This window comes from Rhea americana, unplaced genomic scaffold, assembly GCF_003343005.1.
Source record: "Rhea americana isolate MKP2758 unplaced genomic scaffold, rheAme1 scaffold_46, whole genome shotgun sequence".
Lineage (NCBI taxonomy): Eukaryota > Metazoa > Chordata > Aves > Rheiformes > Rheidae > Rhea > Rhea americana.
The window spans coordinates 4,877,591-4,949,679 of record NW_028186601.1 but is presented as its reverse complement, the minus strand read 5'-3'; the positions used below and the strand labels follow the sequence as shown (position 1 = coordinate 4,949,679).

At 39.0% G+C, this 72,089-nt stretch overlaps 2 protein-coding genes across 4 annotated transcripts in view; both read left to right on the top strand.

The window, feature by feature from the left end:
- BAALC (BAALC binder of MAP3K1 and KLF4) overlaps nt 1-19,808 on the top strand; it is a 27,367-nt gene extending 7,559 nt beyond the window's left edge. For 2 of the 3 annotated variants that reach the window (XM_085316317.1, XM_085316316.1), the window contains exons 3-4: nt 12,867-13,036; nt 16,129-19,808. In XM_085316317.1, the coding sequence (XP_085172443.1) occupies nt 12,867-13,036; nt 16,129-16,233 (275 nt within the window). In that variant the 3' untranslated portion in view covers nt 16,234-19,808. Of the gene's footprint in view, nt 1-9,681; nt 10,250-12,866; nt 13,037-16,128 lie in introns of those variants that run through there. The other variant, XM_085316315.1, reaches the window with a different exon arrangement.
- Nucleotides 19,809-37,097: 17,289 nt separating this feature from the next.
- Nucleotides 37,098-67,322, top strand: FZD6 (frizzled class receptor 6). Its single transcript, XM_085316314.1, has 6 exons — nt 37,098-37,664; nt 57,650-57,846; nt 60,311-61,322; nt 63,313-63,461; nt 64,321-64,752; nt 65,370-67,322. The coding sequence occupies exons 1-6, from the start codon at nt 37,485-37,487 to the stop codon at nt 65,524-65,526; spliced, it is 2,127 nt and encodes a 708-aa protein (XP_085172440.1). The 5' UTR covers nt 37,098-37,484; the 3' UTR covers nt 65,527-67,322.
- The last annotated feature ends 4,767 nt before the right edge of the window (nt 67,323-72,089 follow it).

Sequence of the window (72,089 nt, the reverse complement as noted above, 5' to 3'; positions counted from 1 at the left end):
AGGAAACATGGCTTGGAATGCCGAATACTTCAATGGCTATTGACTCAAATTTTCAAAATTTCCACATTTAGCACGTATTGCAGTAATCCAGCATTTAAATGACAGAAGTCTGAATATATGTAGTCATTTATAGAAATACATTTTTTAATAGAATCAGAATTGATATTGCTAGCATTGATACTGCTAGAACAGATATTGCCACTTTTTTCTCAGATGTTTCTGCAGTTTAAAAATAAATTGTTTTCAGTTAAAAAAATTGAGATTTAAAGTTGGGGTTTTGTGTTAAACTCAAATGGAGTAATAGTTAAGGCTGAAAAGCTCTGTGGTAGAAGCTCTGAGTTTATAATAAGTTTTTTTTTTTTGTTTGGTTTACATAAAGCAGTACTCCTTTCTAGACTGTATGGGCAATATTTCAAAAGATGTGTGAAAATGTACATTATTCTGCAGTGGACTTGCATGAAAAAGTGTCTTGTCCCTTTATTGTACAGAAATAACTAATATGTTCCTATCCTAATTTTGTCTATGACTACATACATAATTATTTCCTTAGACTCTCACTCTTGCCTTTTCTATTCTGTTGAGGGAAAAGATTAAGAGTAAAACAGGTAAATGGCAAGTACTGTATTACTGGTCAGTACTGGTAGCTGTAGACTGCACTGCAGGATTTTTCATTTTAATTTTTTTTAATCCACTGAGACCATCCAGATTGTTTCTGCGTTGCTGCTCACTTGGCTGAGCCTTGTGCTTTAAGTGTCTGATGCAACAGAAGTGATGTTGAGCCTCTCACTCCTTCTGGAAGGCCGTGGGTTTGGGATCGCCTATTTAGGTGGACGATATCCACTGAGGAGCAAAAATAATCGGCCGGTCTCTCTATTGACTGATGGCTTTTTAGGCTTCCACTTTCCTAGCAATGCATATTGTGTGTTTCTGTTTCTATATGGAAATACAGAAACATATATATATGTTTCTAATACAGAAATGCAACTGGATATTGCACTCTCCTCCTTTGCTCTCACACTGCAATCATTGTCCTTGTAAACTGTTCGTATTTCCCACACGAGGGCCATCAGAAGGATTTTAGCTARCACTTGCAGTGCGGAAAGTATGATTTTCTGCCACTTGTGTAAAGTTGGTGTCTGAGTGCTTCTTGATTTTTTCTGAGTGTTTATCATGGTAAGAAAAAAGATGAAAAGCTGCTTGTAGATTATTTAGGAGGTTGTTAACAACTACAGTGTTAGGTTTTAATACCGCTACTACCCTCACTTTAGAATGAGCACTGAATGTAAGTGATAATTTTTTCACATGCACACAGATATCTTAATGCATTTTTAGGGTGTCAATCATATTATGAACCAGTCAAGTCAACAATATCCTTTCATACATTCATAGACTGTAAGGCCAGAAGGGATTGTTTGACCATAAAGCCCACTGATGTTCCCGAAATTAATTCCCAGGTAGAGTATATCTTTAGGGAAACATTCAGACTTAATTTACAACTTTTCAATGATTGACAGCTTGTCTATGCCTTTATAAACTATGCCAGCAGTTAGTCACTACTGTTAAAATATACATCTAATGTCTTACCTGGAACCTTTARCCTTAACTTCCAGCTGCTGAACTTTGGTGAGCAAAAGTAAAGATCCATTTCATCTCAGTTTTCATGTAAATATAGATATTTTTAATAGATACTTGTTTAGTCTGCTTAAAGTTTTGTACTTTTCCTTGGTACAATTAATCACAATTATACTGTCTATCTTAAAATTCCTTGTTTGATTAGCTAGATAATGAGAATGATAACAACACTTTCATTTCTGTAGTGGAAATTTTTCTCAAAAACATTATGACTGATGTTGCATTACCACATCCCTAAGGAGAGACCATGTGAACATCTGCAAATCCAAACTACTGTTCAGAGCCTTTCTTAAAACAAAGTAGGGACAATTGTGGTAAGGATGGTTGAAAAAGGAACAATCTGCTTGTTTCTAATTTAGCACAGTGCTTTCATATAATGGGAACTTCTTTTTCGTCTTTTAAGGAAAGGTTCAGACAAGAAATGAGCCAAAAGCAAGAACCTTTGGAAAACAGATTGATCTGACTTGTTTTGAATGCATGTGAAGTACAGTATTGTGCATAGAGTATGTTATTGTGTAAGGTGAATTTTTCACAGGCACCACTGAAACCTAAGCATATATTTTTGCATATGGAGATCTATGCACTACCTATACTTGTAAAATACAGTATCATGAAAAGTAGTCCAGAGATTTGCTATTTGTATATTAGTTTTTGACTTCGAAGAACGAGTCATCTGCCTCTGGCACACAGTGTGGCATTGGTAAATCACTTAATCCATTCCATCTCATCATTTTCCTAGGCATAAAAAATAATAAGACTTCAACATCTTTGACCTTTCCCACTATATGAAGGCTGTTTCAAAATATTGCCAATCTTATGCCATAAAATAGTGAAAATTCAATTCTTCATTCCAGTTCAAGTTATTAAAATATGTATCTTCATCTGTGAAACGCTGTCCTCACCTCGTTAACTTTCTCCTGGCCCCCTGATTACAATTCTTTCATATTTACACATATCTTCCTTTCAGGATTCAGATTTATTCCACCTCATTTACTTTTGGGTCTATTTTCYGTGCGATGTCCTTTGGCTTGCTATAAGTCATAGCAGCCTTTCGCCCTTTCACTTCCAGAGACAAGGTTGGCTTTGTGAAGGCCAACTGCCACTAAACCTTTTCAGACCTTCCCTACATATTACTCATCTGTGATTTTTCCCAAGTGATTTTCTCCTTCACAGGTTTCATTACTCTGGACTTCAAGTGAGGAAGACCAGAATTTGGGGTTCAAAGATGATGATAGCTTTTCAAATCTTGCAAACTTTCAAAGTAATAGAGCCTCTGACACCAGTTTAGTAGAATAGGGACAACATATTTGTGGGCAATAACTCAGAATCAAATGCATTTTCAGGTTCTGGAGCTGTAGGTACTRACAAGACAATGTGCTTGGCTTCTAAGGAGGTGGATCATTCAGCAGAGATTGCTGGGGAGTCCCCCTCACCCAGAATTAGCATGTAGGCAGCAGAACACATCCTTCTTGGTGAGATCCATAGTGGGATCCATGGTCCGATCTGTCACAGAAGATGGAAAGAAATGTATATTGTTAGGAAAAAAATGTGATATCTATTAGGATTCAGGATGGCGCTTTTACAACCCTGAAACTACCAGAAAATTTAAATTTTTAGACATTAAAATTAACCTGCCTTTCTGAGCAGGAAGTACTTGCCTGTTTGCTGCTTTTCAGCCAAATAAAATAAACTCTGTGAGTGGATCCGCAGAGTGCAAAAGCAACATTTACTCAGGATTATAGGGTCCTTACCATTGAGAAACTTTGATGTGGTGTAATGTAAAGCTCTGATATCTCTGATAATGTAAATATATTTTTCTGGTGACTAAATAATGAAAATGGACTCCTGTTTGCCTGCAAATAACCAATGCTTTATACAGGAGGGAGTTCTTGTGATGTATGGAGTGCTGATTGAATTTCAGTCAGCATTTTATCTGTTCTTTTTTTTTCTAACACTTTTACAGCCAATAGTAAGAGAGAACCATTTCCAAAGTTGCAGGTAATTGTGTTAAACATTGTAGAATACATGAAATATGCAGAATCCTTAGGACTTTTTTAACTCGTTTAAAAAATCACCATAGTAACCATTGCCATGCCAGATGGGATGKTCAGAAGCAAATGCTCTGTTTCAGATCACTGCATAATTTTTCTTAATCGTGATGTACAGTAGAGTGGAGCAATTTGTGTCGCTGTGTTCTAGGCTGTGAAATCGGTACTTCCTAAACTCTGGATGATGGAGAAATTCATACAGCTTAACAGTATCTACTTTTTGCTGCTCTGTCTCCTCCTATCCTTTGCCCTATTGAATCCTTTAACTTGCTTTCTGGGACACAGCCAAGAAGAGGAGGCTACAGAGCTGGGAGGAAATAGAGGCTTTTTGGGCCCTGGCTTCCTGAATATATAAGGCCATAAAAATGGGGAAGAGCAAATAAATAGACTATGGTATTGACTTCTCCGACTTGGAAAAAATTGATTCATTCTCAAGAAAATGAGGGCTGTAATGTTTGCCAGCCTCATGGTAAGGATCTAGTGTTTGAAAAGTTTCTCCCAGATGTGAAACCCATGTATATTCTAAATATTACAATTTTACAAGCTAATTTAAGTACTGTCAAATTAACAGGTCATAGTTTAAACTTGAAGTATTTCTTTAACAATTTTACTACTGAGCCCTGGAAAATCCTCCAGCTCTTTGAAATGACTGCTGCATCTTAATAATGTTCAAATTTCTGTGCGCTTTTCATGGGGTACGTGTGTATATATATATATAGACTTGTAGTGTATACAGTGTAATACTCACCCCATGCTTGGGGTTCCAGCATTGTTAAGCTTGTTTGCAAGATAGTTGTACAATGATTGTGTCCTAATCTGAAATGAAAATATACCAATATGCAAACATTTAGCATYGAAGTGTACCTGGGAAATTGGGCCATCTAAGGAATATCAAGGTTTGCATCTTTAACACTATTCTTTTTGCATGTTACTTGTCTGGCTAGGATGCTTGAATACTCTCAAATCTCAATAATAAACCAGATCTGACTTTCAGAGCTATTTATCGTGCTTATTTACATAGATGCATGTTAAATTCCAGTTTTAGCATCTTTAAAAAATTCTTTTAGTCTATCAAAGAGAACCGTCTTGCCTCATTCATAACAGCCATCCTAAGAGAAGTTTTGAAATATGCAACTATATGGTAAGAGCCTCGTTTGTCTTATTCTCAGAAATGAAGTAACAGAAAGCAGGAAAATAAGGAAGCCTGCCAACCAAAAATGTCAGAAAATGTAGTTATTGGTCTCCCAGTTTTGTTAGGACTCCAGTATTCGTATAGTCATTTATCATGAGCCATTTCTTTCAATATTGAATTAGATGCTAAGACCTTCATCTTCCAGAAGAGCAGAATTCCACAAGTCTCCCGAACCTGACAGGACACAGAGGCGTATCTACAAGAGTCTAGTGGCAAGATCGGCATCTAAGAGTTTGATTTGTCTTCTGCTATTTATTAGCTATTATTACAAGTTCTGTTGTCTTTTATACATACAGTCTGCTTCATATTGCTCTTGTCTATTAACTACTTGCTTCAGTGTTGAAAGTAAAGCAGATTCTTTCTAAACAGAAGATGAAGAGGCTGTTTGTGCTCCTAGAAGAAACTGAGTTCACATAAACATTCAATGGATGATAGSACAGCTGGGTGCTGAACAGTCTCATCTAGGTATCACTTTCCATACACAAGTGAGGCACACGGTTTCCTTCTGCTCTCCTGAGGACTGTGGCACACCAGGAGCATTGCTGAGCACTACCTGGTTGAAGTCACTTCTGCCCAGTCATGCTTGGAGGACTTCAGGACAGGAAAGGAGGTTTCCTTTCCTGCACGGTGCCTTTTTCCCAGCAAGGCAGGAAGCACTTCTTTGGAGATCTCTTAAAAAGAAATTCCGCAGAATTTTGATAACCAGGGTAGAACATGCAGAAGATGCAAGTAAGTGGTTTGTTTTGCTTCACCATCTAAAATCTATATCATGTTAGAGTTCAGATAAATCATTCTGGATTCTTAAAATGGCTGAGCAATACAAGGATCCAGAAATATAAACACTCTGACAACATTTTCCTGCTGCAGCAGGTCCTCCCTTTGCAGATCTGCTGGCTCCTCTATCCTGGCTTACGAACTCACTCTTTGCTATGTCTGAAAAATCCAAAACTCTTTCTTGTTGGGAAAAAATCCATTGCAGCATTTTCCTGACCATCTGGCCTCTGCATGGGAGGAAATGACTTAGTTTCCTTTCTTCCTAACCTCTACTCCCCTTATTTTTAACAGGATCCATTCTCTGTTTCATTTATGCAGTAGAAGAATTTGCCAGGGCTCAGCCCTGCAGGTGTGTGGTTTTCCCAAACACGAGTAGCTTCAAATCAAGGAAGTAGATATGGAATACAGATATTTAAATGCTCTGTAAACTTATTATCAATCTGTAATGTTAAAAGCAAGAAATTCAGTGATGGTAACAAATATACATTTTCTCTGGAAGCAACTATGTGTTTTAATAGCATAGTTCGTTCTTCTTAGTGGATAATTTTCTCAGAGTTCATCTTTACAGTGCCACAGTATTTTGTTATGCAGACATTTGATAAAACATATGTTATTCATTATTCATGAGATAACAGCCATGATAAATAGAAAAGGTGGTTGCTGAACCAGAAAATAGAACCTTACTGGTTTGTCTGTGGTCATTTCCAAAGATATAAYTAGGGCATACTAATCAACATTACTAACTTTAAACAAATATATGCCTGCTATTCAATACTGTCCCATGGCATAGTATGGATCTCACAGGATTCACAGTACTGGGTCAGATCTATAGACTATTTGGGTCAGAATTCATGGCCAGTTTTGGCCACTATCCGATACTTTAATATCAGGTAAGAAAATATTGTGGCAAGCACATGTGGAGTAATTTTCTCCACAAAAGTCTGATTATTATGGCTAAGATTAACTTAACCTCTGAATTATGAGGCTCTGCTATTACTCCTTCCAAATTTCTTGATACCATTAATTATTGTAACATTTGTTATTTTTGTTAGTCACAAATTTTCAGTTCATCTTTGAACTTGCTAAGATCTTGTTCTTTTGACTATGTCTATGCATACAGATCCAGGCAGTCATACCTTCAGGCCATCTGCATTTTGAGAAGTTCCCTGAGTAGTCCTGATAACTAAGGGCAACCTGTAAGTGTTATCTCATTGTCTCCCTTTCTGGATCATTGCAAATATATGCTAAAGATCACTGGATCTATCAAAAATGCATCTTTATCTTTTGCCATACAGAAAATTAACCCTATAGTTCTCATTTTTCCTACCTCTGAGTCAGTTGTTGAACCACAGCACTATTTTGCTTTTACTCCAGTGTTTGTTTCGGAAATCTGAGYTAATTACATCAGACTTTCCACCCTGCTCATGTCATCCATATTCCATACTAAAATCTGATTAGAATAAAATTTTAAGCATAAAAATTTCCACTGGTATTTAGAAGATATTCTCATTAAGTGTYAATTGTGCATTAATTCTTAGGCATAACTAGGCTGTATGAAGAACCATAGCAAACTTTATTCATTGCTTATCCTTGATTTTGTTATCGCTAGTGTTGTCATTATAATAGAAAAAATCAGAAATGCATGTCTGAAATTTTCATTCCATGTTTTACATTGTTTTTGATTCCTCTGTGATGAACACCCTGTTTACTAAAATGATTCTTTAAAAATCTTTCTTAGACTGTTTCCTCCCTGTTTAAATGGTTTTAAAGAGTTATCAGATATGATTTAAGCATACTTTACTTTGAGTAAACATTAGCTTGCAAATATATGAGCAACTTTTCAGAGTACAATTTTAAATATGTAACTCATAAAATACAAAATGCCTGAGGCATTGAGAACTTATTTACTTTAATATTATGAATAAATTAAGTATATAATGCTTATTGAAAAGTAGTATTTCAGGAATGACCTTAGTATTACATAATTCATTTTTTGATCATATGAAAATGAATCCTATCTGTACATTATATCTTATTTTCACTGATCACATTTGTGGGATGCTGTTGTCTGGGAATTTCTGAGAACTCATTCAGCTTTTAAAATTACTTAGAATTATAGACAAAAGAGGGCTCAGAGAACGTAACGGGAGCTGGGACTTGGTGAATATTGTTCTTAGAGCAGTGAGGTCGAAAGGGAGAAGTTGGGAAGAAGAAGTTAGGACAGCTGTTTGGTACATCCAGCAGAGAAGGGGAGCATCATGGACAGATTTCCCCTCTAAATGCGTTGGTGAACTTGCATGGGATTTTCAAGATTCATTTGAGAAATTAAACATGTCTTTGAACAGTATTGTTTACTGAAGAACTTCGTTATGAAAAACTCTTCTGTCCTTTGAAAAATTAAGTTAGTGTCCTACCAGTGATTAATATACTGCTTTATAGTCTGTAACACAAGGAATCTTGGCAATAGTAACCATGGTTAATTAATAAGGAGGTTTTAGAGCAGGGATAGAATTAAGGTAAGAGAATCATTGAAGTGTKCAGAATCTTCCTGCTAAAATCTAATTTTGATGTTTGCTTAGACACACTGGATTTTTCATTAAGGCTACAGTGAAGAGAGTAGGAGGCTATCCCAGAAAGACTGGAAAAACTTGGTGTCCTACTGGGAGTCTAAACATTCAACATTATGATAAACTATTAATTACGAGTAGTAGCAGTTCTTGGAAAGCTAGTATTATTCATACTGTTTTTGTGATCCATTTAAGAATACTGATGACCTTATTTTTGTATTAATAGTCAGAATTTTCACGTTCTGTTCACATTGTCCTCTTCCAGGAGTTTATATTACCTTTAATATACGTGTTGTTCTTTACATGTGATATGTATTCCAGACAGCTTTGTTGTATCTTGCTGGGTTTCATGCTTGCATTAAGATATCTTCTATTTTAGGCAACTTTCTATTCATTGCATATTAATACAATTAGAAAACTGTCCTGAAATATACCTTTAAATTGTGGAACAGTTGAAACATACCCAGGTATCATATGGACAAATTTTAGTTTTGAATAGTAAAGTTCAGTAAGCAGAATTGATTTTTGTCTGTGTTCCATTTCCCAGACTTTCATAGTTTGGGAAGTTTGAACAAAAGACACTGATTTCATGCCAGTTTTTTAGCGGAAAAAAAAGTTGGGCAAATCTATTTTTTTTTTAGTCTATTCAGGTCTTGAATTTGAAAATACACAACATGAAAGTTTATTTGAGACAAACACTAAAGTTTATTTGAGACTAAATCATCAGACTTCTGAGTGAAAGAGGTTTTAGAGAAAAATGTATTTGCATTTTGTCTTTGTAATCAGTGAGTCGCATCACATTGTAGCCTGGACCAGAAACTTCTTYAGAAATCTTTGGGACATTAATGTTACTTCTGAAAGGTGACAGGACTCTTTGGTGGATCTGTGGGAAAAGGATGAACAAATAATTGTCCCCTGGTGCAGGGGCAGCGGGAAGCGACGTGAAGGCCCCGCTGAAGGACTTAGATAGCTCAGCAGGTAACTCAGTGCGAAGAAAGAGCGAAGCTGGATGAGTGGGGGTTGGTTTTGTGTTGTTTTGCTTTGTTTTGGTAGTTGCCCCAGGCCAGGCTGCTTGTTCCCGTTCCTGGGCTACCTTCCGAGTTGTGCCAGTAAAACTGCTCGCGCCGTGGGATGATGGATAAAATCGAGGGATTGGTTTGAATTAAAAATAATTAAAAAATGTTTGCCAAGCTACAGGCTGAAGGATTTCCGCTGGGCTGGTAGGAGAGGCAGGAGCCACYGCTGCCGGTCAGCCTGGAAGGCCGGGGGCGAGGAAGAGGGCAGGCAGCGCCGTGCCGCGGAGGCCGGCTCCCGCGTCGCYTGTGCCGTTCTCACCGGAAAGGTAGACCGGATTTCTGAGCAAGGGCGCTGCTCGTTGTTGCGTTTTCTTCCTGCGTCCGCTGGAAGAGAGCTCTCATACGTTCTTCACAAATAAACGCATTATAGGCAGGGAAACCCACCTGTCCCGCTAGTGGGAACAGGGTGGCAAGCCCTGAAACAGCGACCAGCCGCTCCTGGGAAAAGGACACTGCTGCCGCGGTGGAGCTTCGGTAGTCACTCAGGAAGTCACGTTTTGGGACCAGAGCTGCAAGAATCCTTTAGGCTCGCGAGTTCGTTTAAAAATAAAATACACGAATTTGACGGAGCATTGTGGTGGGAGCTGCTATTTTTGCTCCTCAGGAGGCCCGCAGACCTTTGGCAGGGAGTTGTCCCGGCAGAGAGCAGGAAAGTGAGAAGGAAAGCCACATTACTGACCCCGTCTGTTTAAATTTCTGCTGAAGCTCTCGGCAAATTTGGACAGTGGAAGACAGAGGAGGGTAGTTACCGAACCCATGCTGTGAGGAGGACGACTTCACATSTAGGAAGACAGCTTGGTTTAAGTGCCAGGAGACGAGGTCGTGAGACTGCCGCCCTGTTAGCTTGCAGCTTCCAGGCCGTACACAGGAGAATCGACTATTCCATGTTCGTGTACGAGGGCAACTCCCAAGCGGCAAAGCAAAGTATTTGCCATCTAAAAAGGGGCAGATCTGTTCCTGGTGCGTTCTTTAATATCACTTTGTTTTGTAATCAGCATTTTTGTTATGTATGTAGTACATAGATGTTTCACTTTATGAATTACTTGATGAATTTTCTGTTCTCATTTCTGCTGCTCATGCATTCTCCTGCAGTTTCTTCTCAGTGCTCATATGTAAAGAGCAGATTACTGAAACCTGAACTGTTGCCTACCCTGTAAATAACCTATCTGCTAATGAAAAGGAATTCTAAAAGAGCTTTTTAGCTTCCAAATAGCAAACAAGATAATGTCAGAATAAAATAACAAAGCTTTTTGCACTACTAAGATACTCTACTGTTGGTGATCACGAGATCATCTGTAGAAAGATATACTGGGAGTGATATTGGAAGGCTCAGATGCTGCTATCTGCTTCATTTCTGACAAGCACTGGGAAGAGAGATCTCATTTCTGCAGTGAATGATGCTCCAGCTGCAAACTACAGAGGCCAAAAAAAATGAACCAAATATACCACTTTCTGGATTGAGGTTTTCCATCAGCTTGCAGAAATGTATTGATATAAAGAAAATGGTTCTGTGAGAGACTGTAAGAGCAACACATTCGTCTGCTAAATGAACAACTGTGCTTTCTAACAAAGCTGCTYTTCAGCTGACATCTGTTTCACAAGATGCCTTAGTTTCGGGCCACATGGCCAAAGCGGTGCATGGTGGAAAGTAATTTAGGAGGATGACTCCACAGAAGGAAAATCTCATAAGTCATATAAGTTTAAAATGTCTACAATTCAATTAATGGAATTAGTGTTTAATGCCTTGAGCATTTTGCCTGTTCAAAGCAGTTCTCAAACTTGCTCACATAGCTCCACTGCAAGGTGAATAAGTAGACTGCGCCGTGACTACGTGCTAGGCTTAGAGTTATTACTCATAACTGGTTACCTCTCCATCTCCCCTCCTGAAAATTGATTTTGTGTATGAGATCAGTCTGTAAAATCTATTGTTCTGCAYCAAGTCACTCTTTTGTGTCTCATCTTGCTCTGGGGAGTGGTAGGAACATAGAGGATCTAAAATACGAGCAGGTATGGACTTTCTGGAGATGCAGGAGAGGTGGGGTTTACTGCTGCCTTATAGGAAGTTACCTGTAGGTTTAGGCATGAGCACGTTAGTTTTATTATCTAGCAGAAACAGGTAGCGTCCAAAGACTGAGGTACTTCTGYAGATTTTTTTTAACTTAAAATATGGTACAATATTTTAAAGTTTCAAAACATTCTTGTTCTGTCAATAAGTAGATACTTTTGTACTGGTTTTGGTGATCAGCGCTATCAGATAACTGGCTTATGGAAACTCTAACACCATCTTCTGACTGCTTAGGGAAATGCAGTGAAAAATTTTATTTAGACTTTTTAAAATTCACACAATCTTACACATTTTCAGTAACAAAACCTTAAACATTTGGTTGATTCCTTTTACTCTAGCTGGACACGGCCTCTATTTTGACATGGCCTCCTACTGCTATTTCAATTAGCTTTATTGCTTTCAGTCCTTGTCTTTAGCAAACTGCTACTGTTTCTTTTTATTGATAAAGCAACTTTTCCTACAGATTCCTGGGACAGAATTCAAGACTTTTAATTTTTTATTTTTAATATTTGTAATACTGTATTTGATTTGCCACCTGACTTATGGCAAGGGGGTTCGATGACGCAATGTGCACTGCAAGTGGCAATAAATTGTTGTTGTTCTTCCTCATGCTTATTTTTCCTTCAGTATTGGTGAATACTTGCTTCTTCCAGTTTTGGTACTTGCACTGTCAATGTATTACTAAATCTATTTTTATTTTTTCTATTAKAACATAAAGTTCTTCATAAATGAGCTCTGCTAAAAAAAAAAAGAAGGGGGGAGGAGCTACAGTGATGCACCCACTATCCACATTGGGATTTCAGACCTGGTGTTGCAATCAGATGTTTACTGTTCCAGGCCTGCCATAAATGATATCTGGTAGTAAGATGAGTAAATTCTTTTAGCTTGGCCAATATCATATTGTACTCCACATGCCTTATACATGCAGCTAGAGCAGAAAGCAGATACTAATTAATAACTTATTTGATTATTGATAGCTAAACAGTATAAAATCTATTCTTTTCCAAATTTTTTTCCTCAACTTCTGATTTAAAAAGTGTGCAGGGCCATAAATAAAGCCATCTCTCTGTCGATATTGGTCTCACCTCAGATCTGCCCCCTACATTTAGTTTAATTGAAGCAGATTTAAGAGAAGTCCCCTTCTGTGCCTGCCTCCGAGTCCTTAGCTCAGCCCTCGCTCATGCGAGCGGCTCTGCGYGTGGAAGTCCACAGCCAGCAGCCAGCGGGGATCTGCAGTTCGACAAAGTGCTGCTACCCTGCCGCACTCACGTTCAACAGTTCTCCCCATCTTATGAGCCAGTGTGTCACAGCGCAGTGAATATAAAAGCAAGGACAAATAATGGAAAGCAGAAGGAGGAGGGTTACCAAGGGAGGCAGAATGCTTTCACTGCAGCACCGTCAAGCACAATCATGGCTTTCATTACAAAAAAGTGGTAAAACAGGAGGAAGCCGTAGCCACAGTTATAAGCTGCTCTGCAGTATTAATTACACAATTTCATTTATCCCCACTAGATATTTTAGAAGATGGAAAATCAACTCAGACAGGTGTAACTACCACATCAACCACACCTGGAACTCTGAACACAGAGAAAAAACCCAGCTCTGGTCCTCAGTGTGCAAACCCCACGGTTCCCACCTCTGGAGCTGCAGCGCAGAGGCCCAACAGCTTCAGAACAGCAGAGGTAAGACTGAGTATGTTCCATGATGCCCAGGACTAGCTTCAACCAGATCAAAATTATTTTTGTGACAATATTCCTTTCGGCAGTCAAACTCTATTAAATGCTTTGGGATAAGATAGAATAGTTGCAGCGCAGCCACAGCAGGATTAAGCCTAGCACCTCTGACAGGTCGTCATGCCTGAGTGGCCACAAAATTGATGTTTTATTCAGCAGTTGGAGTAACTCACATGCCTGTCACAGCAGAAAAAAAAAAAAAGCCTTACGCTTTCTGTTTTTCAACTCAATCAAGCTATGTCATATATTGTATAAGCTGTTGAGATTAATAATGTGAAAGGGAACGTACTTTTACTTAATTACTGCTTTGCTTGAATTGTACTCACTGCATGAACCCTGACTCATTCAAGGCTGGCTGCAAAGCCTAAGAGAGTCAATGGGAGTCTTTTCAGTAACTTCACCAGGCCTGGATCAGATCATCTGTCCTCCTCCCTCTCACCTACTGAGTGCTTTGTAGAAAGATCATCCAGTGTAAAAATAACGTATGAAAACATGAGGTTTTGGTGCCAGATTTCTGCTCTCCTATCTGCCTACCATGCCTGTTTCTCGTAAGTCTCCACTGCTACACTGTTTGTGCAGCAATTGCTCAACCGCTGCAGATTAAAGTAATCCAACTATCACAGCTGACTTACTGCTTCCTCAGTTTCTCCAGTGGCAAGAATTTCCCAGAATGGAGTGTCATGCATAGTGGGAGCAGGAACATCTACAACCATCCCATAATAAGTTGTGAGTCAGATCCTTGAGCAAGGGAAATTTAAGCCCAGAGGGACAGAGCAAGTGAAAAGGGGAATGTGGATCAAATTTTACCTTGCATATGCTAACAGCAAACACATGGGTACCTGTGTGTTTATTTTAATCCTTCATTGTATCATATTTTCCCTTCAGTACTCCTGAAGTATGGAAATATTCTGCAGTGACATAGATTGTGCTATATCTTTTCACTCGATATTGCAGCTGCAGAAATACCACTCCACATTCTGCATCTACATGACATCTAGAGCCAAAAGAGGTTTGCTGTAAATGAAAACAAAAATGCCTGTTGTAACCATTAGCTTACAGAGAAAAATAAAGATTGATCAGATTTAATATGATTGAACAGAACTAACATATTTATTAATCCAATCTGAGAGAGCCCTGGCCACACTCGAAAATTTTATTGTATATTGGACATATTGTTGGATAATTCTTTTAATTTTGTAAGCAACTGAAAAGTTGCTTCTGCATTTATAATTACTAGGAAATATGGGCAAATTCCTGCAATATATTAATGAATGAATGTTGACTGCRGTGGGACTACCCAGTGAAGTATAAGTTACTGACTTGGGGTCCTATGGCTTTGACTGTATCCACCAGTTGTCTTCTACCTAAGATACATTCAATCGTATATTTGTACTGTCACAAATTTCTGATGTAAGAAAGTGCACAGAGAAAATTTCTGATGGTRAGCAGTGTATTTACATTATTTTGTGTATCTAAATGCAGATGTCTAAGAAAGCAGGGTTATTTGTCTAAATTTCTTACAGTCAAAAAAGAAATGTAGGTTCCTACAGTGGGTGAGCTGTAGTATCTAAGTCAAGTTCCAGCTCTGATTTACCATTCTGAATCTCTGTTTCTCCACTGACTATTTAGGGAAGCATAAGATGAATAAATTTCTAGTTTGGACACCTACAGTTTAGGTGCCTAGAGAAGAGAATGTGACTGTCTCCCCACAACTCAAAGTGTGCATGTTTTATTTATCWGAATATTCACGTTGACTACAGTTTGTCTTTTATCTCTAGCCACTGTAGAGTACCACGCAAGGTAACACACACCATGCTCAGGAGACTTGGCTTCTGCCATTGGCCTATGGGGTGGTTTGAGGTATGGTTGAGGGGGTCTCTGTGTCTCATTTTCTCAGGCTTCAAGCTCTGAAGCATCTTTCTTACCACAGCATCAGGTACCATCTGTGGTGTTAAATGGGAAAGGGTTTGACATGAAGCTGGGAAATCTGCCTCCTAGTATCCTTTCACGAGGACTTGGATGCAAAAGATGTTGATGATAAAAACTAATAACAGCAAAGGCACTATAATAGTCAAGAGCAAAAGTAGTATCTAGATTATTTACTGCAGTGAGTGACAATAACCTAGTTTGCTTTTCGTGATGTACGTAGTCTTTGGAGAAACACTGAGTGAGTATAAACACAGAGGGACAAGTTAGTAAGGGAGAAGATGTAATTSAGTTTGCAGAAATATGAAGAAATATGCTGGCAAATGTGATTCCATCAGCTTCCACTGATGTCAGTGGATGTTTACCTGGCATTGTTATACCTGGTGTTATTTATCAGGTAAATTATGCCTAATTTACCTGGCATTATTTACATTTACAAGTAGTCTCATGAACATTTGAGATGCAGTGATCAAAAACACCTAACCCAACTCTGAGTTTATATCAGCCCAGTTGTAAGTGTGTGATAAGTGTATCCAATTTACTGCATCTTATAATGTGTTGCTTATGGCAACAAGCAGAAAAACTGGGAGATAAAGAAGGATAACTTTAAATTAAGGGTGCACTTTAATACCTCAGAGAGACTCACTATTTTGAATATTTGGAAATTCTGGAAGGTATATATTGCACTGAGGTCTTATATGCAAGCAGAACTGAGTGCTATTTTTAAACTATGTTTTCATTTAAAAAACCTACAAGAAAGCAGAGAAAATTCTATTTCAGGGTAGTCATACTCAATTCCCAGTGACATCAAAGGAAACCATTAATTCTGGACTGAAAGCAGATTTATTTGCTTTGCTTTTGAAAGACGTGCAAAAGTGTTAATGATAGCCAAAAGGGTTGATGCCAAGCCTGTCACGTCCATCGCCTTGAAAGCGCTCATAGAAGCTTGCACCCACGCTGCATGAGACAGCTGCTCCACATCACAGTGGTGTGTGGAGACTACTCAGGTCTTTGTGGTTGCTGAATACAACCGTTTCCATAAATTCTGCAGTCACTGTTGATGACTCTGTGTCCCGTCAGAGTGCAACTCACTGTGCTGTGTAACGCTTTCACAGAGCAAACGGGACACCAGGAAAACGCCCCCAAAAGAAGTCACCATTAACGTTACAAAAAGCATCAGACAAAGTGACAGAAGGATAGTAAAGAGTTGCGTCAAATAACAGCGTAAAGCAAAAGTGAGGATGGACCTACGGACACTTTGGTGCACTTTAAAAATCAGCCAGAAGATCTCTGAACACCCTGTGTTGAATACAGGAGGCAGCTGCTGCCGAGCGCCTTCGGAAACGTCCTGCAGAAAGGAGCTGCAAACCCCGTTCGAGGCTCCAACGTCACTTGCCTAATGCAGGGGCACTGTGCGGACATATGCCAAAATTTGTGCCATTTGTTTTTACGAAGGCCTATGTTCTGCATTGCTGTTAGGATGAGAGGTATCGTTCATCTTAATTTAAAGCAGCAAAGGGAAAAATGAATCAGCCTTTTTAGTCATAAGGAGTTTGAAGTATGTACACTCGGTTCTACAGAGTTCATTTAAAGAGCTCGTTTCTATAGAGCTCAAACCCAGATCTCTCAGAAATAAAGACACATGGATGGCTTCCATTACAACTCTTTTAAATTATATATATATATATATATCAGTTATATACAATTATGTCGTATATTATCCTTTTTATACATTCATCTTTTAAAGAGTTTTAATTTATTTTCTGTGCTGACAGAATTTATGTCTTAAAAACAATAACTTACATATTCCAGCCTTACTTGAAGTTCATTGTATTAGCTGGCTGGTAGAGGTCTGGCCAGTCTCCTTTTTAGACATACTCCCTTAATTATTTTGAGAYACAAACTCTCCTCACTAGACTCTGGAAAATAGTGATCACTCACTTTATATGACAATAACCATACTTCTTAAAACAATATTCCACTGATGATAGCTCCAAAAATTAACTTTATTTGATTAGACATAGTTGATTTGATGGGCAGAACATGTATTTAATTGCATTGTATGTATCCTGTATCATAGCACTCTGTGATTATCATAAATACACAGCTAAAAGGAATATAGATGTTCAGTGTTGTAAAGTCCAGCAATGAGTTTAACATAGTACTTCTTAATACAGAAGTAGTAATATATATTCTCTGTAAGCTTATACTTTTATAAAAGAGGTAAATTTATTTGCCTCTCCCATCAGACATATATGAGCATCCTTTGAAGACCATTTAAAATACCTGCTCAAAAGTTGTTCATAACAAATGAGTTTGCGAAGAAAATCTGTAAATGAACTGCAAGAAGTCTTTTTTACCCTTATACAAGTAAGTATAAATGGAGTTGTGAAACTGAATCCTAATTTATTCCATATTAAGATCATTTTAGTAATTTGCTGCTAGCTGTATGAGTGCCTAATACTTGGCGTACAGCAAGTTTATGCAGTCGGGAATTGTTTAGGTAAGTAATTGTTTTCTATTCTGACACAAAGACAAAGGAAAGTCCAGAGACAGAGATTTTTGCATATATTAGGATATGTATTTTTAACAAATCGTTATTTTTAGATGTCCGTCCTGAAAAAGGACAAAGATCCTGTGCTAAGCTCTCTTCAGTCCAATGTGTTATCTGGTAAGTGATCTTATGCTGAACATTTATGTAGAAGTATTAAAACATACTGAAAATAATGTTGTACAGGTGAAACATGTTCTCTGTGTTTATCCTTCCAACTTGTGGCTCTCTGCCAACTTGCTTGCAACATTAGAGGACAGGAAGGGACTTGACTCACTCTAACAATAAACAGTAGCTGTGGCAGCTCTGCAATATTAATTTAGAAATGGATAGCCATTGGTTTTGACCATGCACTAATGTAATTGAAAGTGCACGTTCAGGATTCTGCGTTATTTGTGCATGCAGAGCAGGTAGTGAACCATTTCAGATCGGTGCCAAACTTGCAACCCATTTCTGTTTCAAAGGATTTACTGGCAGAGGCAGTACCGTATAAGACAGTATGATACAGAAAACCTATKGAAAGTAATCAGTGATGCTAATTTGTGAAGGCTACAACAGATTTTGAAAGAAGGCAAAAGGGAGATTTCATTGCTTGCCATTACTTAAGAAGCTGTTCTCCAGATAGTTGTCTTGGATGGATAAGAAGTTAGGGTGAAGAGATGCAGAGACAGGGACTTTAAGCAATGAGATTATTTACTAGGTAAGAAATTATTTCATGATGATGTGCTGACTAGATGCAGCTGATGTCTTAGTTCCCACAGCAGGAGGAAGACTGCAGAGCTGCATCGTACAAGCGTATGAGAAATAGCCCTTATTGCCTGTGGACGGTCAGCAGGGAATCAGACTTTTGAGTCTTATATTCAGAGCACGAGATGTGACAGGATGGTTATAGGGTGGCAGGTGTGTAATTAGCTGTGCAATACTGTGGTATTGCCTTGGTCATGCTGGCCACATCCTCATCAGGATAGCAGCTGCGGAGTCATGAAAGTTGCCTGCTCTGGTTGACACCTGTCTCTGCTCATGATAACTTGTTCGAGCTAGTCCAAGATCTCAGGAGCCAGTTTCTATCCTGAACCATACCTCTAGGGCATTCAAAGACAGAGATCTAACTTCTGTGTTAAGAACCATGCCTAGTTACAAGCAACCTTGTAAAATCTTTTTATGTAACATTACTGTTTTTATTTGTTAAGAGGTAACTGAAAAGACATTACATTATGTCCTCAACAGCTTGTTAGTTCTTAAAGCACAAGTTCCCAATGACCTCCACAGAACTAAGACTGTATTGTGCAGACACGAGTTCTGCCTGTGTGCTTACATAGGGTTATATTTATATTTTCTTTATATGTTTCTACTAGAGACAACCAGTAGTAGAAACAGCTATTTTGTTTATGTAATAATATACCACTCAGTATAATTAAGGGTAAGAGAGTCTGGTCTATACTGCTTAAGACAAACGAAAAGTACTAAAAATAGTTTCCTGTGCTGGTTTTAATGCAGGAAGCAAGCTCAAAGAATCATCTGGACATCTTCACTCCAGGGGACCTTTCTAGGAGTGAAGAGTCTTAGCTACAGGATCTGTTCTTCAGTTAGGCTCTTTAAAATATGAATGGCTCAAGTGCAGGAAATAATACAACCCTGTTAGAAGACATATACTTTTAGATAAAAGACCTGCTGAAATCCTTGACTTCTTATATGACAGGATTTTGAAATGTAATTTTCCCACACAAGGTATTATGTGATATAATTTGTTCCCGTTCTTTGGCTGTACAGGAGAATTGGATCATTCACCAAAAAAGGGGGAACGTACAATTAGTGTGTAAGCAGTATGTAAGTACTGGGTTAAACATGCATTCTTGTTATCTACGTGACTAAGGTCACACAAAAAACAGATTTTTTTGGTCTTCCTAGCATGTTCATGTACATACATATTCACATGTGCATGTCTGTGTGTGGGTCCACTGTAACGTCTTTAATTGGTAATCATGTTCTGCAGTTCATGCTTGGTTTCTGATACACCAATGTAAAATATTTTAATGTTTGAATTGAAATCTATTTAACATGCCTTATGAAAAGAATGAGCTATGTCATTTGTGCACAGAAATGGTGTTTGAAAAAGCAGGCTTATTTTTATTTGGAAATATGAATAATCTAACCAAGTAAGGATTCAAAGCAGAATGACAGGAGCATTTTTGTACTCTCATTTTCTTTGACAATTATTAAAGATTGACCTTCAACCTGAAAAAAAAAATAAAGCAAATCTTTTAGACTGATGTGACTGTTTATTACTCTGTGCATGTAATATTCCTGTGTTTGCTGTTGATTTATCTTTAAAAATTAGGACTAACAACTGAGAAGGTATAATGAATGGTTTCCACTTCCTCTCCTTATGGAATCAGAATATTTTTGTACCTGGCGGACTCAAACTGTGACTCATGGACTGCACAGTCACATTAAAAAGAGCTAAAATACATATTCTCACCACAAGAAACCACTATATTTGCCAAAGAGGGTTTATAAGATCAAAAATGGGAGGAATTATAGCTTTCATAATTATAAATGGGAAAATTCATGGTTGCTGTAACAGCAAAAAGGGAAGACATTGGGAACTTAAGACATTTTCTCAGTAAGATTAGATTATTATTTGGGGGGCCGGGAAACAAGAACTCAGTGAGTTCTGAGTTCTCACGATATAAATAGGAATGTCAATACACACCTGAAGTAATCCTTCCCCCTTGTGTGGCCTTGATAAGGCCTCTGCTGAAGCACTGATAAGGCCTCTGCTGAAGCACTTTGGCTGTTCCAGGCACCTCACTTTAAGAAAGTCCGGAAGAGAACAACAAAAGCAGTCAGCAGGCTGGAAGACAGAGTCTGCCAGGACAGATTTACGGAAGTGTGTTTGCTTAGCATGGAGAAAACTGATGGGAAACATTCTTCTGTTCTTCTTTGTGTTGACTAGGATGAAGACAAGAAGAAATGGACTTAAGGTGAAACTGGAAAGATTAATGTTAGAAAATAAAAAAACCTAACATTAGTGGTAAATAACTATTTGACAGGTTGTGTAGGAAATTTTTGTAAGATCACACCAGACAAATACCTGTTGCATGGTGCAGGGATAGTTGATTCTGCATTTCATGTGACCGTTCTGTCCCAGCCTGTAGAAAACCCTACTCTGTTAAATTTTCTAGAAACCTGAAGTGGTCTTTTTCTAGTCTTCCAAATAGCTCTTCCTTGAGGCAACTGGTGAGTAAAAAAGGTATTGGACATCAGATTTGTACTGTTGAGGACTGATCCAATTATAATGTCTGAGATTACTGTATAAAAGCAAATGACACAGTCCCTGTCCCAAAGGGCACACGGCGTTCTCTGAGCCAAGGCACAGGAATGAGCACGGTCACAGCAGGAAAAGCTGGGTAAGGATGGCTCCGCAAGCTGGCCATGTGCACAGCATGGGGGTTCTGTTGGTGAGGAATGTTTCGAAATCTTGGAGAAAATTTGCATGGCATGACTTTAGGGAAGAACAGCACTGGAAGGTTCACTGGGAAAAGTACCAGAGAAAAGATTATATGAACTCAAACATACAAAAAAGGCACCATTTACTTCTGAATCACGGCAGTATTCAGTGCTCAGACAACATGCAGAGGAATGGCCATAGGATATGCTATGTTCATGAGAAAGGCATTATCAAAATGCTACCGTCAAAAACCAAGTGGGATGTACAGTCAGTGCTAGGTCAGGCTTTGGATATTGCTCTCGTCTTCTTGCAGAAGATTTTCATCATTTTGGATGTGTGTGAGACTCTCCTAGAATATGGTAAAATGACTGTGCCATGAGTGCTACAAAGATAGCCAGATATGAGGGAGGGAGGAAAAATAGCATAAGAGATAGCAAGAAGCGAATTCTGCTTGCTGTTAATAATATGACACTTAAGGGACTTGCCACCATAGTGCAAAAAGCTTTTTTTGTATGTATCCGCAGTGACGTACCAGTAGGTGTTGGCATTAGTGAGGGCTGTGCGTTTGGGTCCACATTAGAGGCAACATGGCTGTGCTATTTAGTTTCCTGCAACACCAAATCAACCAAAACATGACTGACTAGTCAGTACAAGGCTGAAAAAAATACCCAGTGTTGTGGAAAGAACAGCAAAGTACAATACTGAAGAAAACAGGATAAAGCTTGGGTGAAGTGGAACTGCATAGCCCAGGCTAGCAGCAAAGGTTGTAACGGCCTGTCACAAAGATCTGTGTTGTCTAAGACTCCATGAGCAAAGGATGAGCGACCTTATGAGCAGACTGGTTCATGTCCAGCACAGGAATCAGAGACTGCAGAGAGTAGCATGGATGGTCTATCGCTCGTGCGTGTTTGGCGCAGGAGTTGTAAATGTATGAGGCAGAACACATTGCTAATAAAATACGTGTGGTCCTGGCTGCACTGGGAAGCACAGATTTGAGAAAATAGCCGCTGCATCGTTAAACAAGTGCTGTAGAAATTCATCCATGGCTTCTGCCGGTAGCACTTTGTCTAAAACCTTTCCAGTGACTCTTAAGATATTTTCTCCTAGTGCCAGAAAACGTTACTCTCGCTGAAATACCACCTCTCTCCTACCTGCCTCTGCCTAGGGGGACTTTGACAAGCAGCTCGTTCTTTGACTCGTGGCCAAGACGCTGACGCAACAGCTAGTTTCTTTCCTGACAAAAAGGAAGACTAATACAAAGGAGCAGCTTTCAGAGGTGCCAAAATAAAAAAAAAACTGGGGGGATACAAAGAAACCGTGGTGCAGCAGTCAGACATGCAACAGCACACGGAGACCCACAGAACAGCATGCTCCAAGTCCGGGCGTTTGCCTGTTCCAACCTACCATCGTCCTTTCAAGCCCTCTGGTCTTATTTTCAGAATTTTCTTGGGTAGACTGTGCATATTATCCCCAGTTAAAAGCCATTCTCTTGCTTGTGGGTAAACTATCATTAATTATTAGTGTGGGATAAAAAGCAAACTGATTTTTTTTTCCTGATGCATAGGAAACAAAAATTGTTGATGCCACTTTAACAGGATAAAATTTCAGTTTATTTGGAACAGTTTCTAGCACATAAAAGCTCAGCAAACACTAAAATTCAAGAAATACTTTAATCTTTATGGTAGAATTAGGGTGTCCATAAGCAAGAAGGCAAAAAGGAGAATGTAATAACTTTTCTTTTATTTCTGCGGGCTTGAACATTGTTTAAGTCCTGAGGGAGAAAAGTGTTACTACTCTGTAAATCTCTCCCTATCAAGCTTGCTGGATTGTTTGAAACTAGCAGTTTTACATTGCTGTGAGTGACTGCTCAGGAAAAAAATAGAGTTGAAGGAAACAAAAGTGAGTGGTGTCACAGGTCAGGATTGAGCTGTGCTCCAGTTGTATTAATTAGCCTTGCTTGCACACTCTTGCATTATAATCAGTACTATTCAGCTTTAATTTAATTTCCATTAACCTCTGCAAAACACCCACATGTTTGGATACAGCGAAGTATGTCTGGGGCATTACTGCATGGATAGAGCAATTTGCTCACAGTCAAAAAGCAGCTTAAGAAAAGGCACCAGAGCTAACAGAAGCCTATTATTTATCAGTGATGAGAAGCTATCAAATACAAAAAGCATGGAGAATATTTATGGTGATTTGATTCTGCTCTTACCAGAAGAGAAAGCTATTGGATTTGTTCAGCAACACAAATAAAACTTTCTGGGTTTTAGTAAATTACTCGGTGTTCAGTTTGCCTGACTCAAGGGCTGATCTATTTGAAAATGCCAAGAGCTGAATCTTGCCCTAAACCARCCCTTCTGCATTCTGGTAGCATCAACTTTATCCTCACATTAGCTTTTCCCAGAAAAAAGATCTTTTCAGCTTCAGTTGGAGTATTAATAYTACACAGCTTTTGCAGCGTTTGGCACCACACTTTATTATATTACAGCTAGCATAATTGTACACATTTCAGAGGTGAACGTGGGGAAGCTGAAGCCCATGATCTGAAGCCCTGCCACATGCATGGGCAAAGTTACGTCTCATTGCTCCAGCTGCGATCCCATGCAAGCAGTAGCATATCCTCTGGGAACTCTTGGGATATCAGGAGTTAAAAATTCACTATGTATAGTTCTACAATTTATAATAAATATTAACTACGTAAAGTTAGAGTGTTCTATGCAAATGATACTCATTATTTATGTTCTAATTCAAGACCATGCTTCAGATGAAATCACGTTTAAATYGTAGGCTGAGGCAAGTTTTTTACACCAGTGCTGGAATGCAGTAGGTTACTGCTCTAGCTGGGATTTCAAACCTACTAAATACGGAACTGGTGTTCCTTGACTGTGATTGACAGCATGGTAATCTTTCACAATTTGGGATAATAACTAATAAATAAGAAATAATAATTTCCAGAACATATACTAGGCCACACTATCCAGCAGGCATGCAGACATAGTTCCTGTCATTGCTGCTTATCTGTCTGGTGCTGGGTATAATATAACATATTAATCACTCACATCCCTGGTAAGGAGGCGGCTTCCTAAGCCTGTTCAATGTAGGTCTTTTTAATCCCTCTAAGAAGCTCTCACTAGCATTTCATATTATTAAATACATTTCATCAGTGGGTGGCTCTACACTGTCAAATCACWCAGCTCCAAGATTTGCTCCTAGAGCCCGGTCCGCAGACCATCTGCACTGCACAGAAACGCGTTCTCTCCCAGCCTCTCCTAGAACAGAACAGCTCCTTCCTGCTGCGATAAAACCAGGCTTTGGCCCAGGAGCTGCTCCGTGCAGGCCGTGGAGCTACAGTGCATCTGCTCGTCCCCATCACCACCCGCAGGCTCATCACGTCCTCTCCCAGTGCGCCCGTGCGCTGTGCCCCAGGGCACGGTGCACTGACCCTCGGCCCTGCGCTGCAAACGGCACCCGTGAGCTGCACAACAACCCTTTAACTACACTGGGAAAGAACCAGCTTAAAAAAAAGGGCATATCCGATTGACTAGTGTGGATGTGTAGATGGCAACTTTGGCCTCCTACCAAAAACTGAGGCAGAAACCCAGGACACTCTCTGGCCATCCTGGGAGCAGGCAGAGACCACACAAAAGAGGGTGATGGTCTTAGCAGACCTGTGCAGGCCCCCTCACATTCATGACCTTCTAGAAAAAGGCCACACAACCTCAAGGACACTGTTGACATGCAAAACTTGTTGATTGCAAATACAACAAATCTAAGGTTAATACTAACAGCTCCCACTCATTCATTGCTCAGAGGAAACGCTTCATACATCTTAAACACTGACTCATCCATACTGGTACTGTGCCTGCTGTCTCCCAGCTGTAGGGCTGACCATGTTACTTGCTCAGGCTTCTAGGTCTTCCTCATTTCCCTATGGGCACAGATGGTTTCACATATCATGAAGCCAGGTCCTATCATCTCCCGCTGTCGAGGTTCCTGGTCAATGCCRTTTAGACAGCCCAACCACAGTCTAAGCCTTATCTTTCAAGTCTCCAGCCCCCTCCTTCARGCAGAATTCCTTGTTTCTTTCCTAGCTGATCTTCCTGGAGTCTTACATATACTCATGTATATTTTGTTGCAATACACCCTTCTTTCCACGTTCACTTATCATACACCACTTTTTGCACTCTTTTCTGTCCACCGATACATGCACGCTCAGCTCCTGGATTCTGTCCGTTCAGCTACATGACAAATGTGTTCATTATCAAGTTACAACTACTATCTTTCTGCTTTGGAAATTACAGTCTAGGTAAAATCAGCCGTTAACACTTACAGTGAGATATTTGCCAGGACCACAGGAATATGTGAGATGCATTCTGGCCCTGTGTGATTACTGTAGGCTTCTGCCTACGCAGGACTGTTCACAGAAGCACCACYGGGCTCTCAGAAGGGCGGCCTGCACTCTCCATCGGTGGCTGCACTGCATCTTAGCAGCCAGCCCTCAAGGGCAGGGAACCAGACCAAAYGTTCAGTGCAATCTCTACAGGCTAAAGAAACACACCTTACATGCACAGTTAAGAATTTATTGTTAGTCTAATGAAAGTGTTAACAGTGTTAATAATAAAAAAAAACTAGTCCAGTTACAATGATACTATGCAGATAGTTCCAATTGTCCAGTTATTACAGTTCAYTCCCAATAATGATACAGTTCATGCTCATTCTTCCTTGCCCCTCYGGGTCCTATGGCCAGTGGCCCCTCTACTAAGGAAGGGGGCTGTTACAGCAAGTCATCCATATCCTAAGTTAGAGAAGTATGACATTGATCTCACTCTGGGTCTGTTCAGAGTCACTTTTATATATTTTCTAACACAAACTGCTTACTTACTCCTTCCTCATTGTTTTAACAATTCTATATTATATCTACATTTGCTATATCTAGTATATTTTACTTATTTTGGAGGCTTGTTCTTTCTTCTCTTTAGCAGTTCATAGGTTTATTTTTCTGTAGTGACTAGTAGTGACCATCTGTAATTTGCRTTTACAGTCGTGGCACCTCTAATATGATTCTGTGCTTGCACTTTCAAGGCCTCTACTATCATTCTGTGCTTGTACTTTCAGGGACCTCTGCTACAACCTCCTATTTTTCTTCAACYACCTTAAAGCTGTAGCTTAGTTTACTGATAATTGAATTACTATTTTATTAGAACAATTTTCACATATACATCCTTGTTTTATAGTCATTATTAAATTCTGTCACTTTGCAAAAATAATAATCCATTGGAAGACAGATACATTCAGACACCTACAAAAACAGACACAATACTCCATACCCACTAGTTATGGCAATATTAAATTATCAAAATTATCAAAATTAAGTTATCAAAATTACTTTCCACTAGTCTAATGTTTATAATTTATAAACACACCTGGTGCAGTCAAGGATGAACAGTCTGGATGATGGCTTCAGAAATTTCCACCACGGTCGTTCTCACTGTAGACATAAATTGTCAGCCTGTTAATCAGTACTCTTACAAATGGTGAGGTTTCAGTGCTCACAGGCAAGCTGCCATGGGCTTCTGCCAGCTGCCTCCATCAACTTTTGTAGATAGTATACGTGCATGTATACATGCTTGCATGTATACAAAACCTCTGTATCTACCAGGTCATCCCGGGTGGTTGGCACGTCCTGGTCCCACCAGCAACACTGCTATCCTGGGTTACAGATYTCATTTGGATGATGACGAGATTGGCAAAGATGATTCCCCCTGGTGACTTCCCCTGTGAAGATTCATCAACTTGAACTGGCAGTTCATATCTCTGGCAACAGCCTGCCAGTATGCTGCCTTCCCTAGGGTGGCTGCTCCACTTGTCAGGATCGATGTCCCCAGCTCTCTTGAGGAGATCCTGTTCAAGGGTAGGTGTAGGACAGACAACAGATGGCACTGAAGTTTCTTTGACATTAACGTGAGCAGTAACCACAGCAGTGGCAGAGGCACTAAAAAGCAGTAGCAATGGCAAGTGCGACAGCAGAGTGGTGAGCGACACACTCTTGTGGCAAGTGGTTATCAGTGTGGGGTGTGCAGACAGTTTTTGTGGAGTCTGCTGAGGTAGTTACCTGCCATACGAGAGACATAAGTGCCGGTGGTCACTGGTGGTCAGTGAGCTGGTGGTCAGCCTACCGGATACAGAGCAAGCCACATTTCATGGCTATGCAGTGTGATGCAGCTAGSTCACTTAGTTTGTGTTCAAAACATCAGAGTTCGCACCTCCTATGATAGGGGAGATGCCTTCAGAAGTGTAGCTGTCAGTTCTCCATAGCTGAATTTGGAACTGGACTCAATTTGGACTAAGGAGAGTTCACATGATATTCCTCATATATTCCTCAATTTTTTCATTTCTCTCTGCTCTTACAAACGTGTGGAGTCTTGCACATCTGTGTTACTTTTAATAACACATCTAGGAAAACCCATAAATTAATCCTTCCAGAGCTGACCATGTGTTACCCCTTTTTGATCAAAGCATAATTCATTTTGTTTCATTTAGGAGGAGAATTTGATGACAGAGAGAGGTATCTCTGATGTAGTCCTCTTTTTTTATAAAGGCTATAGCAAGTCCTGTYGTCCTGGCCTCAGCAGCATACAAACAATGGGAGATAATTTCTGTGATAACTCCAAGCACTTCTGTGACCAGTATCTACTGGAAAGTTTTCTCCCAGCTTTTTGTCCCAACTCTGTCAACATTGTTTCTCTGACTGAACGCTCAAGTCAAGCTCATCTCATGACACAAGCAAGTATTCCRTGCTTACAGTCTCTATGCCTCCTTAGAAGACACTGCAGTGATTTAAAATTTGCCTTTTTCATATGTCAGAGAACCTTCCAGTGGTGACTTAAGCAAAACAGTAATTTTGCAGAGCAATGAGAAATTACCACACGGGTGGTCAAACACCAGCTCTCAGCTGCGAGGTCAGCCATTCAGAGCTGAGGAATGACAACTTCTTAAATTTCTTTGATTAGTTGTGATTATCTGCTTGTTAGATTAACCAAGGAGTCTTTCCTACAGTCTCAAGCACATTGTGTCCTGGAAGTCCACTGTCACAGATATGAATAACTGGAGGCTTTTATTTTGGATACTTTCAAGGTAGGTAGAAAGCTACTGTCTTAAGARGAGATAATGATAGTTCTTATTTTTACATTTATGATCACTTTATAGAGCTCTTGAGTGGTGAATCTTTTCTTACTAACTCAGGATATTCTGATTTTTGTCTGGTCAGTTCTTTAAGCTGTTTCTCTTCAAATTCAAATGACATTTATCTCGCATGCTTCAACGGTCAGTGCTACTGAATATACTTCTGTTCTCTCAAAAACATATTGGAGATTTACTTGAGCAAACCCAAGTGACACTTTTTTAAAAATGAGCAGTACAATAAATACATGTATATTGACACTCCTCTTCAACTGCCTATTGGTCTCAGAAAAGTAATCGCATCTTACATGTCTGCTGGGTGTGTGAGTATCTTTGAGGTTAACAAGAGTAATTATTTCCTTCTACCTATGACTGACAAGGCTCATACTTTGCTTAGCCAGTACAACCCAGTATAAATTGCTTCTACTCTATAATTCTCTCCTATGTATCTAAAATATCAATTTAATATTCAGAGGTGATAGGCCTACAAGACATCTTTCTCCCTCCCCTGACTGACTGATATGTTGCATCTATCAAAGGGTAAGTTTTTATTCAAGTGACATTGATTTTCACTTATATTAAGGCCTCTGCATACCACACTGTCTACTTTACTACCTTTAAAGTAAAGCCTTTAAAATTAGTATACATTGCATATTCTCTTAAATCTCTTTATATTGCCAATGTGGTATAAGGTGACCTGTGGGTGAAAATCAGTGTTTGTGTATTTATCCGAAAGTTTTTGTTTATATAATTCTATACAATTTAAAAATAAATGCCCTTTCTACATATTCACAAGTGAAAGCCGCCTCTCCCATTACGCATGCAATATGTATTATGCTGCTGCTGTTCTCCCACAATAGTCTGTAATCCAGAAGAAACCATGTTGTTTTACAGTGAWTTAGTCCCAAAGTAGACAGCTACATAAGGCAGATTTAAGCTTCTTCTTTCTTTTTGCTTTCAACTTCAGTAGCAAATTTAAACTAGCACTTGAACTGACTCAGCCAGAGTTTCTGAGCATAGAGTAGCTCTGGATTCTTCCATTTGGGTAGAAATTTAAGAACACTTTCATGATGTTTAGCAGTTTCACTCACATAATTTATGTAGAGGTAGACCAAAAGCTTAGTTGAACTTGTCTACTCCCAGGAGTGTAGAAAACTACTGGATTTTCTAGTGACTAAAGAAATAGCATAATGCTRTTGGCAATGATGCAGAAACATGTATCTTGCCAAAATAGGTACAAAGAGGAGAATGGAAAGAGGAAAAATATTAATTATGAAAATATCAGTCCTTTGGGCTAAATGCCGTTGCTATTTACAGCAGCGTAAGTCAGTCAATTAATTTTTTGATATGACAGAATTTGTTTTTTGTCTTTTATTAAAAACACCAGTATCTGCTTTAGTGTAAGTTAGTCTGTCTATCTACTCTATCCATTTTGCTCTATTGACATTTTGCATAGGTCTTGGGGGCTGTCTTATGGCACCTTTTGCCACGAAATGTCTGTTCTCTTTTCAAAATCKGTACACAATACTACAGTCCGTGGATATCCTTGCTCCTCTTTATAAAGAGACTCAGACTGCTGGCTTGGCCTAGTCCCTTAAACGTGTGCTGGGCATGGGCTTCCCCTTAACTGTCATCAGTATCTCTAGGTCTGCATCAGCAGACCATGATCAGCCTTTCCATCTAGATGCTCAGTAGATTAAGGTCTCCACTGCTAGACTAGGATTATTTTTCCCTTACTTTTGCTTTTCACTGTGAAAGTCACTGGTCCTACAGCAACCTCATCCCAAACTTATTTCTAACGAAATCATAAAAATCAATGTTCTAGAAGAATATGTATTTCTAGCATATCACAGTCCTGACTGAACCTCTCAGATGGTCCTAACAGGCATAAAAGTCTGAGTAAAGGATCAGCGCATGGGGTGACCACTGGTGACACATGAGTGAGGTGACTCACCTTGTAATTTGTGCTCAGATGGCACAGTGCAGCACAGTTATAAATGGCATTTAAAAGTAAGGATTAAATGCAAGATTGCAGGATTAAAACTAAGGCCCTGAAGCAGACTTGCAAGACAGCTAAAACCAGAAGTGACCACTTAGTTACTTAGTTATTGTTGAGTTATTGTCCTCTGCTACTGTGAGGATCTAAACTGTATTCTATTACGGGACAGGAACATCACACTCGCATGAGTACTTCCATGGAAGGAAACATGGGCACCTCTATATTGAAAGGGTGTTTGGGTCTTCTGAGGACAAAGACAACCATGATGAAGTTGATTGATAGACTGAAGTTGGCAAGGAGGGCCAGAGAAGTCYTTCATGAATCCTAACTGTCTCTTTGCCTTGCAGAAGCTATTTGAGATCCAGAAGACAATAATATCCGTGCCCTCCACTTTCCCTTTGTAAGAGGGAAAGCTTTATGGATACTTCTGAGCCATCTTTCCATTTTGGAAACCTAGGCCACAGACCTTCCTGAACCAAGAGAAGAGTAGATTTGGATTCCTGTGTCACAGACACACATACATTTCACCTCTCCTCACAGAATTATTTTTTTCTTGTTGCTTCTATGCCCTTTTTTGTTGTTGCTGTTGTTTTCCCATACCGGATGCATCAAAAGCTCCTCAGCTTTTGCCCAGAGTTGAGCTTCATATGTTTCAGCCACATCCAGCCTGTAAACCCTTGTCCAGCCTTCTGTCCCTGCCTTCATCATAGAAGCAAACAGCCCAGAGAGCTCCTGCTGCCCCTGGCCTTTCTCCTCTGCTTCTGGTCCCACTGTCTCAGACAAGCCTGATCCTTTGCCTTTCCCCCTTTTTTCTGGCCTTCCTTCTTCTTTTGTTGGTTTGCTCTTTGGCTTTTGGCCTCCTTCAACTTGAAGGCATGCATGGCAGAAAGTCTGAGAAAGAAAATGAAGATACAAACATGGGATCAAGCACTCTTTGTTACAAAAGTCACATAAAGATATAAAAATGAGTAGTGGTTAGCCCCCTTCCCTGACTTATCTTTTCCCAACCCCTCTGTCAGTTATAGCAGATAAACGTTATTGAACTACTGAAATTCTGCTATGTAAGAATTCRGATGTTAACTGTATATAATGAAATAAATATATTTTTGTGCTCAGAATCAATTCCTTGCCAGTGAAACATTTGTTTCTTTTTAAGATTTCCTGAGATTGCTACTGACACATCATAGAGCTTTTCCTTTCTCATTTATTATTGGCTTTATCTATCATTACATTTTGTCTAATGCTTCAGTTTTCCTTGTTCTGTCCTGATTTGTATACTGAAATGCTTTCACACTTGCAAAGTTAGCTCTGAAACCTTTTCTGTCTATAAATTCTTGGGTGGAAAGATGGTGTCACCTGTAGAGCCTGATTAGTGATATAGTGGTTGATCCTAAACAACAAGGATAAAAAGACACAGAAGGAGACTGAGAAAATGAGATTTATATAATTTATARATGTTGACAGTGATCCGCACTATCTCCTAGGACATGGTATAACTGGTTCCATAAGCATATTTTGCAGATCCTARTTTAAAATAGCAATGCTGACACAGATCCTGGAGTACACAACATTTTATTAAACTAACAAATTAGTTTTTATGTGGCTACAGTTACCCTAAGATGCAAAATGTGACTCATTTTTATATTCTGCATTGATCTCCAGCAGAACTGTATGTCTCAGCTGAAAACACACTTAGTATTCTGCATGCTGTTTCAATTTTATAATAGCTCAGGAGCACCTGTTAAGAAGTTTAGGAAGAGCAAATCCACTTGTTATTTCTGCATATTAAAACAATAAGATTCAAAWAACTTTGCTATCATAAATAGATCAAAAAAGTGACAAAGACCCTGACAGAAGACAACTTCTTGTTATATAGGTAAAGAGGATGGATAGAGTGACCATAATATTTTTTAATTAATTCTGATACATGCTACATTAACAACTTTACCCCATATAATTTCAAAGAAACTTTATGACAGATTAAAATAGGATTGTGAAGCAATGAAAAGTAAAAATTTGTAATTCCTGTCTGAACTTCTTCTTTTGCAATTTGCTATATAGTGAATCAATTAGCCATTCCAGAAATCTGACCAGAAAGAGATTCCAGAGTGTATAGCTATAGACAGATTGGGTTTTTTTGTGTAAGATATTCTGCTACATAGTTCCCTACAACTTGAAAAGTCTCTGCAGAACTGTATCGTTATGTTGTGAAAACAATACTCATTATGGGATGGGTATAATTACCAGTACCCTGGAACTGTGCCGTGGGCAGACACTAGTCTGCCTCAACCATGTTGATTAACACCTTTGCAACTCATGGTAGTTAGTGTCTGAGCTTCAGACGCTATTATTTCCTTGTATCCCTGGCATTTGGACATTTCAAGAAATATATTAAACTGCTAATTTAAAAAGCAGCAATTGAAATATGTATAAATTCAAACCCACTCTGCTAACTGCATATCATATAGATAGGGACAGTTCAACTGAAGTTAATGCATTAGTATTTTGGAGGGAACAGCATACAATGTACCCTATTAACTCAGGATGTGTTATTTTGCTATCAGCGTCATCCGTACCTTGCTTGTCCACTGTAACACAACGCCTGGTTTGTATCAGTCCTTTGCATTGGAAATGACTCATGCTCTGTAGCACAGATTTCCTTTCCCCTCGGCCTTTGTGACATTGTCCAAAGGAAATACGGCGTGAGCCACAGGGAGAATGAGATAAGAGGAGCACCACTGGCACAAACACCCCACAGTTGCTGCTACTGTTAGCGTCACCCAAAAAGATAGGTTGCAGATTTACTGAAGCATGAAGAAGTCTACTATAAGTAGTCCACAAAGAATGAAATCTCCTTGATCGTTCTGAGGAAAGTTTGCTCTTTTGTATTTCCTGTTTAGTTTATGTTGTGCTTAATATCCAAGGTAAGGCAAGGTAACCTCTTGGGAAAGGAGTAATATTAACATAATCACTATTTTATTAAAGCAACACTACAAAAACATAGTGTTGTTATCATTTAAAGACAAATGAAAGATGAGATCCTTATAGCATAAAGGAAATCAACATATTTTCATGTGTGACCTGTGCGGGTGACACAAACTACTAGCCRTAATGTTTTAATAGGACTAAAGCCCAACTAGTTCACACTTCGTTGAGTGAAGATGACACAGGTTCTGAGTACCCAATACTGTGGTTGCCATGTAGCAATGCATAAACTTTATGGCTTTCTCCAAATGCTGTTCTGGTTTTCATAGCTGTTGTGGGAGGTYACAGCTTATAGGCTTTATGGAAGAAATTTACTATAATGAAAGGTTTAAGCTGACGGGACTGCATGAGATTGGAGGGATGCTCAGAAGGCGCTAACTCATCAAAGACTAGATTTACTAAACAACTGCAAAATTACTGAGGAACATCTGTATGTTCTTATTAAGCCCTTCTCATGAGTCTGTATGTTCAGTTAAATCGGAAAATACATTCAGTTTATAAACTGAAATATTTTCCTTGACTATTACTGTAAACTAATTAAATTACCTTAATAATACTGTTTTGTCTACTTCTCTCATTTTCAAAATGCATTTGAGAACAAGACAAGAATGACACTTTTCAATTTTAAGTCTCACAATAGGATTTATTGGTGCCATCTACTGGCTTTTCACTCCTTTTAAATTTCACCAAATTATGAATAATGTGTCTTAAATGCAGAATAATAAGAACATTATGAACCTTACAACTATATTAGCCAATATCAAACTACGCATCTGGCAAATTTTCAATAATTAAATTACAGTAAGTCAAACTTTGGTACAGTGTTTCAACAATATAATTCAATTATGTACTTTCTAGGTGTGCCAACAGGAGAAAGCTCTAGCCAGTGTAAAACAGTTGTGTGCAGAATCGAAGCACCAAATCCCTTGTATCTCAGAGGTACGCTGCTCCCTGATGACTGCTAACCATTTCAGATCCTTCTCCCCCAGTGCATGAGTGCATCAGGCACTAACAYGATCATGCAGCTAGTAAATGTGGTCATGCTGCTTTCTGCGCTTCCAGGAGGGGTATCCAGCTGAGTGAGCAAAAGGTGCTTCAATTTGAAGCCCAGGGAAGCTGCTAACATTTCTGATGTGGATGGGTTAAAAGCMGATGGGCGGCATTTGGGCCTGGAAAGGCCCACATACATCCTCTTACATGGCTTCCCTCAGGCAGGTGCAGCCACGAGCAGAGCTTGAAAGGGAGCTGCCATCACTGCTGCTCAAACTCCCACAGCTAAAACTGTTCAAAGACATCTGAGGAGACCCAGGACTTGAGCAAAGCTTTAAATCACTTAATATCTTCATATTAAAAAATGCTAGAATATAACTGTTCGAAGTAGTGCCAGAGAAAGGTCAGGAACTTATTATTCCATTAACGGAAATGTTAACAGTATCTYGGGTGCCAGGTGAGCAAAGTAGTTGTACATCTGAGTAGTCTCAGAATTTTGTCTTGTCATTCCAGCAAAATTTCACTTTAAGAAAGATTTTTCATTTTTTCATGAAAATTATCTAAGATAGGCTGTTTTTCCCATATCAAAATTATTACATAGGTTTGGTTGAGATTCCTTAGACCCTATATACCGGGAAGTAGAGACTTTTCATTTGGTATAGATTGTCTTAGATAAGCCTGTTGTYGTTCCCATGAAAATGCCTACAGATTTAGTCAATGTAACTAGAGAAAAGGAAATCAGAAACCTGTTGAAGTTTCAGTCTGCACTGAACACATACTATCACTTGCTATACAAAGCCTCTCTATAGTCTAGGAACCGATTGTGTCCCAGGAGCTGGAACACTGTCCTACAGTTTCCTCTTCAAAAACTGAGTGGGGAGAGTGTCTCCTGCATGCTTTGGTGCTCTCTTTGCTAGAACCCCAGAGTGTGGAACCTCTCACAATTCATGAAAAAGTAGTATTTCTAGAACAGAAAGGAGCTTCCAAGAGAGGCTAAGACAGAAGCCAGCTGGAGGATGAGAACTGGAAAAATGACAGAAAATAATGTAGATAAGTGTCTTTGCACCACTAGAACACATTAACTGCCATATCCTGCAAATAACAAGATTAAATTAATGTCATCTACAAGACCTGCTGGCAAAATGTTAGTCACCTCCCCATTCAGTTGCTTGTTCACATAGCAAATTTAATTCCATTACAGCTATCAAGTTACTCCATTTGCTCAAATGGCAGAGCTATTTGGATCTGTGGCAGGTAGGTATAATCCTTGTAATGATTCATGAAGGTTCCAAAATGGTTTCATGTAAGGGAATCTGGAGGACTTTTCATATTTGTATGTATTTGCATAGGAAATTATCCCACAAAAATCTGCATGGAGAGCTTTTAGATGTTTGTGATCTTCTGAATAACAATGAGCAAGTTCACACTCACTCTCTGCTACCTACAGACGGATTATCTGGTTTATGGATAAATATGCCTGACTCTGCACAGACTAGCTTGGGGCATATTAGCAGAAATGTAGAGCTGCCTGAACATAGTCAGACTATTCCTACAGCTGGTTTGCATGTCTCGGCATCTGGTGTTTCCTGTTCCAGCACAGCCATGCAGAGCTAGTAAAGAGGCTGAACACGAGTCTGATGAGACCTCAGGTGGCTCTGTGCAGAGAAATTTGTCTCTGCCTAGTAATCTTCAGCATTTCTATAGTCAGATCTTACTAGCTCAGRCCTAGCTGCTTGTGAACATGGTTAAATGCTACCAGATGTGCATTTGTATGGCCTGGTCTCAGTCAGGAGCAGAAGTGGGAGTGGACAGTACCCAGATCCTTGAGCTTGGTCTCTAGAAGACAACTAAAATCTGAAAGGTATTTCAGATAGCTGAAACATCTGGTATTTCAGGTATCAGGTCTTTCTGAAGGTCAGGTCTTTCTTCTTTAACTGGAGGTTCATCACAGAACCCTTTGTCTTCATCAGAGCATCCCTTTCCTTAGCAAACACATCAAAAAAAGTTTTTTTTTCCTTCATTAAATTCAATTGTTCACACTGACTTCTAACGTCTAAGTCTTCCTCACCTAACTAGCATCTGCACTGATCCTGCTTTTTTTTTGCATGAATATAGGATAGATGCCACAGACTTCAATGGAAATGCCTTGCTGACTGATTATAGAGCACTTACAGGATCATCAATGCTGTAGTTTCTTGGATTTAACCTGCTGATTTGGCAACAAATTTCTGAACTGTGTTGATAGAAGGGATGCATTCATTTCTTGATATCTGAAATTCCGTAGATCATCCTAATGTCTATATAGCATATTGCCCAGTTAATATTTAGTATTGTTATTAAAACTCGAGTGCTAGATATTTTTCGGAAGGATTTTTCTTCCCACTGGGATTTTCTGCGCCTTCACTCCCCGGGGACTCACTCGAGGGAAGCTTTTTGAAGTGGGGATGGAGCGGCGCAGCAGCGGCTCAGCTCGGCGAGGCCGGCAGGGCGGTGAAGCGCTGTCCCCCCCTCAGAGCGGCGGGCGGGAAAGGTGAGGGCGCCGCCCCCGCCCTCAACGGCCGCCCAAGTATCGCGCGAGCGCCCCCGCGGCGCGCGCCGGGATTCGCCAGCGCCCGTGGGTGGTGCCCGGCCGCGGCGGCCATTACAGGCGGGGCGGGGCGGGGCCGCGCCGCGCGAGGCGCCAGGTGCGGCGCGGTGCGGTGCGGGGGCAGGTGGCCGCGGCGGCGGTGCGGGCGCAGGCGCGGGGCCGAGCCCCTCGCCCGCCCCGCGCTGTCGCCGGGGGGGGGGAGGCGGGTCCCTGCGAGGGGGCGGTGGCGCCCAGCTCCTGGGCCAGGTCCCCGCCCGCCCCGGCGGGCGCCGCGGCGCGGGGCGGGGCTGGGAGCGCGGCGCCGGCGCGGGGCGTTGGGAGCAGCGGTAGCCGCGGGGCCGAAACGCGCCGCTCGCCTTGGGCTGGGCCGGGCGGGACCGGGCGCAGCGGCAGCGCCGCGGCCCTGCGGGGTGGGTGGGAGCCGGGGCGGCAGCGAGGCCCCGGCCGCCCCGCGGAGCTGCCCGCGGCGGCCGAGCCGGTAGGGCCGTTAGTGACGGGCCTCGTCTCTGCTCGCAGCTCGCGGCAGCCGGGGTCTCCTGAAAGCCGGGCGGGATGGGGGAGCAGCCGAAGCAGCCGCGAGGAGCCTGACCGCCTTCCTGCCTGCCTGCCCCTGGTTCCCGCCTCCCTGGAAGGAGAAGAGGAGGATGCGCGTTTCTGCCCTTGCGAGAAGCCGCTCTGTGTGGCCGCCGAGCAAAGCTATGTGCTGAAGCCGGAGATCGCGACGACATGGGAGTTCCCGTGTGCTTTGTGACTTGCGGTTTTCTCCTGGCCCTGGTGCAGGGGCACAGCTTATTCACCTGCGAACCAATTACTATTTCCAGATGTTCAGGAATGACTTACAATATGACTTTTTTCCCAAATATCATGGGACACTATGACCAGGACACTGCTGCTCTCCAAATGGAGGTGAGTTCTCCCTCCCCTAGTGTAGTATGAAAACAAATACAGTGAAACAGCATGCATGTGTGTTGGGTTTTCTGTTTTGTCGTCGTGGAATAGCTTGTGGTGGTTGTTACACTGAAGGAACAGGCGGATAATCTGAAGTGACTAGATGCTGCTTTGAATACCTGTGGATGTGTAAGTGCTGTGTGAGGGAGCTATAGGATAATCCCCTCCTTCCCCCCCCCCCAGCCTATACTGGGGCTGCAGGAGGAATGGGTGTAGCGCAGAAGCGTGGCTGCTCGGAGCTCTCTGGCAGAGCTGGTCGTACATACCCTGAGCACCTCACCGTGTGGAGCAATTTCTGAAATGTGCTAGTGGCATAACTTACTGATATCCTGGCCCATCACACCTCGGGTAGTGCAAAAGTACTTGTTTAAAAGTTAGTTTTTGTTAACTCTCAGCTTATGTGCAGTATACTAAGGAGGAATTGCTAAACTTACTCTTAGCCTCGGTCTCCACTGTGGTTCTTGCTTTCTGCTGTCTCCTTACTAGGTGCCTTTAAGAGAAACTTTTGTTTGCAATTAAAAAAAGATTCTCTTGCCTGAACTGACTTTAGCGAGGGTCTCTTGAGTGTATGCCACCTTGTGGAAAGGCTTTGCCAAGAGTAATAGCTGTAGAGGGCGAGAGCCTCTCTGGGTGAGAGGCTTGCAGAACAAGTTTTAAACCTGTTTTAAAAATGGCTTTACAGTGGTAAGAGGAGGGGGAGCCTCTTAATACAAGCCTTGAAAAGCTCACAGTCTTGTGCTGTGGAAGAGTGAAATGGAAATGAGTTGAAAATTCAGAAATTTTGATTTTTAAAAAAGTTAAAGGCGACATTGGAATTACTTTTTTATTTTTTTTAACTGAATCTGGGAAATGTGGGTACCCTATGCTTGATTCAGTTGCTGAAAGATTTGTTTAGTGCTGTTTGGGATCCCCAGGGTTCTCTGCTTCTTCTCTAGCTGGAAGAGTACAGACATTGGTCTCACATGATATCTCCCATACCAGTGTATGGGAAACTGTAGTATTAAATGTCACAAGATGAGTATGTAAGCCTATTTGTGAGCAATTGAATTGAGCCACAGATGTCAGATAAATTACATGCTTTTTGAATTGGAAAGTAGGCTATAGACAGCTTATAAACTTTGTGCAGCCTCCTCCAGTCATCAGTTGTCTGAAATGTTTGCTGTAGCATCTACCATTTTATCTTGTCAGGCAAGCTGTTAGCTCTTCCTGGCATGGCTTAACTATAACTGTTGAGCTAGCCTTCCTCAGTATTCATGCCTTCCAGTCATGCTGCTGTCACAGCAGATAGGCCGCAGAGCCATTTTGATTATTATTGTATTATTTTTCCAAGCAGTCACAAACTTGTGCCTACTGCTTTCTTCCTGTATGGAAGGAGTTCCTTCCTGAAGGGGTTCATGGTTTACCTGTGTTTACTCAGCATATCTTATAAAAACTGTATGGTAGCAAGTTCTGTTGCTTAGTCTCTTTTTCTCTCTCTCTCTCTTCCCTCCTCCTCCTCCCCCCTCCCCATTCTGGCTCCCTTATAGCCACCTGTGACTTTCTGCAGCAGCTGATGGGCACTGCTGAGCCAGCTGAGTGGTTACTGTTTGTAGGTATTTCCAACAACAGTGTCTGTTAGAATTGGGGCTTTCCCTCCCCCATTCCATTTTCTTCTGGGTTTCCTGTCATTGCTATAGTCTGGCCTCTAACTTTGTGTACTCACTACTGTAATGTTGTGTAGACGTTCCTCAGCTACTTACTGCATTTGTGTGCTAATCTGCCTCCCTTTATTTGTAATTGATCAGTGCTGATTGATTGGTTGGTTAGTCAAACTGGATTTTTCAGAGACATGCTGTGCTGGTGAAAGCATAAGGAAAATTTTCACCCATTTTATAGCTTGTGAATCTGTTGCTAGCCATTAAGTTGGAGGTGATAAGCTTAGCCCAGTTCGTTGCTGGGCCTTTGTTTCCTGAGGGAGACCAGTGCATACCAGCACATTTTGCACCTTTTAATGTAATTCTGCGTGGTAGTTAGTAATGGCACCAATACAGTGTGTCTGCCAATTGCAGGAATGAAGCTTACTGGGACTGTCAGAAGTTCTGCTGTTCAGGCCGCTTGGTTTCACAGCAGAGGCAGTAGAACTGTTGATTATTTTGGAATATTGTTTAATTCCCTTTTGTTGCCATAAAGGGGCAGCAGGCTGGGAGGTAGAGGAGACATCTGTTGGTTTAAGAGCTTGAATTTTTCTGTAATTGGTAGTCCAAATTTCGCTCGTACCAATGAAAGAATTTTAATAGTATGTTGGTTAAAATTTCCTTTGTTTGATCTTCAGTAGGAATGCTGAAAGGCTTTGTTTTGTTTGGGGTTTTTAGTTTGTTTATTTATTTAATTCCTCCTCTCTTTTCCCAGTCCCCACAGCCTGTTTTCAAGACTGGGCATGGTCTTAAAATGTAGACATCGGGTTTTGAGTTTGAGCCTTGTAATATTTTTCTTGCTTTAGCTTAACTGATTTTGGGCAAGCTATCATACTGTCCCAGAGTATGTGGAAGAAACTTCTTCAAAAATCTATTTTGTGCAATAAAGGGGTTTTATCCTAGTCCCATTTTCTACTTCTGTCCCCTATAGAAACTTCTTCCCCACCCTTACTTACTTTGAATGTTAACTCTAACAAAAACCAAAGAATAATAGATAGTCAAGAGGATGAGCCTCTATTGAGGAGGGTGTTCACTTTCCAGAACTGTCATAATTATCTTGTGTATCCCACTTCCAAGGCCCTAGAGGTGTGTGCTGCAGTGGGAAGGCTTGTATAGCTTCCTCTGGCCAGTAGAGTTGTGCCTTGCCTCTACTGGAGTACAAGGCTTCTGTACGACTTGTCTCTCCTTTCTTCAAAGATCTTGCACTGGCATTTCTGGGATGATGTCTTCATAGTGATCCTCGCTGGAGAGGATGATACGGAGCCACTGTTTCAGGTGGTGGTTTTCATCCAGGAAGTCAGCTGGCTCTTCAGCTATTTTCTAGTCTTACATTTCTGCCTTTGTGAGCAACTCTTCATGATATAGTGTAAACCAGCGCACTGAAATGATTGAAGCAGGAAAAGAGCTTGATTTGGCTTCTGCTCTGGGTGGTCTGGCTAATAATGCTAGTGCCTTTGGGCTCTTATTTTCTGTAACAGAAAATTCATAATTTTTAGTTGTGCTCCCCCCCCTCCCCTCAGTTATATTATTTTGAGTCTTCAGCCTGGTGGACTGAGTTTAGGTTACTTAAGTTTTGTCTTATATTTGGGTTAGTTTTGCTAATACAAATGCAGATTTTAGTAAAATAKAACCACATGACTCAGTGGCATGAAGTTTGGGGGGATATGTTTAGCTAAACAGCTGCATGACAGTGGAATCCAGTTATCCAAAGATCTCTACAGTGTGTCTAAGTGATTTAGCTGTGACACTGTCCATGTTATTACTAGCTCAAGTTGGGAAGCTGGAGATCAAGGATGTATTTACTGAAGAAAATGGATGGATGTAGCAGTAATGAAGAAACTATTTTGCTATAGTTAAGTAGGAACAACTCCCCCTTGTGGTTTTATAGACAAGGCACTTCTAATTCCAATGTAACTTTAACTTTTTGGATTAGGTTGTCAATATAAAGTATTATGCCAGCAAAGCAGAGAATATTACTCTATAATAGCTTCTTTTGTTTTCATCTCTTAATCTGTTCTGCCAGAGTTCTGGAATGTGTAGGCAAGTGTTTAAGATTTCCTGATGGGTAAGATCCACTGGTCTGTAGAAGTACAAAGGGAAAAGACTGTTGCCAGTGATTTTTTTAAAGCAAGCTATACAAAGCACTGGAAAATATCCCATAGAGAACAATAAAGTACCTCTGAGGGTAATGGAAAAATTATTCAGTATTGAATTTTTCCATTCCCTTCTGAGTTCTTTGATCCTGTGACAAACTGTGTTTGTCCACTGAAAGTACAATGGAACTGGGTACAGCAGTGGGAGAAGTTAAACTGACTAGTTCTCATACAATCTACCAAAACCATTTTGAAATACCTTCAAAAGCTTTATACAGAAATCCTGTAATTTTCTACTTCTTCAAATCTAATCAGTTTAAATTATTATTTTATGTGATCACTTAATTTGCTTCTGCTAACTATATTCACAATTAATTTGTTGTGAAGATTTTGTAAGTATAAAACCTGGAAACCTGATACCTGACAAGCTTAAAACCATACGTACATATGGGAGGAGATGGCAGCAGTCACTGAGAAGAAAGTCCACCTTCTGCAGAACATGCTGTGAACCTCTGCTCCTGTCCCCTTCAGCCTAGAGGATCATCACACCAATACTTTAAAGCCTAAATTTTTCTCTCTCAAATCTTTGGCAGCACAACTTTAATTAGGAAGGTAGTCAATGATCTTTATCTGCCTGAAGTTGCTTTTTTTCCCCTGCTGCTACCATTTTGCAGCCTGAATTGGGAAAAGAGCACATGCATGGTGCTGGCCCATGTGGAACAAGCACAAGGAGCCCTTAAATTCATGTTTTGCTTGTAACAGGTGTGCTGTCCCATTGCTATATATAGTAGTGATTGTTAATGGAGAGAAGACTTGTTTAAGAAGTGGTAAATGTATCGTGTTGTACATGATATTCTTCAGAACAGATTAAAACAGGTAATTTTCTTCTAGCTTATCAGAACAAAGTGATGGTAGCAAAAGATTTCAATAGTTAAATAGCTGAACTGCTACTTTTAGATGAAAGGTGCCAAATACCAACTTTTCTTTTTTTAAGGCTTTTCCTATGCATGAAATGAAATAGAAACCAGTATGACTGACTTCTGTGCTGGGCAAGACTGTAAAATTACAGAATAGTTGATAAATGTGAATAATTGTGATGTACTGAGCATCATCAAGTGTCTTGTAGAAAAGTTATGGCTAATGGGTCAAAAAAAACTGTGTAAATTACATCTGTGTCATTCTGTCATACAGATTGGGGCAGGGCAAGAAAATGTTTTGGGGGTTTTGCGTGTTCTTGTTCTCTCAGGTGTTTCAAAGAAACTGAACAATTACTTCTTAAAATGGTGGGAGGTTTAGCAATATAGTCATATACCATCTCTGCTGACTCCTATGGGCAGGCTAAATTACTGCCACCAACAAAAAATGTTTGTATGTAGTAGTACTGAGGCTCTTCATCAAGTGTGATCATGTCATGTTCCATTGTCTGAAATCAGCCGAGCTAATGTGTGTAATCTTATTACCCAGGCTTTAAGCATATCAGTCATCTACAACATCTAATGATGGCTTGTCAGAACAGCATTTCCCATCTGCTCAACAATGCAAACAGTAATACCTTGCCCACTGTCCTGAAAAGATGCTGCTTATACTAGAAAGGGATCCAAACTAATCCATACTGAAAGGAGAGCGGGTACTTACCCTGTGTTAGCTTTTCATCATTAAGATGATGCTGACACTGTGATTTCCAGATCCTCATCTTCATCCATGTTCAGACACTGTCTGCATTAGCAAGTAAATGGTGTTACAGGAGTGGATCTCTAGATTAAGTTGTTAACATGCTCCCTGTCTCTGCAGTGCATGAGCTTGAGGAGTTGAATCTATATTTAGGTCAGTATCCTGGACTGAACATCCTGCTGAATGTGATATTTGAAGTTGGCCTAAGGAAGGCTATTTTGCAGATCTTTCTCTCAGCTGTGGACCTCTCTAGGAATGCTACACCATCCTGTTGTTGTCTCCTGCAGATGGTGACAGCACATTGCTGCCCCCTTCATCATTGCCTGCATGATGCCTCATGTGTAGCTACAAGCCCTGGTGGTTTCTGAGGCTCATTGTGCTCCTCAAACCCCCTATTCTCCACACACACACATGCTCAGAGTACGGTCACTGATTAAACTAAGGTACTGTATGTGTGGAGTGGTAGGTTTAGTCCTGTGGCTGCTGCCTACTTCTGGAGGACACCCATAAATAAATAGGTTCATGCTTGCCTTTCTAAATGTCTTCAGAGGAGAAAAGCATGGGCAGAGCTAATAATGCATCTAGGACTTCTTTCTGTTGATAGGAGTGTCAGGGCTAGGAGCTGAGCTCAAACTGCTGGTGGGAACACATCAACATTGGAATGGGGGACAGCAGCCACAAAGCTTTCAGATACAGAAAAGTGTATTTGAAGCTGGTGTTTGTCCTTATGCTTCACTATGCACACAATTTTAGGAGCATGTCTGTGCTTTTAAGGAAGTAGCTGTTGCCCTGTGGAACCTTGTGACCACAACTTTTGGTTAGCAGCAAATGGTTGAGGGAGGACAAGTCTACTGAGGGTAATGCAGTGATCAAGATCTTGAAGGTCATCCTCCAGGTCAGGCCTCTGCTGTCTGTGGGTTGTGAAACTGTGTGGGAACTGTTAACAAGGTGCTTATTCGCATCTAGTGCATGGCTTGTTCCAGCTCTGACAACTACGTGCAAGCCTTGGTGAACTACCCAGGTAGATTCATGAACAGATGTTTCAAGGTTCATAATGCATAGATATTCTACAACTCTAGGCAAAGAATCAGAGGATTGTCACACCATCTTTCTGAAGAGGCCATTGCGGAGGTAAAGTGCAACTGTGCAACTGTGAGATGCTGTTTGTCTGCTGTGCTTCATGGGTTGTGAGGCTGTATCCTGTGGAGCCCCTGCCCTTACTGCATGCGGTGGGAGAGCGGAGTGTGTGTCTGGTATGACAGTTGCAAGACGGTTGTGGGTGTTGAGGATGGCACTGGGGTACAGAATGCTTTCTGTGCCTTCAGTTGTGAAGCACCACAAATAACTGAATGTCCAGGAAAGGAGGGCATGGGATAGAGGATGTGGTCAAGTATCAATCCTATCTTCTAGTGTGGCAAATGCAATGATTAAATATGATGTTTCCTAAAACTTTTCTTGTGTTATCTCTCTAACTCTCCACTGCATTCCAGAGAAGGAGGTAGGAGTGTCTGACCACAGAGCTTGCATTCTTGTTTATTTGTTGGCTGTTGATTCACCGTCTCTTCTGGGCAGACATAACTGCTTTGTTTTCCCTTCCCCCTTGACTTTTTTGGACCTTTTCTGTGTATTGTATGTATCTGTGGTTGCTGCCTCCACAGCAGCAATTTATTTGCCTGAGAAAAAGATGCAGACAGATGTCTGTCCTCTTCTCCTCCACTGTATACTGGAGGTGAATGGAGATTGCTTGCTTTCAGTTTTTCTGGTAGATGACAGAAGAGTGATAGGCAAGGGAGCACACTAAGGGCTGTGTAAGCAGCTATTGTAACTGAGGGGAGACAGTTGCTCAGCTGTAGAGGGACTTGCGGCAGGCCTGGATTTTTGGGCCTTGCAGGGCAGAAAAGATAGCCTCTCAACAAAGAAATCTTCTTTTCCCTCCCTGCAGTGAAACAAGAGCTTTCTGGGAAAAATCGTTCCTCTTCCTGTGCTTAGATTTTTGGTGGATGAATTTTATTCAGAGAATAACCACATCCTTTCTGCTTTGGCCCATGTTGTATTCCCTGCAGGGTCTGCACAGCCAGATTTCTTCAGTCCCAGAAGCTACTGTCACTCTCCTGTTTACAAAGGACTTAGTGGCCAAACTCTCTACACTTTTATCCTGCACACAAAAGTTAAAAGCAGCTGTTCAGGGAGGGACTGCCCTCTGCCAACTTTATCATGGCTTTAGCAATACCTTACAACCCAGACTCCCTGTCCAACTCCCTACTACTTCACATCAGGTAACATGCTTGCTAGGAAGGTGCAACTGTTTAAGCAAAGCTCCARAAATTCGACTGGAGAGAAGCCTCCTGGAGCTACAGACAGAGCTTCATACTCTGAAGGTTAACATAGCTCACAACTCATAGGGAGGTTGGGAACGTGAAAAGGTAACTTAGAGCTTTGGAACAGGAGAAATGGGAAAGTGAATGAGAGGGGGACACCATGACCAACAAAACAATTATTTCCCATGTTGGCTCACTGTGGACTAATTATAGGAAAAAAAAATAGCGGAGGGCATTCAGAATTGGGGAGAACAGGAGAGACTAGAATGCTGCCTCACAGCCTTGCTTTGGTGCTTGGATAGGGAGTGCAAAGCAGATATTGAAGAGGGTGTAGGACTATGGGCCTTCTGGCATCTGACCCACCAGTTGCTACTGCAGTGATTAGTCTGGCAGCTCTGGAGGGAAATGGAAGGTCTCCTGCAGGAGTTGCCACCTCTGCCATGTTTCTAAAGCCGCCTGCTCCTTTGCCAGTTTGGCGGSAAGATGGGCCAGGAGCTGCTTTGGTCCTTCTGCAGGTCCTTGGTGGGCTAGTCAAGGTCTGTTTGCCTAATCTTGGTTTTCTGTATGCTGTCCTGTGGGCCACCACAGTTCTGAGATGCAGCAGCATCACCCCACGGGGTGACCTTCTAGGGCATAAGCTGCCTCTCACCTGCTACTGTCTAGGAATGGGATGCTGGGGGAAGGGGAAGAAAGAAGAGGTGGCCATTGCGTCTTCCTCTTCAGCAGGGCATCTGTGAAGGAGAGAGGAGCATGTGTGAGTCCTCAACCACATGTGAGGTTACAATGCAGTTAGGATTAGTTTCTTACCTGGTGCCTGATTCATCCTTTAGGATTTTGATATTTTTTTGATATTATTTAAAGTCTAGTTGTTGTTCTTGCTTTCTTGTCTCTACTCTGACACACAGGCCAACCTGAAATAAAAGCTAAATAAAAGTAACTTAAGGAAGATGCATATATAGAGCAAAGTCTATAACTACTCAGGTTAGAATTGCTTTAGACATTTTATCTCCATAAGAATAAAGTGATAACTGAACAAAAAACATTGGCAAATAGTTAAAGATACATTTCTGTGAAAGTTCAGAACTATTGTCCCACAAATTCTTAGGAATAAAATCACTTTTAAAAATATATTTAAAATTTAATTTTATGTATCTTTTTTTTTTCAAATCTTCCTTTTTTCTTGCTCTTCCTGTTACAATAATGTAACAATCTACTCTTTTGAATTAACCTTTTATTTTCAAAATGTAGCAAAGATAATAGTTATAGTAGTAGTGAATTAAAAATGGAAGGCTTGGCTTCCTGTTTCGCACCCCCACTGGGTTTATAAATGATCTTCCCAGAAGTAGTGATTTTACAGAAGATTACTCTGGATGCCAATTTACAGCAGGTGGTGAATGCTAAGTGTATAAAAAAGTTCACTATGTGGTCAAAGCTTCCCAAACGAAAACAAAGCAAGGTTGCCGTGAAATTTTCCGTTGTTGTTTTCAGCTTTCTCTGGTTTGTGGCTCAGACGTTCAGATCATTCATTTTTAGTGTTCTGTATGACTTCTGGTCTATGCTCTTGTACTACTAAGAATTAATTCAGAACATCCAGTCCTGCCTGGTGAGCAGTGTGCATGACAGAAGTGACTTATACTGATTTTATAAGAGCTAAGTAGGTGAATCTATTGAAGTTTGAAGCATTTCATATACTGCTGCACCAAAATTATTAAAATTAACAACTTCTGTATACGTACTTTCACTAAACATTCACTTTACTGTGTAACGTGACAGACAGCCAAAGTCAGGCATGCACAAGTCAGATGAGTTGACTGAGTTGTTAAATTTAAGCCCAACAGTTTGTGTGTGCCCGCCTCACCCCCATACAGTTCTTACCTCTGTCTTTTGATTTTAGTGTCTCCAGTTGGTGCTGATTAGCTGGCTGTACACTGAGGCACTGACGCGCTGCTTTGCTGACCAGGAGACAAGTTCCTATTGAACCATGTGAATTTTTGAGAGTTATGGGCAAGAAAATCCTCAAGTTTCAACTGATGTCAAAAATCTGATAATTCTGCAATGGTTAGGAGATGTTGAATGTACTGGTGTTGATCCAATATTAGCATGGCTTGGCTTTATTAGAACGGGAGAGGTGAACGTCTTACGGGGGAGAGGAAGAATTGTACCTTCTGTGCTAAGGTAGTAGTGACAGGAGAGTCTCTCTTAATCTTAGATTATATGATTTTCTGGCATAAGAATCACTCTTGATCTTCTGTGTTGATACTATTTTATTTAAAATACTTAAATATTCAGTGGAACAGGTTCCTCAGTTTCTCTCAGGTGAGCGTATCATTTACTAAGCTATGGATTCATGCTGTCTCTCTTTTTTTTAGATTGTTGAAATTTTTGTTTTATAGACTGGCAAAGGAAGTAACTGACACTGGATCTCTGCGAATTCTGAGAAGAGGTCCATTGAGTAAACACTGTGGTGGAGCTTGGAGTTAGTTGCAGAATTCTTGGACATATGTGGGATTTGATTTCTGTTCCTCTTGGGCGTTTTTTTCGATTGTGAGGTTATCTGCCAGGTTCCTGAATTCTATTAATGTCAGTCTCAGGTGCCTTTCTTTGTGGACTTTGCATAGAAAAACTGCCTTGGGGATTTTACTGAGTGTCTCGAAGTTAGCAACGAGCAACTACTGTTGCAATATCCAGTCCCTTTGGTGGATTTAGCTCTTGATTTCTTTAGCTGGTGTCCCCAAAGATTGAGAGAGAAGATTTGAGACAATCAATGCTGTAATGGCTGAGATTTTCCTGATTTAGTGAGTGCGAAGCAGGCATAGAAGAATGCATGCTGCAGGGTTAGTATTCTGTTGTCCTCCATCTGGGCTGTGCCGTTCTGCTAGAACGGATCTCTGAACTCACAAAGTCGGGAGAAACATCAGTCTAGTCTGACTGTTTTGGACCCAGAACAGTAACTACTTCTGCTGTAATTCCTTCCAAATGGGGAGCTTTCATCTACATAACAGGTAGTCTACTACCTGTATTAATAACATTCTTCTAGATCRTATTCTATGCAAAATGTTCAGTAATAAATGCATTTACTACTGTAATAAATGACAGACACCTGAAATATTTAAAATTGAAGATTCATGTGCTGCTACTGTCCAGATACAATGAAGCTCCCATATGAATAGTCTAGACTTCAGAGGTTTGAGGGCCCAGAGTATTTTTTTTTTTTTAGTTTTCTTACAAAAGACAGTTTAGTCTGTATTTTTTGCTCTGTATAATATACATAGAGATAAAACCATATAATTGAAAGCATTGCATGAATATTTCAATTCTGTAATGCTCAGTAAAAATTATCTCTTTTTTTTGAATAGAAAATTGTAGAGGCTGTAATATGATCTATAATTTAGATCGAGCTATAATTTAGGTTAGAACCACAAAATGCAATGAATTTTGCTAATAAGCCATTTTGGAAAGTATTGAAATGCTTATACTTTAGTTTGTTTCACTGAAACTTCTCTTACTGAGATGTAATATTTCTGTTTGTTTTGCTTCTACACTTATAGTTTAAAAATATGGATGTATATATATTATTTTGTATTTAAGTATGTAAAGGGGACACAGGACTGTGGGTTACTTTACTCTTAAATTCTGTAGTTTCTAGTATATGAAAAACGTTCCTGAGCCCATAGAAATACAAAGCAAAGTAGCCTGCTTTATCATTGTGTGTGTGTGTTTTTCTGTACTTTTGGTGCTAAAATGGTATGTTGAATGCCCAGCTGTTGATCCTTTTTTTTTAAGTGAGTGCTTAGCAGCCCTACAGACTTTTGAAGACCTTCCCCCATGTGCCTTGGCTTTACCCTTTTTGAAATTCTGATCAATTCTCTTGCGAGCTTGGAACAGCTAGTTTGAAGGTTTGCAACACACAATGCAGTAAAATGCATTGCACAGGTGGAGCAGTGATGGAAACAGTTTGCAGATACCCTGATTGTTTAATTGTAGCTATATTGAATATTTAGATGATGAGTAATTCAGCTGATCGAACAGTTGCACAGACTAAGAGGTTTGAGCTGATGACCAACCAGTTTAGCTTAGGCCTGGTGACAAAGGTCTGGCCCCTGCTCGCACACCAGGGGCACCTGCCCTGCTCTCCAGCCGCTCCTGAACCACTGGAGTTTACAGCACAATATTTCTAAGATTTGCTGACATCTGGCTTTGTAACCTTTTCCTTGTAGACTATGGTGCTTCAGGTGGTGACTGGCTGGTGGCTCCCACATCTGTATGGCAGTGGAAGGAGCTGACTGTGGGCCCAGTTAAGCTTTTCAGCCATTCCAAGTCAGACTGTCCCCACTCTTCCTTCAGAGCCCTACTTCACTGAAACAGTGTTTTGTCTTTGAAGGTCCAGGTGCATGGTTTGCATTTGTCCTTCAGCTGAAGGACAAAGATCAAAGCTGATGTCTTTATAAACTTTCATTGTGGAAGAACATTGTTTGATCCGCTTGCTTGTTTGCTACATTTTCCTTTGTTTTTTCCTCAGCTCCTTGAACTCCAGATTGTCCTTGCATAGGAAACTTAAACTATTTGCCTTTTAAACTACTGGAGTAACTTTCTTGTCTGATAGAAGATTTTACTTCGTCTTTATAACCTTTGAAATGATTAAATTTTAGAAAAGGTTTAACAAGGTTTTAAATTAAGCGTGATTTATATTTTATCTTAATTTTATTTTACAATCTGCGGAAAGTAGTTCTGCTTTGTTTAAAAGCAGCTCATTAAAATAAATACCAAATTTTGGTGCTGTAAAAGGTTTTCTCTTGGCACTATCAAATTAGCATGCACTAATAGTACTAGTACATATTAAATTCATTTATATTCATTTATATTCATATCTATATTATTCTCTTCCTGGCAATCAATTTTAGTCCTGGAAAACTTTTGTTTTATGGGAGTTACTATTATTGTTTTGACTGAAGTTAGAGAATAGAAGGTTATGATTGATATTTGCTGCTGCTGTCACTAAATACTGGTTATTACCCACAGCTCAGATAACTGACATGGAGTGTTGCCCCCTTCCTCCTCCCCCCCCCAAGTTGGTGCTATTTACGAACCCTGTACGATACAGGGAACCTTTTCCAGATGGAATTTGGTGGGCGGCCCGTCCRTCCAAGTCAAATCAGGTAAGCGCCATTTGGTAACGAGAGCAACATCTGCGCCAGGATGGAATTCGGAACCGGGGCGTGGTACAGCCGATGGTATTTGGGCTGCAACAGATTAGTTTATACCATCTTTAATGGTGGCTTAAAGAAGGATGGTTGACATTGCACTGAAGTTGATGAGTTGCTGCAAAACAGAAATGTGCTTGCTTTGCTGTGGAAGTAGTAATTTYTAGTAGATGTGTAGCAACAAGATACTGTCACATAAACTGCACCAGCCTTCTGCAAGATAAGTATTTTTTTTAAATCCTTACATATCATCTTTAAAATGTCTTTATCTTGCCCTTAATCTAAATCATCCATATAACTGAGTCTTTTCTCAACCCAGCTTTAAACTTGATCTAACTTGAAAACATCATTTAAATTTCAACCTTCATTTAGTGTCAAGTGTTAGTACATTTATTTATCATGACTTAATTTATTCTGCATGAATTACAAATCAGGGATTCTTGGCAGCTGATTCACTGTGTGGCCATGAGCAAATTATTACCCTTGCCAGCCTGTCGGGGAGTTGCATTAATCTTCCTGGGTAGGATACTAATCTCATTTGCATGGAGTCTGAAATAACTCTATTGAAACAATAGTGGGGGATTAAATCAACCATGCTCTACTTATTTTGCTTTTTTTTTAATTGAGACAGATAATCTTTATAAGGTGGCTAAGGATATCATGGAGATTAATTGTTGATGTAGCTCTGTGAGTAGAAAGAGCAACTATTGCCTATTCTTTTGACACCACAGCATTTATATACACAGTGGTTGAAGGTGGCTGTATTTCACACGTATCAGATATGAAAGTGTATATGTGACGTGTTCATGTGGTGAGGTGATACTATAATTCTAGAATGACACTTACTGGACAATATTTATGTTTGCATCTGGCACAGCAACTTATTTAACAAAGACCTTTAGGTGAGGTCTTATATCCTGTAAAGTAAGTAAACAGTTTCATGAATAAGAATATGTATCTCTAATATAGATAGGAACCTGTGGTACACAATTCAGTGTAACTGTAGAAATTCAGATTTAATCCCATCTTTGCTTCCAAAATTGAAATATGCAATTATATAAAGTAACAAGGGTGCAATGTTGTTGCTTTAGGTCACAAGATTTGTATCAAACCATGAAGCACCATTGCTTAATACTAAAACAGTTARTATCTCTCATTGTTTAACCTTGTTAGTTAGCCTAAACTAAGTTTTAAAGCTAAGTGTTTTAACTTGGTAGCGAAACCCGAGTGGTTAAGAGTTCACTCTTAACTGTTTTACATCACTGGCTCCCAAACAGCTGAACAAAGGCTCTTACACTCTGCATATCTCAGCAACTCAAAGTATTTACTGTTTTTTCTCAATTAATATTTGCCATGGGTGAAAATATAGCAGTCTTTGCTACAATCAACCATCATTTTCTATATTATTTAAATGTTTCTATAGCATTAACTAACAGAGTACAGAAGAACACTTTAAGCTTACTTGTTTTGAGATGTATTCTTTTTTAACCCTAGTGAAATCTAATTATCTTTGGTAATAATTTTTTCCAGGGAAAAGCTGAGATGAGGGAAATGAAAGTCATCCATTCTCTCTCTCTCTCTCTCCCTCCCTCTCCCTCCCTCCCTCGTAGAGACCTTTTGTCTGTTGTGTCCTGAACTTCTCACCCCGCTAAAAAAAAAACAGAAGAAACTGGCTGATCATGAGATTCACGTGTAGCTCTACATTACAACTTATTTGCTGGCAAAGCAAGTTTAAGATTATGTTTGCACCTAGCCATTTATTTCCTACCCTGCATGAGTTTTTTTTTTTTTCCACTCCTCTTAGTTGTGTCATGGCAGTTGCTTGCAAGGCCACACCGTAAACTGCATCAGTGAAACAGTCTGGCTTTGCCTCTGGAGAGAGCACAACATGGAGCTGCTTCCTGAGAGAATCTAAGGCTTCCTAAGTCAGGCATTGATGTTTTGTGCAGTGCTGCAGTATTTCTTGCTGGCTAGTGCTGCTGTTCTCCCCTGTGACTGTCCTTACTYGCAGTCCCCTGTGGGTAGGGTGCACTTCAGGGAAGAGGGTCAGTTTGTCCTCTTTGGTGCTGGAAGAGGTTTCTGTACGGAGCCCGTGGCCCTCCCGTGCTCTGCCTCAACAACACGCTGGAACGGCTCGCACTGCACTGGCCTCAGTAGGTAGTTTGTTATGGTAGTATATTGTTAGCGTATTCTAGCTTGACTCATGTTTACTGGGTTTTGTTTCCATTGGCAAGAAGGAGAAGATAGGAATTCTTATTTTAGGGCTTCCACTGGCTATGTGAGGCTCGATTCGTGGTTTTAAAGCAGCCTGGTTTTGCTCTGTTTTAGCACTGCYATCGCCAAGTGTGCAGACATCTGCATCTGTCCTTCCTGTGCTAGTAATGCTTGCTAATGAGATATGCCAAGAGCCCTGCTTTCCTGGAAAAGCCTCCTGTTCTGTGCAGTTGTGCTGCCTGCAAGTCCTGAGTTTTCTCATTAGGAGAGGACTGTGATTCTTGATTCTAGATTTACCAGTTTGATGAATCTGTGAGTCTAATCTCAGATTTGGATGCTCAAGACATACACATGTACATACATGCAAGTTCCTTAGAAAATGTTTAGTGATTGGGACACCTGGGAAGCTCGCTTGAGAGGGTAAAGTCCACAGCTGAGATAGTCCGCTACACAAAACCTCAGACAGTACAGAAGGCTGGCATGTTTTTGTAACTGCTTGATGTGTTTGGAGTGAACAAAGCTGAAGGATTAGGCTGTAGGACCAGTTAAGCTCAGTGACAGCATACCTGATATTGCAGCCTTGAAGCAACTAATTCTTATTTTCAGCAAGCCTGTGGCCTCAGTTTTATGTTCTTTTTGCTCACATACTATCTAGCAGGAGGAGAGAATACTTTTCCTTTGTTTGGGGTATTTTTATTTTAGCTTTTACAGTCCAGCAGGAAATGCAGACCTATAATTTTCTATAATGAAACATTTCCAAGTTGTCTAACTGGAACTAAAGCCCACATTTAAAGGTGCATAATCATGAACAGTGTTCTGAGCACAATTCATGACCTCTGCTGATGCTTTTCAATGATAAAAGTAGACAGTTTCTGAAAACAAATTTATATTTTGCAAATTGTATTTGCCTGTACTTGAGGCAGAACTCTATATTTATAGAGGCTTTTTTTGGTTGAGGGAACTCATTGTTTATAAAAATCTATAGAAGCWCTTTGAGGGACTCGATGCGTTTGTTGAAAAGGATGATTCAGCCAATTTATTGTACTTCGGTTTTCAAAAGCATTTTGACATAGTCCATAGCCCAAGGTTTTTAAAGAAACTGTGTTGATACCCTAATGGGAGTTTTCTTTGCTAATACTTGCCTGGAAAAAAACAAGAAGAAAAAATAGGAATAAATTACCCTTTCTCCTCCTCCCCCGCCCTCCAAATAATAGTATGAAATCATTAGTTCATAGTGTGGTGCTATAGCAAATAGGTGACTAGAGGGGTTTCCACAATCATCTGTGCTGACACCTGTGGTATACAGCTAATTCATAAATGACCTGGAAAAGAGATGGATAGTGAATTTGCTTAGAATACAAAATTGACTGAAGATTTGCAGAGAGGTCTCATGATAGATGCAACTGGACAATAAAATAATAGATGAGATTTAGTGTTTGTAAATGCAGGGTTATGAGTGTAGGAGAAAAATAACCTCAACTACTCCAATAATAGGTTGGCATAGTATTAAATTAGCCACTGTCCTTCAGAAAAGAATTTTTGGAGTCCCTGTGGATAGTTCTGTGGAAATGTGAAGTCAGCGTTCAAATGTAGTCAACATAAATAGGATGAATGTGTACTATGAAAGGAGTAGGAAAAAATATTAGTATTATGCTAACGTAAATTAAAAGCGTGCTTACATTTTTGTGTACACACGCGTGTGTGCACACCCACACACAATTTGCATACAAGAGAATGAGGAAAAATGACCAAAAGTATAGAACAGATCCTATATGAGGACAGATGAAACAGACTAAGGCTCCTAGATTAAAGAAGAGATAATTTGTGGGATATGAAAATAGTCAATAAAACTATGATGGCAGATAGGCAAAATGGCATAGGARAAGTACTGAATAATCTGTTAACCGCTGGCAAAACATACRAACTCAGTTGTGATAACTAGGAATTACAATAAGCCAGTAAAATACAGTATGTTCTTGCAGAGTGCCTAGTTAAAATATACAGTAGAACTTTTTGCAGTAGTATTTTATAAGGGGTTTAAGCATTACACCAAGGTTTAGAAAGAGATTAGAAACGTTCTTGGGAAAAAGGTCTGTTGGTGTCCTTTAAACGCAATGGTCTGGTTCTAACCTGCAGCTCAGAAAGCTTCCTAAGCCGTTGATTGCTGCAAGCTAGGAGATGTCTGCTCGTCCTAGTCTTACAGTGCCCTGCTGCCAGCTATTATCAGAATAGCATACTTAGCTGCATAAACATTTGGTGTGACTCAGAAAGCCAGCTTGTGTGTTCAGAACACCAGATTTCCTGCTCTTAATTTTGGGCGTCAAAAAGTAAATATATTTTAGCATAAACTAAAAGAATGATGGTAGAACAATTATTCTTATAAGCCAAGCCCTTGGATTTCTACTATGGTTATGTTACAAGCTGAGCATAGCTTTCTTCTTCCTACCATTTTCCATTTCTGTGAAATACTTGTAAGTAGATACTTGATTTTAAATTATAAAACATATTCTGGAAACCACAGTAATTATCTGCCTCTAACTTATGGCAGTATTATTGGTTGCATAGTGATTACTGTTATATATTATCTTTTTAAGTATTTTTTATGTAACAGAAATTGTTTGAATGCTTAAGGTTGGTCTTGAATCCTGAATTTCTTGGCTAGACAATTTCCTTTATCCTCTCCGTATCTCTTTCCTTTATACTTTCTGTATCAAGTATTACTTATGTAGCCTCATTTGTTACGTTACACTGGATAATGCTATACAAAAATTTAGATGCTAGTCAAAACATCTAGTAAAAAAATTCTGTAGATAAAWTTGATTTTATAAATATGAAAATAATTTTTTAAAAATTACTACTTTCCAGAGAAAATGGTGCTGCTTTACTGAAGTCTGCAAAAGTTTGAGTAGCACTTTAAAAGTTGCTATAGACAATTAATTTTAATTTTTAAATTAACTGAGATGATTTGTGGGCAAAAAAAGGAAGAACTATTTCTACAGAACTTCAAAAATAATTTCAATTTCTATAGGAGTTCTATACAGCTATACAGGTTATTGTTTATTTTATCCTAAGTGCAAGAAGGAAAAGAGCTAACAGTAAATATTGGAGCAATCAAAATCTGATTGCATCATGATTACACAAAGGAAATTTAATTCATCTGGCTAACTCCAGAACTCCAGCCTTTATTTTTTTGAAGTAGTGTTTAGCATTTAGAAAGTAATCCAGCCTGTGGAGTTCCAGAGCTATACTTCTCAGAAGAAAATATTCAGGCCTTGGGTTCCTGAGAAGGTAGATCCCCAGCAGACGTCCAAGGGAGGGACAGACTTCTGTTCGCTTGCTGTGATGGAGTTCGCAGGTAGAGCGTGCAGACAGAGTGCTCTGAAGAACAGCGCCAGCTAAACCTTTTTGTTGTTTTTCCTTAAAGGATTTTTCTGTTATTCTTGCTCTCTCTTGTCTTCTCTCTCTCTCTCTCTCTCTCTCTCTCTCTCTCTCTCTCTCACATTCCTGTGTTTATTGCTGAGGTTCCTTGAGGATTTGTAGCTATTCCATTTTTGAGTGAGGAAATGGTGCTATTTTATCAGTGTCTTTCCTTTTAAACTGCATGCTCAGTAATCAGACTTGCCCTTGCCACGTGTGTGTACCTAATTTGGGATATTTACAAAGTGACAACATCAGGGATTCTATTCTAGACTCAGATGTTAATCCTTTCTTTGCCATTCACTGGTTGATGAATTTAGAATAACTGAGGTGTGCAGCTGTTAACAGCAGATAAATAAATAAGAATTTTCAYGTTGTTTTGTACTGAAAGATCTGCCTACTTTTAAAATGTCAGCGTCTCTATCAGCACATTTCGAAAGTGTATTAAATGTTGTTTTAGTTTTTCTGATTCATGAACTGAACCTTCAATGCAATRTATGGAGTTTCCTTTTCTGAAGTAGAAGACAAACAGCTTTTTATGTCGACTGGTCAATTGTTCTGTCAAACAGCTGGGTTAAAAAGGACTTCAGCTGACATGATTTTGCAGACTCATTTCCACCCTCAGCCATGGCTTCATTCCCTTTGCCTTATAATGGGATTTAAACTCACTTGTTTTGCTGTAACGAACTGAAGTAGAAATGTTACCTGGTGTGGGGGCAAAACAAAGTAAATAGCAACCCCCCAGGGTGTTTGGATACATAGTAACTCACTGTCTAGCCTTCAGTAATAAAGGTAGAGAAATTCTCAATCATGCTGAGATTTTTGAAATATGTTAAAAATGGGTAGTAATGATATTTGGACTGCATTAATCAAAAAAAGCTATAGTATCAGGGAAGATGATGAATGTGATACACCACTTAAGACTGAAAAYATAACTTCAACAGGAACTACAGAGATGGACACATTTTCTGAAATCTCAGGCTGCTTATTTAGAAGTTGACTGGTGAACATAGGAGCCTAATCTTATATTCTGGATTTTAAAATCTTAGGCTTTGATGATACTTTTCAGATTTATATTTTGGTCAAATTAGGAACATCAAACTTGAATAGTTAAGAGATGGGCCAAGATGGCAGAGCTGGGCACGTGCTAGACATGSTAGTAGGACTCGGGAGTCTGTTTTCTCCATGTTCAAACCACCAGGATCTGCTCCCTTTTACAGCTGTTGAACAGATGATATTCTCATATTTCTTTAAACCTACAGGAGAACAAAKGAGAGTCACAGTGATGAAAATTAGTTTTACTGCTTTGAATTATCTTTTTAAAATTACTAACCAAAGTCTTTTTCTTTCCTAAAGCCTTTTCTTACTCTTATGAATCTTCACTGTTCACCAGACATCCACACATTTCTGTGCAAAGCRTTTGTCCCTGCCTGCCTGGAGCAAGTTCACGTGATTCACCCTTGTCGAAGCCTCTGTGAGAAAGTATATTCTGACTGTAAACAATTGATTGACACTTTTGGTATCACATGGCCTGAAGAGCTGGAATGTGACAGGTATAGTATTTTTTGATATGGCAGATATTGGAGGTGGTATTTTCAAACRTACCATGTTTGATCTAGACTACATTGGAAATCTGAGACAAAATGTTAAAAAACATTGTGCTGTAGCCTCCACATCAGTGAAGACACCAGTGTTGAGTGTATAGGAGTATTATTTTTATTAAGACTTTTTCATTATTAAAATGATCACCTGCATTTCCTTTTACCACTTTTGATTCCAGCTGCAACAGAGTTCTGCAGCTGCGAATACTCTTCACTATTCAGATCCCTGCAGAGGCTTTTTTCTACATACTCTTAACATTTAAATGAAACACTAAACATTACAGCATAGATTTCACTCTGTTTTCTCATCTCTGAACTAGCAATAATAATACCTACTTCACAGGGGGTTTAAAAATAATTACTGGTATGAAACAATGAAACATAAAGCACTCAATTTGCTTGTTTAAGTTATTAGTGCTTTGTAGGCATTCAAATAAAATCTTTTAYTTTTCCTGTGCTGCATGCCAGAAATCTTTTCCACAAAGACTTCACCTTTTTTCAAAGAATTTCAGATCTTTGTTCCAGAGAGAGGACAGAAAATTCTACATTTCAGGAAAAAAAATGGACCCTATATATTAAATGGAAACCACTAAAARCACTGTATTGTATTCTTCTTAAGATTCTGACCTTCATCTGGAGATACTTATAAATGTTTAAGACCAGGTATTTTTTATTTAGCATACGGAAAGGCAAGAAGTAGAAGAAAGGAGTAAGGGCTACAAACTTAACCATGTGTCTAACCTCCATACAGTTGCTAATTTGTGATGGGGCTACAGGAGAGCAAGAGTAGTAATCCTGCACAATGATGCTGCTAGAAATCCATATCCAAGTGACTGACAAGATGGCATTAACTCTGTTGCCTTCGGCCTTGTGGAAAAACTTGAGTTATAGATTTTTTAGAGGCTGGTGTCAGCTTTTCCATCTGGTGTGAGCTTCGGTGTAGCAGTGCCACTCAGTGCAGCAAATGTCTTCCAGAATTATTTTGAAAAATCAGGAAACTTACTAGTTAATCCAATTATTCAGTATATGTTCCGAATTATATTTTTGATTAAATTCCATTTTTACAGCAGTCTTTGCTTTGATTTATTCTATTACTGCTAGTGTTTACTGAAAATTTACCTGTTTTGTTTATATGTGAAATGATCTCTGCCCCCTACATCATACAGAATAGTCCATATAATGCAGGATATTCTGAAAACAGCAAAGATACAGCTGCGGGAATCCTCATAAGTTGGGCTGGCACAGGCTTGGGCTTCAATGGGCAGTAACTGTAATTCTGAGTTACGCGCTCTTATTCCTATAGAAGTACGCAAAGCCTGTTAAGACTTGGATGACTAAAGTTTGCACTGCTCCTATGCATGCTGGTCTGTCCCATGGCTAGTGAAAGAATCTGTTATCAAATCAGTTTTCTTATTTTTCATTCTGACTTTATTTAGATTCACAATAATGCAGTGAAACAACTTAAGTTTTTTAGGTCAAACTGTGCTAAAAAATATTTAAGGTCAGCACATTTATTGCAGACAGACCCCTATAGCGTTTGACAAAGCATGTTTTGAGGTAAGAGAATCTAACTTTCAAAGCTATAATGCAATAAATGTTATTTTAAATATATGCTTAAACTCAAAATGCATATGAATAAGAATCCCATTCTGAGTAAACGCTTAGCTGTTTGACTTGTCCAGCAACAGGGCTAATCCTTGAAAAATCATAAAAAATAAAAAAATCGCTTATTTTGTTCAATTCAACTCTTAAGCAACTGAGTCTTGAGCAATTTTTAGATGAGCATTATAAAACTATAAAAATTTGCTAAAATACTGATCAGTTTCTGCTACACCTATTTCTTTGCTTGTCTTTTTTCAGTTAGATAGTTTTTGTGTTACTGTAATACTACGTTGCTGAAGTCAGTATTACAAAGGGTCCTGATAATTCCATTGCATCATACACTAGTCATCAGTAAATTCTAGATCTGTCAGCCTTCATTCTTTATTCTCGATGGAAACCTGTGTTTTGACTAGATCGTTTGCAATGCATCTCCATTGGTATATTGTTATCCAGATAGAAATTTTACATATATATATATAWAAAAATACATATATATAAATATTTACAGTAGTATTTTAGTGTGGACTGAARCTATAAAAGAACAATTGCAATTTAGGTAGGAAGTGCTTCACACCTAAAATCAACAGAGAGCAGTAGTTAAATAGCTGTATTTGAATGTTCTTTTAAACTGAAAATCTTAAGTATGCTATTTTTAACATGCCATCTGATTATATTCTCAAAGTCATATTTTGCATYATCTATAAAATTTAACAGTGCTTAAAAGCAATTCTTTTCATATTTATAAAGAATAATTGTAAATTATGGTTGATTATAAGGGTCATTAAGATATTTTCTGTTTTGTTAATTTATGTAGACTGGTCAATTGTGACGAGACTGCTCCTGCTGCTGTAACCACAAATGTACATGGAACTCAGAAGACCCCAGGAGAGACCCGAAGGGATTACGGATTCTGGTGTCCACGACACCTACACACTACCAATGGACAAGGCTACAARTTTCTAGGAATTGATCAGTGTGCACCCCCATGTCCCAATATGTACTTCAAAAATTATGAATTGGATGTTGCAAAAAGCTTCATTGGAATAGTTTCAATTTTTTGTCTTTGTGCTACTCTTTTCACATTCCTGACTTTTCTGATTGATGTTAAAAGGTTCAGATACCCAGAGAGACCAATCATATATTATTCCGTCTGTTACAGCATAGTGTCTCTTATGTACTTTATTGGATTCTTACTTGGAAATAGAACTGCCTGTAACAAGGCAGATGATAAGTTAGAAATTGGTGAAACGGTGGTTCTTGGTTCTCAAAACAAAGCCTGTACTGTCCTCTTCATGGTTTTGTATTTTTTCACCATGGCAGGAACTATATGGTGGGTGATTCTTACAATCACGTGGTTCCTTGCTGCAGGAAGAAAATGGAGTTGTGAAGCTATTGCACAGAAGGCCATGTGGTTCCATGCAGTTGCATGGGGGATACCTGGTTTTCTAACCATTATGCTTCTTGCAATGAACAAAGTTGAAGGGGACAATATCAGTGGAGTTTGTTTTGTGGGTCTCTATGATCTGGATGCATCTCTGTACTTTGTGCTTTTGCCATTGTGCCTTTGTGTTTTTGTTGGTCTCTCTCTTCTTTTAGCTGGTATTATCTCTTTAAATCATGTGCGGCAAGTCATACAGCATGATGGCAGGAACCAAGAGAAACTAAAGAAATTTATGATTCGAATTGGAGTTTTTAGTGGGTTATACTTGGTGCCACTTGTTGCACTACTTGGATGTTATGTCTATGAACTGGTGAATCGGAAAATCTGGGAAACAACTTGGGTCTTCGACCACTGTAACCAGTACCATATTCCTTGTCCTTATCAGGCAAGTAGCACTTTTCTTTATAATTAATACTGCAATGTTAAATAAATAAAATCCTTATGCATCACTGTTTAGCAGTGCAGTTTATTAGGTTATTTTCAGGTTAAGTAATCAATTTGAAAACATGCAATGATGAATTCTTTTTAAGCCAAATTGGTGGTATCATACTTCTGTTTTGAAATTTTCCACTGATCAAGTTGATAATGCTCAGCAAATAAATTTCAACTCACAGTTCTAAAAAGATTATGTAATCCTTAAAATATTTGAACTTCATGAGAAAAGTGGTTGTGTGTATCTTTTGATGCAGTATCTATTGCTAAAAACAGTTGCTCTGTACTTTCTTGCCTGGTTGTGTAGCTTGGTATCACAGCACTTAAGGAGAATTTGCTTCAATTTCAGTTGAAATTGAAAAACAGATTCCTGAAAATTGAGTCTAAATTGGATTTAAAATGTGCTTATAACCATAGATTAATATCATTCTTGTCGCTTTTTTTCTTAAGTGTAGAAGTGCAAGACGTTTGAAATTACAAAACAAATATCCAGGATATTTTTTGCATGATAGTTGTCATTTGCCAGCTGTTCTTCAATAATGTGAAGAAATCATCAAAAAAACCTTAAAGTAAACTTTAAATTGCCAAGATGTTCTTATTTAACAGGTGCTATTAAAAAAAAAACCCACTTCAGAAAGGCTTTTGAAGTAAAACTGTACATGTATTCTCTATGGATTAATTTTATTTTGTAAATACATAAAACTCCCTGTAATCAGAAGTGATTTGTGCCTCCCACTTAAGCACAAATATTAAAGAAAAAACTATCACTAAGAAAACTGTAGGTTTCTTATGTCATCTTTCATTGCTTTGCACTTATCTGTGTTTTTACTGCAGTAAACTACCATTAAAAAAGAGATCCTTCCACATCCTTAAACATCCTCTATATTCTYTATATTGAAATCAATATAAGCTAAGAATACCATATCTCCGTTCTTSGTTGTTTTTGCTTTCATTAATGTTCTTAACAAGTACACTGTCTTCAGTGGGTTTTGAACTGAGCTCCACACAACATAAACGGCCAAAATTAAACAAGGTTGAAAACAAGATTTTTATTTTTTACTTATTTTTTTTAACTTGTCTTGTAGTGCTTAAATACAGCAGCTTAGGATAATAAGGCACAAAGAACATGTATTCTCATCCTTTAATTAACCTATTGGAAAGAGTAAATAGCAACAGGGAATGTTGCACAAAACATGCTTAATTGGATCTGTCCTTACAGAGTAGCTTAAGAGTAGCTTAAAGTTGCGCTCTTAGCCTTGGCTCACTTGAACTGGCTTGTAGACTTTTTTTTTTACATTGATCAGATCAAAATCAAATAAAAACAAACTTCCATTTAAGTAACTAATGTTACCTAGCTACCAAACATAGTGACTTTCATAGATGGAATTGGCAGATAAGCCAGGTAACATAAATTAAATTTGCAGCATGGGAGGAGAAGATAATAATCTCTTACAGAGCTAAATGTTTTAGCTCCTATGATCTTGTTCTGCAAAGAGGTGGATTAATTTTGCAATAAAGTGCAGAAAACAGCTATGTAGTTCCCTGTGGCTCCCTGAAGATGCTGTCTAATCTGATTAACTCCAATTCAATCCCTTATTGTTTTAAGTTGAAAGGATGAAGCTCCCACATATCAACTGTCACTGGAGAACATGCTTAGTAATACTATTGCCTCTAAAATTACTTTTCTTTCCAATTTAAAAGAAAAATACCTCCCTCTATCTAATCTCCTCTCTGTCTTCATTCAGCTGTAGCCTGCAAGCAGACATTTACTAGGCCTGACTTGACTCTACATGTCTTGCATTTGTATGCAGTACAAGCCTGAACAAAGAATACCTGCCATAAGGAGAAAGGACATCTTTCACATAATTTGTTTTCTGCACTTAAAATATAAATGAATAAGTGTGTGTTCTTCTGTATATTTATTAAACTTTATTATCTTCTAGGCAAAGGCATTAGCAAGACCAGAAATATTTTTGTTTCTGATGAAATATCTACTGACATTAATTGTTGGCATATCTCCAGTCTTTTGGGTGGGAAGTAAAAAGACCTGTTCTGAATGGGCCAATTTCTTCAACAGAAACCGCAAAAGAGAGTAAGAACAATTATTATTATTCCTGGCTTTTAAAGTATATACTTGAAAATGTTAGTTGTAAGGCATTTTCCTTATATATAGCTCAGGTAATCAAAGTGTTTTCTTTGCAATCTTTCTTTTTTAGAGTTTAAATGCTGTATAGGAGCATAGGCAAAATTCCACTGGAGTCTATGGAAACTTTATATAGGCAATGACTTTTTGACTGCCTTCTTAGAAAACAGAAAATATTCTTGAAGTTGTCATTTTCTTCTTTATTCCTTGCTTATTTTTAGATTATTGCTTATAAATTATTTCTAGATCTTATTTGAATTTCCTGAGCTTCCCAAGCCAGCATTCCTAAAATCCTTTTGTTTTATATCTGCATTCCTTGATGATGAGCTTTTAGCTTCTTTCCCTCTCCCCTCTTTTCCATTTCCTGTATATTTTTTTCTTGTTCAGATGTTTATTTTTAAAATCATATACCTGAAAAAGTTATGATGTCAACTTTGCAATACCTACCATTTTTTCCACTTGAACAAGGTTTATGTTACATAAATTTAATTTAATAATACAGCTGCTTATGAGCTAATCTTACTTTCCTTTCTTAGATGATTAACTCACTGAAGTCTTTGGACCTGCTTGCTGAAGTAAGAAATGTAGAAATTGGCTTTAATTGTTGCACAGACATAATAACTTTGGAGCCATTACAATCAGATTCTTTCCCCCTCTGTTAACATATAATTGTTTTCCTCATGTTCATTACATTCAACTCAGATTACATCATTGATTGCTATTCTTACACATTTTTGGTATAAGAAACTATATTACATTATCTGAAATTATCCTCTTCACTTAGTTACACGTTTGTGTTTTCTTTCAGTCCAATCAGTGAGAGCCGAAGAGTACTGCAAGAATCATGTGAATTTTTCCTGAGGCACAATTCCAAAGTTAAGCATAAAAAGAAGCACTACAAATCCAGTTCGCACAGATTGAAAGTTATTTCTAAGTCAATGGGGACTAGTACAGGTGGCACAACAAATCATGGAACTTCTGCAGCAGCAATCACTAATCATGATTACTTAAGCCAGGAAACTGTTACAGAAATTAAAACATCCCCAGAAACCTCTGAGAAAGAGGTGGAGGCAGATGGAACATCAACCCAGAAGGTCAAGGAAGGTGACGATTTGTATGGAGATCAAATGTTATCTAGTTCTAAACTGACTATCGATCAGGTGGAAAAAAGAGGCAAAGTAGGTAATACGTGTGATATGAGTAGCTTGTCTGAGAGTATGAAGAGACTAGGTGAAGGAAGGTAAGACTCCTTAATCTTTGTGCTGCTTACTTATATTATCAGTACTTTTCTATTTCTATGTATTTTCTATTTCTTTATTGGAAGAATCAGTATACAGTTAAGCCTTAGAAGCTGTCAAAAGAGAATACTGTAATTCTGCAATTTTCTGTAATTCTTGTAATTTTTTTCTATATAGCCTCACAAATCATGTAGCTTTAGCATGTGGGCTCATTCTTTTATTATTATTATTTTTATATAATGTCAAGTGCTAGAGGTTTAGCTCTTAAGATGTTTTTATGTTCCTTGATCTTTAAGATAGATTTAAGGTACAGTGCTACAAAGCTCAGAAAAATATGTCATTCAGTGGCGTAGAGAAATCTATGGTTGTGATACAACCATTCTGGGATACAACCAGTCTGAAAAAGAACAGGGGTGATTCCTAAGCTTGAAAAGATCATACGGAACTGCATTGAAAAGAATATAGCTGCAGATATTTTATGATTTATGTTTTATTATTATTTATGATTTTATAATTATAAAATGTATTTACAAATTTTATAAATACATTTATAATTTTTTTTATTTCACTCTAATGCATTGTGCTTAAAATTGACTTCATGTGTTTTAATTACTTACAGGATAACTCCTAAAAATGATTTTACTGAATCTCTTCCATTACAAAGCAGCAGTTCCCAAATACCTGATGTCTCACAGTCTGGTTCCATGTCACTACTTGTCTACTCAGCTTCAGACACTAGAAAAGAGTTGGATTCTGGAAACAGTTTAAACCCTTGAGTGAGAGAAATTTTTCATAAGAACATTTTCAGTTTATAAAACTGATAAGGATTCTGTGTTACACTGGAAATAATTGATATTCTGTGCCTTATTAAAAAAAAAAAAAAAAAAAAAACGTGTACCTTGTTTTGCACTTATAGAAATGTAAGTTCTGTAGTGGGGACAACTAGCAATAACGTACTGTATTTAATCCCATCCAGGAATAATAGAAACTGAAATTATGTAAGACACAGCTGGACTGACTGGCAGTAATTTGAAAGAGATGTGAGTAACAAATATTATTCTCARTAATAAAAACACTTTGTAATAACTTGCATTAAAATAATGCATGGAAAGCAGTGTTACTTTTCAAGGCATAAAGTTCCATCTGCATCTTCGGTATTTTTCAGATCTTCTTAACAATTCTGTTTTTTAAAACTATATTTTAAAAGGCTGTATCACTTAAAATTGAGAGATAAAGGTATAAATACTTTTAAGGCATGTATCATGAGATCAATTGTAGCATTGTTTTTATGGTAGTTTCTACACTGAATATGAAAGGGAATCTGGAATTACAGTGATTTATTTTGTACATAGAAATATGTAAATAACTGACTGCGTAAGAACTACTGTTTTGTATGTATTGTACAAACAAGGATAATGTGCTTCCAGTAGATATTACTAAAATCAACAGTCTTGTGGTATTCCAACAACATAATTTAGTTCAGAGGAGAACAGAAAATACCTTTATACATGATGTGCACCATACACTGCACATCCAGCAGTGCTTCCAAAAATGCTTCAAGCGCATCCTGGTGTGGTATTTCCAGGGCACCATGCCAGACGAGAAACACAGCAGATACCTGAAGACGTGAGGATAGAATTGGAAGTATACTTTATCTACTGAGCTGCAATGAAAGTGTATCTGTTTCCCTTTGTTTCTATGCAACTGACTTGAATTTTTAAAAATTCTGTGGAAAAATATCATGCAGAAAATAAATTTTTGAGTTAATATATAGGCTTTTCAACAATATTTTTACTTAAAACCTTAATGCTTTTTCTATAAAATTTAATTTTCTATATGCTATAGCAATATATTTTCTTTAAATCAAATAGACCTTAATACAGGTAGCCTTTTTATTGAGAGGGTTGTTTTCAAGAGCAAGTACTACTTACTTGACATGGATAAGAATTTCACGGTTTGAATTTTAAGAAATCCTAGCTCTAGTCAGTGTGATTGATTGAGTTAATTTGGAGCTAGGATTTTGCGGTTTGTCTAACACTAAAAGTCAATGAATTTTGTAAGACTGTTCAGCATCTTGCATATTTGTTGCTGATGATAATACAGCTCTTAAATCRATATATTCATCTTGATACTAGGCACAGAAATTACTCCTTCTAGTTTTACAGTTTTCATGGTGATGCTTTGAACAGTCACGCAAAACTGCATAATATAAAGGTCATGTAAATGTTGATTCAATAGGAAATATAATTCTGGTAAACCAAAGTTTTATCAGTCATGTATTTAAAAATTGAATRTATTCAGCTTATATTGTCTTCTGCTTTTTAACATTTGTAACTTATTGCCTTAAATAGGATGTGCCATTTCGTTTATAGTTTGCCCTTTAAAAATATATATAGTATTCTTGCTGCTGAAAAGGACAATGGAAAAAAATCTGAAATGCCTTTTGTGAAAATGCACACTAAATACCCTTCACTCCTGTAGTCATATTTGTAAACAGAAAAATTTATACACACTTTCAATAGTTTTGTTATTATTGGTTTTGTTAGTAATAAAATACACTATTGTATAGTAAGCTTCTGAGTTGGTATTTCTTCTTAACTAGATTTAGAATGTTTATTGCTCTTCAATGCTTTTATCACTTTTGTATAAGTTGGGAGTATGGGCCACTGTATGGGCCACTGACCTTGGCCACTGGACCTAGTCCTCTCTTGGACTCACTTTCCAGATTGGTGAAGGCAACAGTGCCATCCAGATGTCCAACTAAAGAACAAGTGGATGCATCAGAGCGTCAGCAGAATCCAAAAGCATATCTCATTCTGTAAAATGTAAAGGGATGTCACGGAGAAACTTGTGAGACAGTAATGCACAGATGAGATGTAAATGTATTAGACTGGTGCAGGTCAGGACTTAAAATGGAAATTATTGCAAGCTGGTTTTCCTAAAATGTGATTGTAATAGACAAGATCATCCACAGAATAGGTACTGTGAGAGAAGCTAAAAATCCAGATGAAGTCCCCTTAGAAGAGAAAGGGAAAATCACCAAGACAGTAGGAGAAGAACAAAAAAGGACAGACAATAAAAATGGAGGAGGACTGACTTTTAAATTAATATAACCTCAGCAGCAGTAGATAAACTTATGGCAAACAAAGTTTTTCTACCTGACAGTGGAAAATTGTTAATTTATACAATGAACCTTTTTAATCAATCAAAATGTGCTATGATTACAGTAAAGTTGYAAGGCTGTCATACTAGAAATAAAATTGTGCTTCACAAATGCATAGTTAAGATGAACATCTATAGTAAAAAACGTATTCACTGTTCTGGCCAGAACACAATGCCATCTCCATGGCAGACAGTGATTCAGTGTTGTGCTTAACTATTTCCAGATACATTACACTAGTCAGATTAAGAAGCAAGTCAAATAAAATCTGTATTTTAACACATACAGTGATTTTAATGCAGGAGTRTATCTTTTGAAATATCTTTAGGGCTAACTATGAGATGACCCAAGTGATACGCACGTGGTGAAAATATCTGTCACTGTGCCTAACTCAGTAGCCTCTGTGAATCTATTGCCCCTTTGGTGACAGTGTGTGTCCGTCACTGGACAGACCAGCAGGGCTGGCCCAGAAGGTCTGCAGCACTGCTTGCAGCTGTGGCATTCTGACACAGAGGGCAAGCTGCCTGCAGGGACAGCACGGCTGTGGGCTCCAGGTGGCACTGCTGACCTTCTGAATAGGCAGAGACCTGGTAACCATTCGTGAGCTCTGGTATTGCCAGGAACTCCCTYTCTCTTGTCAGACAGAAATTTTATGCACCTTTGTTGAGTGTTCTGGACCAATTAATTTGAATCTGTGACCTCGTTCTTTTGCATCCATAGTCTTCTGTGTGTCAGGTATGGCTACTATGAAAGGCTGAAAGTTTCTTTAAGACATCCAGAAGAGGTATGCAATCCTTTCTCAGCCTACCGTGTAGTGTTGCACTGACTCTCTATGGAAACCCCTTTTCAAAGAGCATATTGGATACAAATAAAAATAAACATTTAAACAAATCCATTCCTTTAATTTCAGCTAACTCAAGTACCATTTTCCAGAATTTGAAGGACAGATCTATTGCAGATGAATGGTGTAGATGAAACAAGATTGTTTCCTCTGTTGAAGAAGCTACTTTCCTGTATGAATAAGAGTACTGAATACCACATTCTAATTACTTTCTGGCACAGGATTCAACACAAGATAATTCTTCAATTCAGCAACAAATGGCTGTTCTATCCATTGAGGATTCAAGCAGCCAATTTTTCTACCATTGACTAATTACAACCAGTCTAATCAACTAATGTTTCCCTGGAGATCAAGCTCCCTCCTAACACACTTTAATTCACTAGAGACCTGCACTGTATATTTATTCTGATCTCTATAATCGCCATCTTCTTCAAGAACCTAAATTGTGACTGGACAAAAATAATTTTCACATTTTACTGCAGATGTAAGTTCTCAAGCAACCTTACCTAACCAGACCTGCTTTGGGCAAGAGGTTGGATCAGATGAACTCCAGGCATCCCTTCCAACCCAAATGTTTCTATGCCTGCAGCTAGGAGTGCAGCAGCTCTGCTTGGAAGACAGCGAGTTCTGCAGAGGTACTTATCATACTCATTTAGAGCCAAACTTTCGATCAAGTAGAAACAGGTCTCAGTATGGACTTTTCATCATAATGTTTACATTATGGATAAGTCCACTCTTATATTCTGAGTTGTTCTTTATCAGTAAGGCATTCAGTTCACTCAGCTCTATAAAAGTTCACTTACCTTACTCTGACAATTTGTGACTGGTATTTAGTTTACGGTATTCAACACTTCATTTATTATTGTAAAAGTAACAGCTTTTTTTTTCCCTAACAGTAGGGAAATTCAACTGCAAATCAACTAAACTACTTGCACAGGAAAAAAAGAAAAAAAAAGTCTCAGCGGTTTATAAAAGCTGTTTCTACCAGTTGAGCTCTTTGATGTATGTCATATGTCCCACTCTTGTCCTCTTGGTATTAATGTTAAAGTTTTATCTTGATAGAAAGCTTAAAAAAAGAAAGAGTAGTAAAGAATAGTATAATCCTCTCTCCTGTGGTTTATACCATGTGTTTGTACAGTATTTCCTATAGCAACATAAATAAATTCCGTCTGGTTATTTAGAAGAATATCACAACTGAGTACTTAATTTGATGATTTTTGTGCGACACTCAAAACTGCATCCTCCTACATACAGAGTTTTTCTTCCTCAGACAGACCTCTGAAAGGGTTATCATCTTAACTGCTTTGATGGCAGTTAAGAGTCTCTCGTCTTTGCCAAACTTCATTATTATGCTCTAACCTCTGCCTTTTCTTTTTGGCTATCATTTAGATGTTCAGCTCTTTTTCATGGAGTTGTGAACTCTTGGCATGACTTGGCTTTCATGTGGAGGTATGGAATCTCAAAAAGTAGAATACTTCTAAGATTTTTTTCAAAGGCAGAAATAACACAGTCTGAAAAAGCATCTGCCTCACAACTATTTAAGATTCAAATGATAATATATGCCCTGCAAAATAATATTCTTACTATAATGCCATGCTTATCATGTTTATTTAGAAGCTTCTGGCAGATTGTTTATATATCTGTGCTAGTAAAGCAATAAAATACAAGAAGAGAGGGCTCGGGTCATTTTTAAAAGTTAAAATATGCTCTTTAAATAAAATATATAAACTAAAAGGTATTAAAGGGGATCAAAGCCATGATCTTTTTGATTTTTATGGTGTTCTAAAGGGTTTTTGTGGAAGAAAATTAAATATATTTATTAAATCTGTAATAAATTTTCCTGAGCGGTGTTACTTTGGTTTTCTACTGCAGCTTACTTTGGTTTTCCTCTTACTGCTGTACAGACTGTTCTTTGTTTCCTTGATCAGACAGTCAGGCTGCAAAGAGCCATTTGAGAAATTCAGCAGTCTTCTCTGATTTCAGCCTTTTACATCTTTGACGCATTTTACCCTTCTATTCCCTCTAAAAATATAGAACATTTTAAAGGAAAAGTATGCCTTCATACTAACTCAGTCACCTACAACTTACCCCAAAGTATCAGTAACAAATGAACAAGAGCTAAATTATGAACTCCATGATTAAAAGCACACACCAAGGGCAGCTCAGCAACTGAGTATTGCTGTGCTGGGCACTGCGCTGCCTACCTGAGTGCTCTGCTGCTTAGCCTCTAATAGGCATGAGTTTCCCAAAGCAATGCATAGGTAGCATTGCCATTCAAAGTCAAAATCCCCAGTCATCACCTGAACAGGAAAACTTCTCCGGCAGTAAGAACAATTGTATTAAGAAGGTCTTCAATGCTGCTGTGCTGTGTACTTCAGCTATCACACATCTAAAGAAATTAATTCAGTAACAGAGATATTTGGTGATCCRGGAAAAGATGAACGGTAGCAACAGACACTGTTGATGCTGGGGATCCTTAGGCACTTGGATCACGATGCCCCACTTATGCAAACAAAGTAATAGCAGAGGAAACGACCCGGATTTGGCATCTACCTTACTGGGCAGGTGCCTCTTTCAGCTCAGGATCCCAAGCAATGATCTTTTTTTAACAGATGCCTAAACGTGATTTCTGTGGTTGTGAAAAGCCAAAATGAATATACTTCCAATGTGGGAAGATCCATTTCTGAGTGGTTAAAGCTTCTCGTCACTGGGTAAGTATAGGTTAAAATTTTTTGTTCTATCATCAGATTTGGAGTACATCACAATCTTTCAGCTCCAGGCTCTGCATTTAAGATAAAATGCTCTTAATTTTGTTTTTGCAGTTGTTTGTATTTGTGAAGATGCATGAATGAATACCAATTTATAACAATGAATATCTCTTATTTACTGGGCCATAAAAGGATATGGATTTCAAGGACTAGGCTACCCATTCAAGATAAGGAATATGAGGATTCACATGAATATGTCAGAAGCATACAAAGCAACAGCCTTGCAGATGGTAAGGGCTTGATCAGACTGAACCAGGCTAAGGAGGATGTTTATATTTCTGTTTTCCAGATGGTAATTCACATTGCAAGTCAAATGAGTGCTAGGGACTACACAGTACATTACTSGAATTTGAAGCAGACATTCCATCATTATTTGCTAAGATCTTCTTTTACAGCTTTCTTCAGTTTGCTTTCTCTGGAAGAACCAGTGCTTTTGGACCTCAATTGCCTCCTGTGTTCTAGAGGAATTGTTATGCAGGATGGGAAGTAGAGAGAAAGGATCCCAAATTCCTTAAAAGCTTCTAACCTACACCTAAAGAATGCTGTAATGGCGAGAGAACTCAAGGAAAT